This window comes from Dendropsophus ebraccatus, chromosome 9 (assembly GCF_027789765.1).
Source record: "Dendropsophus ebraccatus isolate aDenEbr1 chromosome 9, aDenEbr1.pat, whole genome shotgun sequence".
NCBI lineage: Eukaryota > Metazoa > Chordata > Amphibia > Anura > Hylidae > Dendropsophus > Dendropsophus ebraccatus.
In genome coordinates, this window is record NC_091462.1 from 104,352,950 (window position 1) to 104,408,996 (window position 56,047).

The 56,047-nt window shown below is 44.5% G+C and overlaps 1 protein-coding gene across 2 annotated transcripts; it reads right to left on the reverse strand.

Annotated features, from left to right (window-relative positions):
- Window positions 1-8,795: 8,795 nt before the first annotated feature.
- Window positions 8,796-51,766, reverse strand: COG7 (component of oligomeric golgi complex 7). Of its 2 annotated transcripts, none has more exons than XM_069984148.1 (18): window positions 51,651-51,766; window positions 47,739-47,918; window positions 43,754-43,902; window positions 43,551-43,667; window positions 42,644-42,812; window positions 37,661-37,743; window positions 35,203-35,325; window positions 30,022-30,220; window positions 26,667-26,794; window positions 25,257-25,411; window positions 24,020-24,136; window positions 21,825-21,890; window positions 18,885-19,068; window positions 16,130-16,270; window positions 11,910-11,993; window positions 10,956-11,070; window positions 10,514-10,657; window positions 8,796-9,156 (listed from the first exon to the last, which is right to left on the reverse strand). In XM_069984148.1, the coding sequence occupies exons 2-18, from the start codon at window positions 47,902-47,904 to the stop codon at window positions 8,990-8,992; spliced, it is 2,307 nt and encodes a 768-aa protein (XP_069840249.1). In that variant the 5' UTR covers window positions 47,905-47,918; window positions 51,651-51,766; the 3' UTR covers window positions 8,796-8,989. The 2 variants fall into 2 exon arrangements, with proteins under 2 accessions (XP_069840249.1, XP_069840250.1); XM_069984149.1 differs by having other exon boundaries at window positions 47,739-47,921.
- Window positions 51,767-56,047: the final 4,281 nt, after the last annotated feature.

Consider the following 56,047-nt stretch of genomic DNA (forward strand, 5'->3'; position numbering starts at 1 on the left):
GTAATGGAAGAGTGGAGATTTTTTTTTTTCTATGAAGTATCCCTCTAAGAAAAGCTTGTTTCTCCAAAATGTAAAGTGGTTGATGCTGGGAGAGCAACCGAACCTGTAGAGAAGCCTAGGAGTGAACAGACTGTGTATCTCTGCTCTGAGTATCTCTCTTTTGTTTGGTCTGGAGTGTGCATTTAATTAGGAGGTTATGACCAATGTCTGTGTCAGTTTGGGGTCTGAATTAATTTAGAAGTCTGAATCATCACATGAATCCAGTCTGGGGTCTAATTTATTTGCATTGTTACACAAGATATAAATGCCTACCAAAGCAAGTGGCTTAAAGGGGTAGTCCGTCTAGAACCTTTTTTTTTTTTTTTTCAGAACGCCCTAGGAAGGGGCATGCCACCCGCATTCTGCTGCTTTGGTCTCTGGTGTTTGGCCACTTCCTGGTAATGAGACAGGAATAGAGATGTGCAGCAATAGTGGAACACGGGTGGCAGCACAGGAGCCAGGGAGGTAAGTAGATGTAATTTTTTCACCCACCCACATTCTGAAAAAAGTGGTTGTGACCAGACATGGTGTCTGCACTTGTCAGGAAATATCATGGTGGTCTGGGTGGGATTCAGAAGAGAACAATAAGAAAATGATTGAGACGTTGGTCTTGTAATTGTGAGTATTCCAGGCCTAACAATTCCGGTGTGACAGTCAGTAAGGTGTGTCCCTACACGGAATGATACTGTCAGCAAGGATTGGGTATTGTAGGGGCACAGCCCTGTAACAAGGTGACAATTGTCTTTTAATTGATGCAAGTAAAACAAGGGCTTACTGCATAGTATATAACTATATATTGGGTATGCACAACCATAACAACCTACTGTACAATCACAGGGATGTCTTCATAGAACCAGAATGTATGATAGAAACAGAGCAGCCACGCCAGACATGATTAAGTAATATCTTTATTAATCACCTAGAAACATAGAAACATAGAGATTGTTGGCAGAAAAAGCCCCCCGCTCCATCTAGTCTGCCATTTTGGTATATCCTTTCTAATTATCTTAGGATATATATATATATATATATATATATATATATGTATATACCAGGCAGGTTTACATTCAGTTACTGTAGATTTACCAACCACCTCTGCTGGAAGTTTGTTCCAAGTATCTACTACTCTTTCAGTAAAGTAATATTTTCTCACGTTGCTTCTGATCTTTCCCCCAACTAACCTCTCACTGTGTCCTCCTGTTCTTGAGCTCAGTTTTTTTTACTAAAAACACTTCCCTCCTGAACCTTATTTAGTCCTGTAACATATATAAATGTTTCATCATGTCCTCCTTTTCCCTTCTTTCCTCCAGACTCTACAGATTCAACTCCAGCGGGGGGGGAGGGGGGGCACTTTTTTGCTGGGACCGGGGAGGAGGTGGCCCGAGGGAAAAGACGTCCACTCACCTCCCCGGTTCCAGCGGCGGGTCCCGCATTGCGGTGCTCTGGTCCCCGGCCGCTTCCTGGTGTCTGACGATACGTCTCAGGTCCGCTCAGCCAGTCAGTGACAGAGGCGGGATCTGAGCGGACTTGAAACGGATCCCGCCTCCTTCACTGAGTGGCTGAGCGGACCTGGGACGTCACGTCTCGGGCCCGCGTCAGACACCAGGAAGCGGCCGGGAACCGGAGCTCCGCGATGTGGGACCCATCGCTGGATCCGGGGAAGTGAGTGGACGTCTTTTTCCTCAGCCACCTCCTCCCCCCCCCTCCACGCTGGAGTACCCTTTTAAGTCTTTCCTGATATGGTTTATTCCTCCACCATTTTTGTAGCCCGTCTTTGGACCCGTTCTATTTTATCAATATCCTTTTTTAGGTGAGGTCTCCAGAACTGTACACTACACAGTATTTCAGATGTGGTCTCATGAAAGCTCTATACAGCGGGATCACAATCTCCCTCTTCCTACTGGTTATACCTCTAGCTATACAGCCCAGCTACCATTATATATACAGCCCAGCATGCGATTTGCTTACCTTACTGCCTGGTTCCACTGGTGACTTATTTTAAGGCTTTCAGAAATTAAAGTGTAACAGCCGTTTCATGCACACTTCCTCGGACACTAGTCTGAGGAAGCGCACATGTGCACGTGAAACGGCTTCTGTACTTTCAGTGATTGATTAACGTCCCTGCCGACTGCTACGCGCTCTGCAATTTTTTATGTATTTATAAAGAATAAAAGAAGAATTTTACCGGTGAGTGCCTCCTTTCCACGTCTTCTATTTGAGACTATTGAAAACATAATACCTTAGTGCCCAGGTCCTGCTACCTAACCCAACAGTCGGATAGCATTTCTACATGTAATAAACCTATAACCAGCCCAGTGATACAGCAAAAAAGTGCATATGAGAATGATCCATTAGTAAACGACTAGTGAACGATTAACAACTATTTTAGGGTCAGCTTAAAAGCTGCAATCAATGACACACAAACAATTATTTTTTAAATTCAATTGATATGCCGATTTTCTGCATGATAATCGTCCCATGTAATATGGCCCAGTCATAAATGGTAAAAGCCTTCCTAAATGTAATGTATAGGCCCGCTATAATGAAGACACTATGGTATATGGAGCAGTGCAGGCATACAAACAGGTGTTCTGGGCCTACAATGGATGCCGTGCACTAAAAGAGTCTTCTATATGGAACAAGAGGAGTATCAAGGGCCGATGCACACTATGGGTATTATCTATCCTCTGATAAGTTGCATAAAAACTTGATTGTTAGTATTGTTGCATAGATGTAAAATAATATACCTCCCCCATGTCAAGAAATAACATTCAGTCTATTAGTCATTGCATTTATAAGGAAATAATAGAGCAGATTCTTGTATGGTGTCCTACAAGAGATGAAAGCAGCCAGTCCTTCCCTTCTACCCCAAAACAAAACAACTGCAAAAAAAAAACGCTCAATAACAAAGGCATAACTATACAATTTCCTGGTCTCCACATTATAAGATGCATAAGATAGTACCAGACCCCACCCCGCACCTGCAAAAGAAAGTGGGTGCCACTTCCTGGATTCCGCCACCGACGATGAAGTCTTCTGGGTTGTGTGCTCTCCCTAAGATACCATCCTGGTCTTTGAAGTGAAAGACCTTATTATTAAGGAGGGACCCTTGGCAGAAGAGTGCCTAGGGGCCCAATGTATAGTATGTTCTGTAGATATCTTAACGTTTTCTTGCCAAATTTGGTTGGAAGCCAGGTCCCGAAGAATCCCACCGGGCTGTGACCTTCTGCAGGTTCAGCTGATATTATTCCTGTGGTGCCTAGGCTATGTTCACACTACATAAGTACCCTAGTAATGATAAGTCTAAATTTAGATGTTGACCTGACTCTATGGAGCCAGGTCCTCCCAGGATGGATGGTTTTTAAATATATCTAGAGCTGTAACCTGCAGTATCTCCAACTCGTCACTTATAAATCACAGACACAGATAAGACAACGTATCATGATTATATGCCTGGATAAATGGCTTTTTTATTATGGTAATCACATTTTATAGACAGAATATGGGGCGGTACTACTCATGCGTAGTGTATTCATAAGAAATGTAAACATCCAATAGAGGGGTTCCAAGCCACAAGACACATACATGTCACACTCTGGTAGGCCAATCCATAAATGGTAACAGTTTCCTGTACGGCGCAGTCAAGCTAGCACAACATGTTATTTTCCATAAATTGTTTATAGATTTCTGTCTCTCTTCTCCTTGGGTGACATACACATAGTATACACTCCGGCCGGGATGCATAGCGGCGCCGCAAAATACTGACTGATGCAACCGCATCCGAATTCTGCGGCAGTAAAGATCATCCGGCCAGTACTGTAGTACCGGCCGTTCCGTGATGGGGCTGGGTCACAGAACGGCCGGTGTCTTACGCAGTGAGTATTACTACGCAGTGAGTACTACTAAGTATTTGTCATATGGGAATTGACATTTATAGTTGTTTTACCGACTGATTTATAGATTCTTATGTAATAAAAGTCCATCTGTGCTGTGACTCACAAGGTCATTATAAGTCACACAGAAGACTTGCCTGGAAGATAAGGCTGGCATGTTGCATCATATCGGCCAAACACCTCTTCTCTCCAACCCCCCCATAGTGTGGTTAATAGAAGACATGTTGCATCCCCTGCCCCTGGCTGTGGGCTTCTCCTCCAGGCTCATCTTATTTGCCAACTAATAGTTGGTAGAGATAAGCGCATGCTGCAGTCCGATGGTTTGGCATTTCATTACCGGTGGCTGAAGTAGTTGGATGCAGCCCTAGGAAGTGGTGGAAAACATGGATACAGGCATAGACCATATTCATGGTTTCCCAGACTCCCTGGGGCTGCATCCAACTTTTTCAGCCACCGGTAATGAAATGCCACACAATCAGACTTGAGCTACTCCAGTTACACTCATCTCTTATAGTTGGTCAAAGCTTTGGCCCGTATTACATGGGCGACTAGACGATCAGTCATCTAATCCCTGCTCGCACAATAGTGGAGCCATGTAATCGACTCCTTAAAGGTGCACTGAACAATTTGATCAGCCGTTGCATTGGGCAGCAGTCTGTCTATGTAACTGCACTCTTAAGGTCCTCATATACTTAAAACTTATGTCAGCTGAACTTGACATTTACAGCGAGTTTCGGCCATCAGTATAAGATATATGGGACTCTCGACAGATGATGTCAGTGGAGATAGGGGTCAGGTGTGATGAAAAATCATAGCCCGACCCCTTTGGTATCGGAGGGATAAGCTACCGCCAGAGCTGTCTGGCTGCCGTTCCCCCCTCCCCATAGAGAACACATGAATATTTCTAAGCCACCTTTAGACAAGTCAATCTACAGGTGGGCCGGAGACCACATGATAAGTAGAGATGATCGAACATCAGGACTTGTTAGGTTCGATAGAACTCGAACCTTCGTCATCCGTGGGGAAGGTGGAGCAAGCCCGAGTACCTGGAAAACAGGGATCCAGTCCAGGTAATAGGCTGTATGCCTGTTTTACATGTGGTACTCGGGCTTGCTCCACCTTCCTGACGGAATGGGAAGGCATCAGGAATCAAATGACGAAGGTTCGAGTTCGATCGAACCTAACAATTCCTGATGTTCGATCATCTCTAATGATAAGCCCAAGACATTATTGTACTTTGTCAACTCTGATCAGTCAGCATTTGTGTTTGTGTACTGTACCATGTGCGTGACACGTGCTGGCACACGTGGGCAGACCTCGCAGAAGCTGCTATGATCAGTTTCAGAACTCACAAAGGTGCGAATGAAAACCCTTAATATACAGTAGTAACAACCTCCAGACCCACTTTTATTGTCCATCAGGCAGTAAAATACATGAATCATCAAAAATTACATGGCAGAGTCTGCAAATCTCAGATCACAGCCTGGATTTTACAGGCGCTTTATTCATAGGCTGTGGTCAGAGTGACATGACAAAGTGAGATTTGTTACAGTGACGTACAGTGGCGAAAAAAAATATTTAGTCAGTCACCAATAGTGCAAGTTGCACCACTTAAAAAGATGAGAGGTGTCTGTAATTTACATCATAGGTAGACCTCAACTATGGGAGACAAAATGAGAAAACAAATCCCGAAAAACACATTGTCTGATTTTGTAAGAATTTATTTGCAAAGTATGGGTCTCCTCTTTCCTCCACTCATTACCTGTAGTAATGGCACCTGTTTAAACTTATTATCAGTATAAAAAGACGCCTGTGCACACCCTCAAACAGTCAGACTCCAAACTCCACTATGGTGAAGACCAAAGAGCTGTCAAAGGACACCAGAAACAAAATTGTAGCCCTGCACCAGGCTGGGAAGACTGAATCTGCAATAGGCAACCAGCTGGGAGTGAAGAAATCAACTGTGGGAGCAATAATTACAAAATGGAAGACAATGATAATCTCCCTCGATCTGGGGCTCCACGCAAAATCTCATCCTGTGGGGTCAAAATGATCACAAGAACGGTGAGCAAAAATCCCAGAACCACGCGGGGGGACCTAGTGAATGAACTGCAGAGAGCTGGGACCAATGTAACAAAGCCTACCATCAGTAACACACTACGCCGCCAGATCCTGCAGTGCCAGATGTGTCCCACTGCTTAAGCCAGTACATGTCCGGGCCAGTCTGAAGTTTGCTAGAGAGCATTTGGATGATCCAGAAGAGTATTGGGAGAATGTCCTATGGTCTGATGAGACCAAAGTGGAACTGTTTGGTAGAAACACAACTTGTCGTGTTTGGAGGAAAAATAATACTGAGTTGCATCCATCAAACACCATACCTACATCAAACACCATACCTACTGTAAACCTTTGGAGGGAGTTGAAAGTCTGTGTTGCCAAGCGACAGCCCCAAAACATCACTGCTCTAGAGGAGATCTGCATGGAGGAATTGGCCAACATACCAACAACATTGTGTGCCAACCTTGCGAAAACTTACAGAAAACGTTTGACCTCTGTCATTGCCAACAAAGGAGATATAACAAAGTATTGAGATGAAATTTTGTTACTGACCAAATACTTATTTTCCACCATAATTTGCAAATAAATTCTTACAAAATCAGACAATGCGATTTTCTGGATTTGTTTTCTCATTTTGTCTCTCATAGTTGAGGTCTACCTATGATGTAAATTACAGACGCCTCTCATCTTTTTAAGTGGTGCAACTTGCACTATTGGTGACTGACTAAATACTTTTTTTCCCCACTGTATATCACAAGGATTAATGGGAATGTGTCCCTGTTGTATACCCATGTACCTGGGACTAGGATTTGCCATACATTACTGATCACTGGGGGTCTGACATTGCAACCCCTGATGCCCATAAACAACAGGGCCTAGGCATTTGAGCAGATACAATGCACAGCACAGCAACAGGTATGACTTATGAAGCCTAGCTGTAGTACCTGCGAAAAAAATAGAGAACAACCCCATTTAAAGGGGTCATTCCAAAATTAATTGGTAGACATAGGTGATATCTAACTAATCATTGATGGGACCCCCATCATTCTCGAGTAAATGGAGCGGCCACCCTTAACCCTCATTCAATGGAAGTTCCATTTAGAGTGATTGTGCTTGCATGCTGCCACTCCAGTCACTTCTGGCACAAGGGTCCTGCATTCTAATCATTGGTGGTGATTCCAATGGTCTGATGCCCAGATCTGCTGGTTATCCCCTATTCTGTGATAGAAGATACCTATTAATTCTGCGATAACCCCTTTAAGCATGGAGACTGTGGGGTTTTGCCTCCGCCACGGCTTCTACCTTCATAGACAGGATTTCTAGAAGCTTCCCTCTCTGGTCCGCCCTGCAGTTCTGGCTCTATGTAGGACGGTAGCGGATAGTTTATGCATTAGTCCACCAGTCTGATTTAATGGTTCGGTCTAACAAGCTTGTAAAGGCGGAGAAGAAAGCTTAACTGCGTCTTTAGAAGTAAATCTCAGGCCTCAGTGTTTGCTCAGGTTTACTCAGCCATCACTTGACTTACAAACAGATGGTTAACATTTAACCCTTCTTAGAGGTTGCCTATTTTTACTGAAAAGCCCTGGAAGAGCAGTAACCTCCATTACCTCATTGTACACTTCATAAACCCTTAGGCCAACTTCTTGCTGGAAGTCTTTAATCCTGACTCCATTCGCCGCATTATGTCTCCCGAAATGTCTCTCCCTATGTAACCAGGCAGCACGTAACCCTGTATCACTCCATTGCTGGTGGGACCTAGAGCAAGCAAGTGACACATATTGGGGCACTGCAGACACTAAAAGGAGTCCTAACATGTAACCACAAAGAGATAGATATAGACAGTGGGATCTTGAATGGACATAGGTAGAGATGACTCGAACTAAATAATTTGGTTCAGCAGGTTCGCCAAACTTTGAGGCAAAGTTCGGCTTCGCCAGAGCCGAATCCTAAAACACTAAAACGATTGCACACATTTGGCTGTTTTAGAGCGGTAAGTTCGCTCAACTCTACTTACCTGTCCGCACTCCCCCGATGTCCTTCTCCCCCAGTCTCCGCTGCCATCTCCAGCCTGCTCAGCCAATCACTGACTGAGACAGGACAGAGCAAAAGCCAGTCATTGGCTGTGCAGGCTGTTACTGGTCTATGGAATGACAGCCTGCTCAGCCAATCCCTCAGGCAGTGATTGGCCCAGCGGGCGGGAGGCGGCTCCGGGGGGGGGGGGGCAATGGAGACCCAAAGGAGGACACCAGAAGCGGTGTCCTTTTTTAATGTATATTATATTGTGCTGCTACAAACTTTATGAAGTTCTGTTCCAACTTTATGAAGTTTGTTAGATTTGGTTTGCGCATCTCTAGACATAAGGTCTCAACTACATGTCCTGCAACCCCTCAATGTCTGCTACTTACGATATGATAATCTCTGTGCACACGGCTCCTCAAAAAAAAAAAAAAAAAAAAAAAGATCATGTGCCTCATCCACTTCTATGGAACTGAGCTGCAATGCCACACGTAGAGAGGTGTGGTGCTGTTTCAACAAGAAAGCGGCCATGTTTTATCGGAGAGTGCCGCAATAGTTAAATACAGCAGCATGCAAAGTCACAGGGCCTAGAAGTGTCACTGCCCGTATCTCTAATGTTTTATATAAAGCCATTAAAACACAATGACCATCATCGTACCAGAATCATCCGATCTAGAAAAACAAATGATGCTGCCAATGTTGTGTAATAGAAAGAACCCAGGTGCCTTGTGCAAAACACTTTCCGAACATATTAAACCTTCTATAAAACAGAATATAACCCCAGACCGCTTCTAATAAATATCGTCATTTGTCTTTATATTTGGCAGTAAAGTTTACAGGGTATCACATAATACAAGGACGGGGTTACACCACCGCGGTCGATGACCCGGCCCTGAACGCTGACTCTTCCTTCATTAGGTTCCATTCAGATGCATAGGAGCAGATTGTGATCAGAGACCACAGAGTACAGAGCGTCAGGCTGATCAGTACTCAATGTTTCTCATTGCTGCAATGGAAGAGGAAATTTTCCTGGGTACGGGTTTTGCCGCTTGTCTGAAGTCTTCGGGTTTTGTCTTGATGAGAGAGACGATTGTCTGTAAAGTGCGGGTGGGCTGCAGGCCTAATGCATCCATGACGTTGGTCAAATAGTCTAGGAAGACAACATATAAGTAGGTTAGATGAAGCTATAATATATAGTCACAGGTTCTGGGGGTCATCCACCACCTATTCACATAGAGAACACGGAGGCTGAGATGAGGATCCCCCCCCCCCCCCCCCCCCGCCTCCCAAGTATTAGCCAGGCAGCTCTACTGTATTGCTGCCATCTATGTATTGCACTAACACCCATTACATTGCTACTGTAGTGTGTACTAAGCAAATACTTCCCTCCCAGCAAAACCAGCAGAAGGGAAGTACATCCCAACAATAAGACATCTTGTGATCAGCAAGGGGCCTGTAATGTGATCATGTGATCATAACACCATTCAGTGTGGAGAACTATCATTTACCATGTGTCACCATATTATTAATACAGTATAATATTTTTTTCTTTGTAAAAGGAACTAGGGCCTAGAATTCTAATAGAATTCCAGAGGATCTTGTCTTGTCTCTAAAACACATTTGGTCAACTGCATCCCAAGATGCATCCTAATGTGAACCCTGTATACTGTCTATTTCAGGGGGTAGGATCTGAGATGGGCTGCTTGTCAGTAGTATAAGCACAGGCACTTCCTGCCTTACTTCTATGGCCAACCACAGAACAGCACTTACTCCTCTCTGTACACATTGTGCTGGATAATTTACAATGTACAGTGCTATACGTGGCATGTGGAGTGTGAAAGGGTGACTGATACACTGGGTCTGCAAGGTGCTATGTGAGGGGGGGAAAAAACAGCAGCACAGCAAGGAAGGGGTTACACTAAGCACTGATGCTAAGAAGGAAGCCTTGATCTAACTTTCATAGACAGTGATAGTGACTATTTTTTTTTATTATTTTTTTTTTCAAATCAACTGTTGTCAGAAAGTTATACAGTTTGAAGACTGCTTCTATTAAAAATAATCTTAAGTCTTTAAGTACTTATCAGCTGCTGTATGTCGTGCTGGAAGTGGTGTATTCTTTCCAGTGTGACACAGTGCTCTCTGCTGCCACCTCTGGGAGGTTTTCTATGAGGATTTGCTCCTGCTCTGGAAATATATTACAAGTCTATATAACTTTCTAGCACCAGTTGATTTGAAAAAGCAACCCGAGTTTAAAGGGGTATACATATGACATATTCCCTTTGAAAGTTCTTTTTCCACCAACATATATCATCTATCCTTTGGTTGGATGAGTAAGTACTGGGATCTGACCTGATCACAGGAAGGGGGGGGGGGGGGGTTCTATCCACATGTGTCACAGTCCTTACCTTTTCTATGGAGAAATGCTAAATGTTCCACATGGAACGCACACAGAACCTGTAGAACGAGACCATGTTATGCGGTTATCACATATAATATTTGTGTCTCACCTATATCGGTGGCCAGCTGCTTGCTGGAGTGCGCTGTAAGGACTGGGATCTGTAGAATGACATCACAGTATGTCTGCATGGTGGCCCTGGCTAGTGATCCCAGCCAATAGTCAGCCATGTTGTCCAGTTCTGGGCTCTCTTCTCCTGCAATACACACACAAGTAGCCAGTCAGCGCCTCTATGGCTTATCGTCTAACACAATTGATCTAATCATCTAGAGATTGATAACCGAGGCCATTCATGCACGTCTGAGAAGTGTTAATATTTGGCGATGATTTGCAAGTTTTCTGGGTGTATAGTACATGGAAGTCTTTATAAACTTGGCAGAATAACCTTGGGAGTGAAAAGTTATATACCGGTGAATAGGCGCAGGTGGAGTTGACCTATAAATCATCTGAATGATCAATGCTTCCAGTGCTGATACAGATTAGCGTGCACTCACCTTGTTCAGGAGGATAGGGCAATTTCCCAGCATGCAATGCAAGTTCCAGGGCTGAGTCTTCCGGGGTTACAAAGGGCTCGAGATGCAGAGGGAGAGACATGAGGTACTGACCGATCTAAGGTACAAAGGTGATGTAACAGTTGTCAGATGGGCTGCCGTATAGCTCTGATAGTCGTCATGCATCAATATTGGAGTGGGGAACATACATAACTATTCAATGGGTACTGTCACTTGACGTGTCATAGACATGGCAAAGGTTTTGGTCAGTTTCTCTCTCTGTGCCATGTGACAGGATGGAGATTAACTGTATGACCACTGCCTCAGTCACACATTTCTTTTCCCAATTATTCTAATGATCAATCAGACCTCGACTGGTCAAAACTTTGGACATGTCTTTACAAACAAGTCAAAATTTTTTAAAGGGAATCTGTCACTAGGTTTATGCTGCCTTAAATGAGGACAGCATAAACTAGTGACAGAAATGCTGAACAGATCGGCGTATTACTCACATAATTCTGTTCATCCGTTCTCCTAATATGCAGGAGAATAGGATTCCTGACACACCCCTCCCCCCGCCCTCCTGCTGCAGATTGGCAGTTATCTATCCACGCTGTGTATAGGCAGTCAGCTGTCAATCTGCAGCTGTTGGGCGGAGATTCCTGCTTCTCATAAATATCCAGGACTACTGGGCTAATGCACATAAGGGAGAGGACTACTTATTGTCCATGTTATTCAGGAGGATATCTCTGGATCAGCTGCACAGAACCATGCATGTGATACATCATTCTGTTCAGCTTCTTTGTCTCTAGTTTATACTACCCTGAGATAGGACAGCAGAAACCTACTGACAGAGTCTCTGTAAAGTAACAGGTGCATTTCAGGAGTCAGGGAAAGCTGGATGACAACCTCTGTGTAAGAAGCAACATTGTTCCTGTCCTCTGGTCACACACTTACATTACTTATGTATTCTAGTGGAGTGAGGCTGAATGTCGGTAAGTCTTCTGTCAATGTTTCGCCAGTATCTTCATACCCCCAGCTCTGGTGATAAATACAGACAGAAGATCAGATACGTGTGTTATGTAAAGCATTCCCAACCTAGACAATCACCACCAGAAAGATGGCTGCCAGCGCCCGGTTCTAGAGAGAGGAATAAACGGTAATAAGCAAAGCAGTGAAAGGTGCTACATGTGGGGTCTTATAGATTTACCGCATAACATTTTTAGAATAAGCCCACACGCGCCCATTCATTATATAAGCCCCCAAAGAGAGAGCTAAAGCTTTGTCTGGCCAGGCATGATGGGAATTGTAGTTTTGTAACAGCTGGAGGGCCTGAGTATGACACTGGTTTTAGGTTATGTTCACACTGAGTAAATTAGGCGGAATTCCGCGGCGGAAATCCTGCCTGTCTCAGTGTGCACTCCTCTGCTGCCGTGGCTCTCCGCTCAAAGAGGTGACATGTCACTGCCTAATTTACTCAGTGTGAACATACCCTTATAGAGTAAACTTATTATACTAAAGCACCATGATAACAAGTATACTGTATACTGCCCCCTGTACACAACTCGAGTAGGTTCTCCGCTCAACCATAATAATGCCAAGAATTTATTACAGTCCATACATGTGTCCTCTAGGATCCAGGGAGGTGCAGACAAACCCAGGAGCTTGCTGGGTCTAAAGTGCATAAAATCCATTAGAACAAATTCTTGCAGCACTCCGTCCCGTTTAATCACGATCCTTTATTGTATCTAATAAAGGATCATCGTGATTATATGGGACGGAGTGCTGCGAATATTTGTTCTGTTGGATTTTATATACTGCCCCCTGTGGTGACATTAAAAACTGCAATGACGTCACTACAGTGGCTGAAAGGTGATCCATCTGGTCACAGAAACACAGCCCCAGTGTTAAGAAACTACAGTGACATAGTATTATGAAAGCTGCGATACTAAAATGTAGTATTCTGTACATTGCCACATATATACATATATACACAGCTATAATAGGTCAATGGGGAAAGTATACTGTGACGTGTCAAGAGCTTATCAATTGCATGTATACAATAAAACTACATTCTACTACCTGTCAAGCAGGTATTTTCAGACATATTCTTCTGAAGTAAAAAAAAAAAAAAAAGGAGAAGAAGAAAGAAGAAACCCAAACCCTATAGAGAAAAAGAAGGGGATTATATTATATTATAAAGACCAATACCATTATTCCAAATACACAAATCCAGCAAGAGAGGGAGAGGCTGTGTATGTGACGTCACCAACCTCATTTAGCCTCCGGATATAGGGAGTTAGCCTGGGAAACCTACTATGGAGGCCTACAGGAATATTCTTGAGATTTGCTCATCTAAGACCAGACGATTCCCTATTATGTTCATATATAATGCTCAGATATTGTGCTATAAAAAGCTCTTGGGACTATAGAAACAATTGTTCAGGGAGACGCTTTCTATCATGTTATGTCAGTCTCACAGCAAGGAGGTAAGGGCACTACTAGGGCAGGGATGGGGAACCTTCCGCCCCCCAGCTGTTGCAAAACTACAATTCCCATCATGCCTGGACAGCCAATGCTAAAGCTTTGGCTGTCCAGGCATGATGGGAATGGTAGTTTTGCAACAGCAGGAGGGCAGAAGGTTCCCCATCCCTTCCCCAGAAGCACTCAGGGGACTACTGTTCTCTTGATCTGTGGGGCTCCTGGCATACCTAGATATACAGCTAATCACAAGAAGGCAGAACTGGTCCTTACCAAATACCTCCAGGACTTAAAGAAATACAGAAAGAGCCGAGTACGGTGCTCTTTGGCGTACTACGCTCTTTCTGTCACTCCACAGAAATGAATAGAGCCGCAGGTCACGTGCCGTACCCACAGCTCTATTCATAATAAAAAAAAGAGGGGGCCCGATAGAGAGATCGACGGAGGGTACAGAGGTCGGACACCCATGATCTCCTACTATCCTATGGAAAGGGGAAAAGTTGATTTTCCTGGAATACCACTATAAGCTCTTTTCACACTGAGCAATCCCGCTGTGCTCAGTGTCCTGCTTTGAGAGAATGAGAGGGTGTGCGCTCCTCCGCTGCCGCCGCTCTCCGCTCGGAGAAGTGACATGTCATTCCTTTGAGCGCAGAGCGGCGGCAGCGGAGGAGCGTCTGCCCTCTCATTCACTCAAAGCAGGACCCTGAGCACAGCGGGATTCCGCCATTCTTGCTCAGTCTGAGCGGATCCGCAGCAGATTTCTTGCTGCGAATTCGCAGCGAGATGCGCTGCGGATTCCTACCCAGTACACTCTATATGAGCAGATAAACTCGCAGTGGGATGGATATCCCGCTGTGAGTATGTCTGCAGCCCACCCCCTTAACCCCCCGGCCTCCCGAGTGTATACTTCACCTGCTCCCCGCTTCGGCTTGCTTCGAGGCTCCCAGCGTCTTCACTCCCCACTCAGCCAATCAGTGCGCTGCGGCGGGGCAGCCCACTGATTAGCCGAGCAGGATGTGCCAGGGGCCTGAAACAAGCCGGAGCGGGGAGCAGGTGAAGAATACGCTCCGGCGGCGGGGGGATAACAGGGCAGGCTGCTGACATACTCACAGCGGGATATCCATCCTGCTGCGAGTTTCTCTGCTCATATAGAGTGTACTGGGCAGGAATCCGCTGCGGATCCTGCTGCGAATTCGCAGAGAGAAATCCGCTGCGGATCCGTTATGTGTGAAGGCACCCTAAAAGTATAGATAACCTGTGAGACAGACGCAAAAAAAAAATACAAAAGCACACATTAATTCTGGCAAGTGACAAGACTGAGACTAGCAACTCACCAATAGACAACAGGAATAGAATCATAATACATCTCTTTCCTTCGGAAATGGCACTTTCACTAACAGCTCTTGGCTTTCCCTTACTTCCCTCAGCCCTGCTCCTTGGGCTTCTGAGAGAGAGGTCTCTAGCTGCACCAATTTCTCCCATCCCTTCCCTCTCCTTCTTTCTTTAATCGTTCTCTCACCACACTTGAACCTTTATGTACAGGCTCATACCTTCTCCAGCATTCCCTCTCTAGTCTCTGTGCCATGTTGGGCTTCCCTCTAGACATGCCTCGCCCTTCATACCTGCCTGGATAGGAGACAGACTTGAGACGCTCTTCTCCTTGACCCACACTGCTTCCATATCCAGCAGATACCAAGAAGCGAGCTTTAAAATACTGTTGTGTTGGTATTGTGTCTTCCCAGGATCTTCCCAGAAGTTCCTTCCACGTGTTGGAGGGGATGTGGTGAAGAGGTACCATTCTCCATACCTTCTAAAGTTGTTCGAAACTTTCTAACTTTTGAAAAGAGGTTGGGAGAATTTCGTCATCATTTGCCGATCACCCTCTCCTGTATACTCCAGCCTTACAGTATCGGGATACTGACGACTGTAAAGTCCTAATGTCTTCATAACTGCAGACGAAGCCTCTCTGCAGGTGTGGGGTTTTCCAGCTCAGTTCCATTGAAGTGAATGGAGCTGAATTGTAATACCCCACACAACCTGAGGACAGGGGTGGAGCTGCTTTTGCAAAAAGGTTGAGGTGCTTTTTCTACTTCTGGATAAACCCCTTTATATGAACAATTCTTTAGGAAATTTCAAAGGCCTACACGATAAGTTTTACAGGCAAATTCAAGACTCCCGCTAAATCGGAAGGATCTGGATGAGGTCCCTGACATCACACATTGAGCCTCTCCCTGGTTTTCTCTATAGGGAATGATAATGGTGTATTTGTTATCTGGTAATCCTCTTCATCTTCTGTCTGGGGTTTGGGTTTCTCCTTTTCAGATTAATCTTCTTTTTCACTTTGTCACTTCAAAGACATATCTGGAAATACCTGTTTAATATAATTGTATTGTAGCACACACTGACAGGTCACGGTGCAGATGTTCAGTTTATCATATGTGGTGGTATACAGCACCAGGTGACACACTGTGATGTATACTGTACTATAGTATATGGCCTTCTGTATGATGTACTGCAATGCCATATCTCAGGCACCATAGGAGCAGCTTTCTAATAACGAATGTTTCTATTACATCGTTCCGCACCCCAGGGCCCCTATTCTGGTTCTTTTCTTCATATACAAATCCCAGAGGCTAGGCAGCCAATACTCCTCGCCAATGGCACCCTCTCACAGAACGACAGAAACAAGCACTCACCTCCATCTTAGGAACCAATAGAAGTTGCTGTTTTATCCTCAGGAAGACAGAATCGAAGGCCAGCTGATGAGCTACCTGGTTCTGGCGCGTGAGATCAGATCGAGCGGCAGCCAGAAGGTTGGCACTGACTGCTCCTTTCTCCTGGACACAGAAAGCATAGGATTATCAAGTGAGATGTGACCTCCTACCCAGTCACCAAATGTATATAACATACGCCAATGTGATAGGTGTCATGCAGGAACTGTGATAAGATGATAGATAGATAGATAGATAGATAGATAGATAGATAGATAGATAGATAGATAGGAGATAGATAGATAGATAGATAGGAGAGAGATAGATAGGAGATAGATAGATAGATAGATAGATAGGAGAGAGATAGATAGATAGGAGATAGATAGATAGATAGATAGATAGATAGATAGATAGATAGATAGATAGATAGAGAGACAGACCTATAGTATGTCTAATTCTGCCAGATTGTATGGTATTTGGCTGTAAGGATAGTCAGTAGACAAGAGTGCTGTTTCTAGACAACCCCTTAAACTACGCTCTTGACTGCAATTTCGCCCTCCAAAAAAGTTCCATCATAACTAGGCATGGCTGGGTCTCCAGCGCTGTTACATGGCTGGGTCTCCTGCGCTATTACAGCTGGGTTTGTACTAATACTTTTTCTTCGTAACCCTTATAGTATACATAAAAAGCTGCAGTGAAGACATTGCCGAGCGATGGGGATGACACCCTGGGAACATTGCCCCATTAAATGTCAAGTGCATGCGGCAAAAGCATGGCAAGAGCTTAAAGTGCTGGAGCTGTGCCAGGCAGAGCGGAGGCTGCGCTACTACGGACAAAGGCCACAAGTGTAACAGCCCTGAACAGAACAAGCAGTTCTGAAAGCAGAGGCTGGCAAATGCCCCGGGAATGACTGTATTTGTTTATATACCATGCGGAGCTCACCCAGTACTGCCAACTGTGGTCACGGCACACATGAGTGGTACTAACAGAGTGCCAACTTCTGTGGTGTACTGGTAATAGTCATGCAAATCCTGAGGCAATGGATCAACACTTAGGCAAATAGAGGTTGGGTGGGAACTGTTGCATTATATGGCGGCATGTACTGGCCAGGTGCCCAGAGCATGGCTATCTGACTAATAGAGAGGGATGCCAAGCTGGAACCCTGATCTATGATGTCTATCTGCCCTAATACAGCCACATGGGTAGGAGTGGTCGCCATAAAATAGTGATTGTTGCTTTGTGCGATTCATCCTTTGACAGCTGTGTTAAAGATCAGAAAAATTCTGCATAAAAAGTTTAAATACTTTGCTTTACTTATCCTGTACTGATCCTGAGTTGTATATATTTCGATCTAAAGTTATACAGTGTTTCTCTCAATATAACACAGGGTCTTATACTATTTCTCAGAAAAAAGGGCTAGGGCTTATTTTTGGGGTGGGTCCCCATACTGTATACTTAACTCCCCTTCTGGAGGTAGTCTCCATACTGTATACCTCCCCCTCTATAGTTGGCCCACATACTACTGCCTCACCCCTGCCTCCCCCTGCAGCTTGTGTTGAGCAGATGGGGGGGCGGAGAATATCAAGTCTGGCTCTGATTGGCTGATGCTCAGAACCCAGTGTCAGGGATCTGCAGCTACAGCTGTTTCATGCCATAACGGCACTTCTTCACGGCTGCGTGAAGAAGTGTCGTAATGGCATGTAACAGCTGTAGCTGCGTCGCTGATGGCGTCCTCTCACATGTCTGTCTGCCTTGTTTGTCTTTTGTACGAAATAAAGAAATAAGAAGAAGACCTTAAAGGGGGTGAGTGCCATGTCTTTTTTCTTTTGTGGGCTGTGATATATATCCTCTATCTTCTATTGCACATAGAGCACCACCCCGAAGTGTATATTCAGTTTATTAACTATACCACTCAGTTATTTTGTGTTCCCACTGTGTCACATTGGATCTGCAAGTAGTGGCAGACTCATGCCCCTATTCCACGAGTCGTTTGGAGGAGCAAACGAGCGCTATTAGGGCTCGTTTGCTCCTCGTTCCCCGCTCGCTGCCGCCGCTATTCAACGCGGCTGCAGTGAGCGGGTGAGTGCGGGAGGGGGCGGCGGGGAGCTGCGGGGGGGCTGCCCGGGGGATCGCTGATCGTCCGGGCAGCCCATAGGATATAGCAGCGTCTGCTGCCGATGCTCCTATTCAACGGAGCGACGGCAGCAGATCGCTGCTATATCAGTCGCTTGTTTTTCAACATGTTGAAAAACAAGCGACTGCAACGATCAGCCGACATGAACGATGTCGGCTGATCGTTGCACTCTATTCCACGGGACGAATATCGTTCGTAGCGGCCGATATCGGCCGAATACGAACGATATTGCTCCTCTAAACGACCCGTGGAATAGGGCCTTCAGCTGTTTCTCATTTTGCATACTCCGAATACATTCTTATGCCACGGAAAAAAAAAGGACAAAGCCGCATCAAAAGGACAAGTGGTAAAGAAAGGAAACAAATGTAATTGACAACAGGAACAAAAAAAAAAAAAGATCTCCAGAGAGATAGACTATAACCAGTGATTGCTGAAAGAAGATACACACCAGAACAGCAAACACTAATAAGCAGCTAAGCACAGGAGAAGACTATCATTGCATAAGAAAGATCGCTGATTGCTGGTAAGAAGACAATGTCCTCAGTATTAGCTTTCCTTCTAGTGGTGCAGAAAGATAGAAGTTGTGTTCTCAGGGAGGGGTCTCACCTTCAGCATGTACAATGTCTCCATCAGACTGGCGTACTGGGCTGGGTCCCCCTTCTGGAGGTAGTTGTACTCCTGCCAAGGGTTTTTGCAGCTCTTGCGCTCTGTGGCGGTGGCTTCCTGCATACCGGTGAGGCTGCGGGGGCTGTAGGACTCAGACAGGTGCTTACCAGCAATGGATAGGATCCTAAAAGAGATGTCAAGTGTAGGAATGAGGATTGCCAATGTCTCAAGAAGTTGGTGCAAAAAATCGGTATATCGCTTAAATTTAAACGATAGTTTTGTGTGAATGCAGGTAACAATCGAAAAAATCGTCCATGTGTCGTTGATCGCATCTTTGGAGCTGAACCTAAAACCATCGTTAATCATTCGCTGTAATTGCACATTTGTTTGCTAATCATTCAGTGTAATTCCACATTGAGATTTGTAATTTACTTCTATTAAAAAGTCTCAAGTCTTCCAGTACTTACCAGCTGCTGTATGTCCTGCAGGAAGTGGTGTATTCTCTCCAGTCTGACATATTGCTCTCTGCTGCCACCTCTGTCCATGTCAGGAACTGTCTATAGCAGCAGAAAATCCCCATAGAAAACCTCTCCTGCTCTCCTGATTGAAAAGAATACACCACTTTCTAAAGGACATACAGCAGGTGATATGTACTGGAAGACTGGAGAATTAACAAAACTCGGGCACCAGTGGATAAGATTTTTTTTTTCTTAACTACCCCTTTAAAGTATGTTCACAAAGCACATTTGTTGGAGAAATGAAGGCAACTGTTCCATTCATCTAAGGACCCTATTACACGGGCAGATGAGCACTGTAAAGAGAAACCTTGTTTAAAGAGCCTATTACAAGGCCCGACAACCATATGGGCAGGCCACATGAATCATTGCTGGCTTAAGTACGGGCCCTTAACCTCCATTAGTTTTCAGACACACATCCCCAATTATATGGAGGGATGTGCAGCTGATGAACAAGGATTTTTTTTGGCTCACCAAAAGTATGCAAGGAACGCTTGTTTGTTAGCTGATCGCTAGCCCTATTACAAAAGGCGATGTTCAGCCAATAATCGATCTGTATCTGTAAGGGTATGTTCACACGGAGCAAAAACAGCTGAATTCTGCAGAAGATCTCTCCACCACAGAATCCTGTCTGCATCAGTGTCACACTGTGTCTCTATGGGAGGGCTCGTGCACCTCAACTTCTGTCGCCCTCTGCTCAAAGAATGAATATGTCAATTCTTTGTGCGGAGAGCAGCGGTAGCGTCTTATAGAGACACTGCGTGACTGAGGCAGGTGGGATTCTGCGGCCGATAAATTCCACTGCTTTTGCTCCATGTGAACATACCCTAAGGGGTGAATATAACCATAACCTGCATCTAAGTTAAATCACTGGGATCAACTTGGTCCAATTAATAGGGTAGGGCTGGAATCTTACAGAGAAATCTGTATGTATATATAAAGTAAAAAAAGGCAGCGACCGCCATTGATCTATAGATAGAGCCAATAGAAGGGCACAGCTGAGTGCTTCACCCGTGGCACCTTGCCATCTCCATTTTGCTGCATGAGACGAGCTCTATAGACTTACAATAGCACTTCTCTCCCCGAATCTCCATCTCACTGCAGGAGACAAGTGCTCAGCCTTGTGCTTGTAGAGATCGTAGGGGGTCTACACCCTCAGACCCCAACCCCTCTCTGCAACGTGTGATATGTTTTTGTTTTTTTTAATGACAGGGACACTTTAAGACTTGGAAGGCTTAAAAATAGCAAACGGCAGAACACCTTCCCAAAGTGGTGGATTACGCCTGACAATGGTGTCTGATTTATGACAAACAGGAAAATAAGACAGAAGCAAACAGAAAGGGAACACACAACAGCGGCACAATACCGCAGGGACGCCACGTTCATTCCCAAACAGCAGAGGAAATATTGACACATGACATTGATATAACTGGAAACATTGACAGGATGAAAGAAACCGAGTGTCTCCTTATTTAACCCTTAGACGAGTTTCTTGACTAATGACAGTAAGAGAGAGTAAACTGGTCAGGATGACCCTGTAATAGGTCACAGATAGAGGTGAGAAAGTGATACCCAGTGTAGAACACTCTATGAACGATCAAGCTCCTTTAACCCTTGTAATGGCCCTTTGCTAATGCTTAAAGGGGAACTATGAGCAGGTTAGATGAATCTAACCTGCTGATAGCCTCCTATTGCACAGGAGACGCCGAGGTTGAAGGTATATGTCTTACCTTCCATCTTGGCACAGTTCCCCTGCTGTTAGCAGTGTAATCCTCGGCATGGAGCACCGTTAGGGGCCCTGCTCCACCCCCATCGCGTGAGCAGGCCTGCCCACTGCATTGATTATCATTAGAAGGAGCGGGCCACCTTGCACTCTGGGGACAGGGTAGTGCTCCTGGCCGAGGATTACACTGCTAACAGCACAGGAACAGCGCCAAGGGGGCACAATAGGGGGCTATAAGATTCATCTAACCTGCTGATAGTTCCCCTTTAAAACACCCCCCACACATAGAAGAAATGTTGCAGTTCTTCATTGGGGATATTGCTCTTGGCAATGCAAAGAGAGAACTCTGGGGTAAATTCACACGTATCACACGAATATACTATGCAGTGGATTTATGTGAAAATAGTCCACAGTAGAAAAACTGCATCTGATCAAACCCTTGCTGCAAAACTACAACTCACAACTGTCTAGGTATGCTGGGAGTTGTAGTTTCAAAACAGCTAGGGAGCCAATCAATCTCTGGGACCCCTTTTGATCCTGGAATGAAGGGGATGCAGCACTGGTTTAGTACTTAGTGTTGCTTTGTTGCAGTTGGGTGTATGGTGGCCCCGCTGTGTATGTGTTACACCAGTGCATCCCCTTCATTCTCAGGATCAGTGAAGGTCTGAGAGGTCAGAAAAGAAAATGTAGACGTCTTCTTACCGGCTTGCCAGCTGCTGCTCGAAGTCGCCACACTGCCGTAACAACTCTCCACAAGTGGCGATGATTCTAGGGATAAGAGACAGGGCGATGAGAATGGCCGCCACACTAACAGGCTTTATAAAACTTCTGATAATGGCCGTACGGGCTGGAACCACCAACTGCAGTAACTATTCATCCTGCTTGCTGTCGCACAGGATGGACTACACGGCCTTTCTATAGCTCTGTCCTATGTGGGGAAGGAAGCGCTTAGTCTCTCTCCAACATTTATGCGACACGGACCTATGCTCACATAACGTGTTCTAAAAGCTGTGTTTCGTCCGTGTCATTTTAAAGCATAAATAAGGGTGTACTATATGCTAATGACATCCGTAATTTGCCTAATACTGCCATATTTGTGCCTCTAATTGTCGTCCAAAAAGAAATATGTAAGTAATACGGCAAAAAAAAAAAGACTACATTGACACAGTGTATTTTTTAAGACAAGAACGGCCATTGTTGACGATTAAAACAAAGGCCGCTCTTGCCTTAAAATAATTAACTGTATTGAACTATATGGTAACAGCAGTCGTTGTTCACCCACTGTATTGAACAACGGATGTTGTTCCCTACTGCAGCACTAATATGTGACTTGACAATCATTTGCGGTTGTTAATGCATGACCAACGTTCGTACACACAATATATGGTCATTCATTGCAGAGAGTTCTATGGTTCATTGGATTGCAGGCATGCCCAAATGCGCCCGCAAATAAATTGATGTTCCTGAGGGCGATATGCCAGTATCGGTCACAGGAACATCTGAAACAGCGGCCGTTGTTTTAACATAGTGTGAACATATCCTAAAGATGGAAATTAACAAATCATTTGTACCTAGCATTATATTCTTGGACTTATGTAAAGGAACACCAATACTTTCACTAACAGGGCTCTGCTGAGCATGCATACTAGTTCTATTGAAGTCAATGAGGCACCAACTATATTAGCATGGACATCAACCAATTTATATCATGAAGAAGCCCCAACAGGTCAGGCTACTCTGGCTTTAAGCTCCAAGATCTGCACATTTCCTAAAATCTTCAAATAATTTGGACAATTGTCGCATGGAATTTAACTGGATTGTAGTGAGCATGCTTAACATCCATTTCTTAAAACAAGTCCTGCCAAATCCTACACTTTTATCATCCTATTAGTCATTGCTAGTTCTTACAGTCCAAAACACTGACTGTGCGAGTTCTCTGGAAGAGTACACATACATTCTGTTCCATCAGCTTTGTGGACACAAGAAGGTGGCGTACGACATAGTTCTGATCCAGGTCCCTGTTAGCACACGATTGTCTTACATGACACTGCAGATGATGGGAAAACTAAGGGCCCTATTACACAGGATGATTATCATGTGAAAAATCGTTATATCCTTCGAATTTGAACGATAATTGTTCTGTGTAATTGCAGGCAACGATCGAAAAATTGCTCGTGTGTCGTTGATCGCTGATTTAGATCTGGACCTAAAATTATTGTTAATTGTTCGCTGCAATTCCACATTCGTTCGCTCAATCGTTCAGTGTAATTGCACATTATTCCTTCTGATCCCAGCAAAACAATGAACAAACAATCATAGTAACGATCGCAATAACAACTATCATTCTGTGTAATATGGTGAACGATTTCAGGTTAACGATAAACAATCTAGTTTGCGATCGTTTTTCGTTAGTGGTTAAAAATCGCTTAGTGTAATGGTCCATTTACACAGAAAGATTATCTGACAGATTATATGCCAAAGATTTGAAGCCAAAGCCAGGAATTGATTTGAAAAGAGGAGAAATCTCAGGCTTTCCTTTGTGACCTGATCTCTGTTTATAGTCTGTTTCTGGCTTTGGCTTTAAATCTTTGGCAGATAATCTTTCTGTGTAAATGGACCCTTATAGGACCCTGACAGAGCCTTTGGATGGCATGACTAGGCAGGAAAAATCCAAAATCTATACAAAGTCTTCCAAAGTGTTGTTTATATTCCCAATGTATGAACCTCTCACAATAATGTCACCCTTCCCATGTGAGTCACTACTGGTGTTACTGGACGATTGGTCTGGATTACTTTTCTGATCCATAGGAATCCATTGGAACTGGACCTATCTATAGACACATAGGAAATCCTTAGCTGCGTTCACATACAGAGACGCCAATCCTGAGGACCTCTACCTGACTGAGTGCTGGAAGGCCGTCCAATCCTCCAAGAATAAAGAATCAGCAGGGACATTGTCCAGCTTGTATTTCCTCCTTATTGACTGCAGAGTGTTTGTGAAATCCGACACGTATCTGGGAAATAAAGCACAACAAGTAAATGGCGTTGGAGCGGAGCTGTGACGTGACGGCTTCTTCACACCTGGATGTCAGGACACCCTGACGCTGCCAGCTAGTGAGCGGGAAGTAAGCAAAACTGGGCTTTGCCTTTGTTTGACAACAGCCATGCCAGTAAATGCTGATGCTCAAACTTTCCCCCGATAAATCAGTCGTGGCTGAAAGATCCTGGCACTATGCCCGTTTTGTAATGTTGCCAATTACTACAATGTCTGGGACATGGTGCTGATGCAACACGGTGACATTAAATGACTTGATGCTATAACGGACACAAGTCCTATGGGCGTACGGAGTCCTTGAGAAATAAAAATCCTCAGCAATAGCCAACTGCTTTCCTTTTACTATGCTTAAAGTGCAAAAATCAATAGTACAGGCGATTTCAAGAAACTTTGTAATTGGGTTTATTAGCCGAAAAATGCATTTTTATAATGAAAAAGCAGTTTGAAGCTCTCCCCCCTGTCTTCATGGTTCTCTATGGAGAGGGGAGGGTGGAGGGAGATGAGGCACCAAAACAGGACAACAAAGAGTTTATTTACAGCTACATCACCGGGCTATCTCCTCTGAAGTCAGCACTGACCTCTCTGACCTCTGAATAGCAGCTTTCACACAGCTCCCACTGTGTAATTCTTTGTTCTCTGCTGTCCCTCCTCCCCCCTCCCCTCTCCATAGGTTACACAGAGCACATCTGATGTAAAAGAGCCGAGATTTCCTGATAATGGGCAGTGAATGAGAGAGAGGAGAGAAGGGAGGGGGGGGGGACCTGGGGAAAGTCTTCTTGAATGCAGATAATGGCATATTTGCCTAATAAATACAATTACAAAGTTTCTTAAAATCGCCTGGACTAATGATTTCTGCAAAAAAAATCGAAACGATAATGACACTGTAAAGGGGGTGTCTTATAAAAGAGTGTTCCCCAACCTGTGGCTTTCCAGCTGCAGCATGCCCAGACCCTTTAGAAATCGGGGTATAATGAGAGTTGAAGAGTCTCCAGTTGGGAACATTAGGCCACCACTTTTCCATATCCATACATGGGGCTGGTCCCTCTTTTCTGTATATATTCCCTGATGACCATACTCACTTTTTAAACAGAGACTGCAGGGCCTGCAGCAGGCCGCACACCCCCAGCCCATCTGTCAGCTTGATGCATCGCTCTACTGCACCCGACGCCAGGCTGAAGAGCCGAGACACAGAGTGTGAGAGCTCCTGGACGCAGTCTAGAGCCTCGCCGTGTTCCTGTAGGACATGAGCTATATGTTAGATAGAACTTAAGTGATGACGCAAGCAATGGTGCTATTCCTACACACAGATGCCAGAGAACCTGTACATGCACAGAAGGATAACATCCTATGTATAGCTACAGAAACATACTCTGCTAGTACATTGCTGTCCCTCTGACTTATTATACACCAGGGGCAATACTCTGAATAAATCCTTTACTTAGAGAGGTGTCAGACAATCCAGCTTTGGTAACTGTGGGCCCATTGGGTAACAATGGCTACATAGGCTCAATAGAATGAGTGGCTATTTTCATCAGCCAGATCCATATTTATCGATTGGAAAGTATTAAAGGGGTAATTTATGCAAAAAACAACAACATTTCTTTCAGATCAACTGCTGTCAGAAAGTTATACAGATTGGTAATTTACTTCTATTTACAAATCTCCAGTCTTCCAGTACTTATCAGCTGCTGTATGTCCTGCAGGAAGTGGTGTATTCTTTCCAGTCTGACACAGTGCTCTCTGCTGCCACCTCTGTCCATGTCAGGAACTGTCCAGAGCAGGAGAGGTTTTCTATGGGGATTTGCTGCTGCTCTGGACAGTTCCTGACATGGACAGAGGTGGCGGCAGAGAGCACTGTGTCAGACTGGAGAGAATACACCATTTCCTGCAGGACATACAGCAGCTGGTAAGTACTGGAAGACTGGAGATTTTTTTTAATAGAAGTAAATTACAACTTGATATAACTTTCTGAAACCAGTTGATTTGATTTTTTTTCTGCTGGAGTACCCCTTTAACAGAATACAGCAATACCAGACACAGGTCATGGACACACACAGTATTGTGTGGCTATTCTCTAAACTTGGACAACAACTTTAAAGCATTTGGAGTAGATTTATCAAACATGGTGTAAAGTGAAACTGGCTCAGTTTCCCCTAGCAACCAATCAGATTCCACCTTTCATTCCTCACAGACTCTTTAGAAAATGAAAGGAGGAATCTGATTGGTTGCTAAGGGCAACTGAGCCAGTTTCACTTTACACAATGTTTGATAAATCTCTCCCTATATGTGAATTCCATTGTATTATGACATGTCAGGTGACAATAGCTATAAGGTGGCAATAGCTGGCAGTAGCTGTAAAGGCTACGAGGAATAGGGCTGTATACGCACTTCATCTGATACAAGGCAATAATAGGCTGATTATAGGTGTGCCAAAACACTGTACATCCCCAAGTACATGGGATGAGAAGAAAGATGTTACTATGTCTCACCAGGGGAATGGCACTCAGTTGGATAAGAAGATGTGATTCCTCCAGGCTCCCGTACTGCAGCTGGAAAGGCTTATAGGCTCCATACACGGCCTCCACCAGCTCCGTCACCTTCACAATGTTGTGCTCCCCTGACAGACAAGACAATAAATATAAGATTACATGGGGTTAAAATACAGTCTGTATTGGTATTTGTTGCCATCTGCTTATTATCATTGACATTTCTGGTCACCACAATGGCCTTTGGGCACGATGCCACCGATATCGGGCCATAGTAGAGAAGGAATGCAATAAGATGGGTAAGGAGGCGTCAGGGTCATTGCCACACTTAGGATGCAATGAGCGACCGCTCTACATTCCTTCCTCTACAAAGCTTCATGGCTTCTTGTCAGATTTCTTCTAGCACCTCAAGTGTCCTCATCCTAAGCACAGATCTCTGGTCTGTATCCAACTCCGCCAGCTGCTCCTTGGCCAAGAAAAATATCACTCTCGTATTAGGAGGACGGAGGAATCAGCTGTATATATACATATATATATATATATATATATATATATATATATATATATACATACATATCCCACTTATAGAAGCCACAGATACAACATAAGAGGCTTCTATTAACTCAGAATGTAGATTCTGGGGAGCGCTGGGGGTATCCTCCAAAGCACATGGAGAGTTTCCTCCATCTAATTTACTTCAATGGTTACCTGCTGTATGGCCTTGTCTCCAATTGTTTACTCTGTTACTGGCACGGTTATCTTTTTAGGTTAAGGGGTCACGTATTCCCATATGATACACTTCGTTGGGTACAGGGCATGTGATCAAACATCGCTTTCTTGTAAAGTTCATGTAACTCTCTTGCAGAACTTGTTTGACTCTATTAGGACTCTCTAATCTAATACTGCTGGAAAGGAGGTCATCGCGTACCGATCTTGTAGAGATATTACTGACTGAAGTCAATGGGGCTGAGCTGCCGCTACAGGTAGGATGTGAAAGCGCAACAGTATTCGCATAAGCACCGTGGCCGTCGCAGTCAGATCGACAGGGGCGCCGGAAGTCAACCCCCCGAATGATTGGATATTGATGGCTTACTTTAAAGAGTGTATATATATATATATATATATATATATATATATATATATATTTTATACAAAAGCCCTTTAACGCTATGCCCATACAGAGGCATTCAGCTCCATCCGCTATAAGAGTATGCTCACATATACTATATATTCTGTGGTTTTCTGCTGGTAAGTCAATGATCTGCCCCATATATAGTACGCGTGAATATACCCTTACATTATATCTAGACACAGATTGGATTTCTTGGCATTTAAAAACTTTCCAATCCCCTATAAAGTAGACCCATAAATCTACCAAAAAGGCCGCATGCAGCATTTACAATGATTATGTCTACATAGGGGGACAGAATCCAGAGCTCAGCAAAGCCCGGCAGCTGAAGAGTTAACTCCGGTCACAGGAAGGAGCGGAGCCGGGTGCCGTTGTGTTCTTACAACTTTCACTGTGGCTATGGGCCAATGTTATTGACTATGCCTATGTCTGTGAGCCAAGAACAAGGCGCTTTAAGGAGAAACAGAGCATGACAGCACCTGAACAAGGCCTGACAGCACTCCTGGAGCACAGGAACGTTCCTCCCCACATCTTACAACACAACCTTGCTTCTAGTCCACAGAATATTAGGTAATTTATACATTGTTAATGGGAACAAGAAGTTCATAGTTTCCCCATAGATTCGTAGCTAGGAATACTCAGTAAGTTTTTCTAGCCCAGTGTCTAAACAACACGGTCAGGGCAGGGTGGCATGGTGTGGTATGGTGTGGCTTGATGGCCCATCAATTGGAAGAACTTGGGTCCACTGAGCAAGTGGTTAAATGAGTTTTATAGAATTTCAATACTGATGGTTTATCCCCAGGATAGGTGGGGGTCCGACTTTTAAAAGCGCCCACTGACTGAAGGGGCTGTGTTGATCCAGCAATGTCTTCGCATATTCTATGTTCACCCAGCATAGTGCCATACATTTTGTAGTTGTCATGCTTTCCAAATTCAAATGCCATTGAGCTGCAGTACCAGGCACAAACACCACAAAATGTATGGCACTGTGCCTGGGAAACAAGGTAGAGGCCACAAGGCATCCTCAGTTAAGGCCCTATTCCATGGAACTCGCTCCAACGACCGCTCGTTAACGATCACTAAACGATATTTTTTAGTGAACGATAACACATAACGTGAACGATATATGTAGTGTAACGATTATTTTGCGGTCGTTACATGGTCGTTTAAAACGTTCATTGGGGTGATCATGACCATACGACACACCTACTTTTTTTTAAACCTTTTTACGAACGACTGAAAAATTTCTAGTTTTACAAACCGATTAGCGAATTACCTCTCAAAGACCAACCACTTTTTTTCGACATGCTGAAAAACTATTTTGAACGACAGTATAACGATTTCGCCTTTGTCGTTCGCTCGTTTACACCAATTCCACGAAGCGATTATCGTTAACGAGCGGTCGTTGGAGCGAGTTTATGAACGATAATCGTTCCGTGGAATAAGGCCTTTAGATGAGTGAGGGTGTTGGGACACCCTCTAATCTGATCCTAAGGATAGGTTAGCTAGATGAAAGGGGTTGGCCCACCATGAAAACTTATCCCTTAGCTACAATTACTGCTGGAGGAAAGGGGGGTCTGACTGTTGCCTCCATCCCCAGCAATCGGGATAACAGGATCCAAAAGCTCTGATCAGAATGGGATCATTTTATGGCCTCAAAGAGAAGGCCCCATCACAGCTCATGTGGACGGAGTCTGAGATACTGCTGAGAAGTGTAGGGCTGATGCTGGACTTCTATGGATTATTTACTTTGTCATATCACTTTTTTTTTTAATGTATAAGAATATACAGTACATGGGGGGGATGGGATCCAGCTCTGTAGACCACTGTGCAGCATCCCTTGAGCAAAGCAGGGAACTGTAGCACTTAAATCGGGAATTGTAGGGCTTAGATAGCCCTGCAGTTCCCAGCACAACATTAAGGGGGCCGTGTCGCCCCTTACTGCTGCCAGTCAATGGAAATATATATGTATATAAAAAAATCATACTTTTTGAAATAAAGTTATACTACAAAGTAAATATAACTTTATTATAGTAATGTATTAGCCAAATTAAAAAAATAGTTTTGTTAAGTCTCCAGAGTACCCCTTTAATAGTGGGACAACCCCTGAAAACACCTTTAATAGAGTAGTGGGGGACTCTCTTCTATGTACCTTAATAGGGGATGTGCTGATGTGACAACCTCAGCCATAATATTCATCAGTTACATATAAAGTCCATGCCAGCTTACCAATATGGGGCATGATGGCAGCTTCCAGAGCCTTAGCAAAGTGCCCGGTGGCCTGGAAAAGCTCCAGCAATGTAGTGAGCTTATGTTCTTGACTGGTCCTCTCCATGGCTGTGCTGAGACACACGGGGATAGACGGCACCATGGCGGCTAGCGTCTGTATCAGCAGAACGGTCACCACTTCATGGGGCTTCTTAAATATCTGTAAGAAGAATACAAAGCCTGTGATGTGTGTATAAAGGACAAGTAACCCCCTTCATCCAGAAGCCCTAGAATAAGGTAATCCTGAGGGCTGACCACCCAATAGACCAGGGGTAGGGAACCTTGGCCCTCCAGCTATTGCAAAACTACAACTCCCATCATGTCTGGACAGACAAAGCTTTAGCATTGGCTGTCCAGACATGATGGGAGTTGTAGTTTTGCAACAGCTGGAGAGCCAAGGTTCCCCATTCCTGCTATAGACTATATATTATTATATAATAGTATTATGTCTAAAATATGTAAATATATATTTATTAATACCAGAAACCAACAGGCTGCTGTTGACGGATCTTAGTAGGATACACAGGTTATTGCATGATTGGGTATGATGGCTTATAACATTAGGATCTACCCTGTAAAACACAACCTATAGGACAGGACATGCATGTCGACACAGAGCAGGGGGCTAATGAAAAACTGCTGACACTGTAGAAATCCTAGAATTTTAAAGGAGGGGAAAAAAGCGAGAGTCAGGATAAAGAACGGCATTTATTGTGCCGGCCTTCATGCACATTTTTAATAAATCTGAATGAGACCCTCGGGTGATCACTGCGCCGTCTGTGCCTTCTGGATATCGGTCACCGTCCTGGATGCAGTGGGTTAACCCATTCAGCTGCCACGAGGCAGGCAATGCAATGTACTAGTAATATAATACACAGAACATCTAATACAGTCAAGAGGAAAACATTACAATTTAACCGATACAGTTGCCACAACCACTCCCACAGCCATAGTCACCTATCTGACATGTGAGGGGTTTCTAGTTTATAATACCCATTTGAAATGGGGTCCTCTCTACAAGGCAAAAAGTGGTTACAAAGAGCATCTCCCTCTCTCTGAAGGACCTGTCCTGTATTACACAAACAATGCACTGACATGTATAGACAAAGTGCAATGCTTCATTTCACCAGCTGTGGTGCTGCAGGGAACATGAAAACTTACTGCCAGGTTTCCATACAGAAAACAGTCATTCAGGTCCCGGCAGAACGTCACTTTATAATCAATTTATTGTCAAGTGACTAGAGATGAGCGAACCTGGAGCATGCTCGAGTCCATCCAAACCCGAACGTTCGGCATTTGATTAGCGGTGGCTGCTGAAGTTGAATAAAAGCCCTAAGGCTATGTGGAAAACATGGATATAGTCATTGGCTGTATCTATGTTTTCCAGACAACCTTAGAGCTTTATCCAAGTTCAGCAGCCACCGCTAATCAAATGCCGAACGTTCGGGTTCGGATGGACTTGAATCCGAACCCGGTTCGCTCATCTCTTCAAGTGACCCTTCGTATTGGGAATAGTTCAAAGGACCCCTTTAAGGCAAACTGGAGTCTCCTCAGTTCTCTCACATAGATGAATGGAGGGGTAACCCCCTTTATACATGGCACTATCTATTAAAGCTCACGGGAAAGGGTGGGTCAGGGACCAAGCACAATGGCATATAAATGAATAGCAGCAGATCACATTATATAAGGATAACAGGTGTCATTTTACTTACAAAAGCAAAAACACTATGCTTGGCCGAGTGTTAATGAATACTGAATTGGTTCGCTAATATGGTCAACACATGCTTAACTGTATGGGGGCCTTAACTTAAAGGATACCTGTCACTAAAAATACATTTTTAAAGTTATTGATTACAGTGGTTATCACTGCTGAGACCCGCTCTGATCAGGAGATACAGCCAGGGAGAGATCATGGCAGCAGTGCGATCCTCTCCCTGGGCGGCCATTCATTCCATCAATATTTATCAATGTAAGTCTATGAGAAAAAACTGACAGAATGAGAGGTCGGCCAGGAAGAGGATCACGCTGCTGCCATAATCTCTTCCCGGCCGTATCTCCTGATCAGAGCGGGTCTCAGCAGTGACACCCACTCTGATCAATAACTTTTAACATCTTACAGATGAAACTGCTCCTAGAAATACGATATCACTGCAGTAAAGCAATTTCCTCGCCATTTCTTTTCTACTACATCCAGGCATTTCTTGGAAGTTTTATTAGCTACTTTTTTTCCTCTATAGAGTATAAAGAAAACTGCTTGTAAACCTGTTGTAAATTGCATAGTACAAAAGGTCCAGGTGCCTTAAAGTGGCTGAACGACTATTAGTGTCAAGGGCAAAAGAGATGCCTATCTACCTTACATTCCCGCAGGCCCGATAGCCATCTAGGAGGTCTCCACACATTAAAAAGATTATAAAATACCATGAAAGAAAACCGTCATAAAATGTAAAGCCTATGACTGTATTATGGGAGGGGAGGATTATTTCTCGTTTTACAGCAGGTCTAGACGGCAGGGTAGGGGGATACGATGGCCTATATCCTATAAGGGGCTGGGGAACATAATGGGAGTAATGCAGCTGTGGGAACGTGCAGTCACATCAGATAAGTGAAGGAAGGATCCATTAGAACATCAGGTTCAGACTGCAGGTGCCCAGCGGACAGGTCATAAAACTTATCAAGTGCTTATATCTAGACGGAGCTGAGATTTGCTGAGCAGTCAAGCAAGGATCATGACGGGGCTCCAGCCAATTTGCATTACAATCGATGCTTTCCGCTTCCCAGGGACTCACCTTAAACTCCTGGACGGCTGACATTTTCAATTACGCCTTATTCGCTGCGATGACATTATGTGACCGCTTTCTTTGCATGTGTTTTGCCCAATGTCAACTACAATTCACCTCTATGTAAAGTGAATGTGAAAATGTGGCCAATGTTCAATCTCTGATATAAATTATATCAACCATTAAAGGGGTTATCCAGGCTTAGAAAACATGGCCTTCTACAAACAGCACCACTCTTGTCCTCCGTTTGGATGTGGGGTTTTGTAAGTTCAGTTCTATTAAAGTTAATGGAGCTGAATTGTAATACCGCACACAAGCTGGGAAAGGGGGGGGTGCTGTTTTTGCAAGAAAGAAGCTACGTTTTTTTTATCCTGGCTAACTTCTTTTAAAAAGCCTGATTTTGCTTGGTCACAGAGTTGGTTCTCTAAAAACCATCCATGGGTTTGGAGTTCTGTATATGAAAAATGGCGCTCTAACCTCTATTATGGGGCTGCGACCATACATGCTCACTACCAATCTATTCGTACTCTATTGGTCTGCCAAAGAGAGTGGAGTGCAGCGACCTTCAGCAATCATCAAACATGGACACTGTTGTTGTGATTGGTGTGGGTGTGCGACGCTTCATTCTGCTTGTACCACAGAAGAGGATACAAGGTATAGGTGGTTAAAAGTATATAAATATTACACATCAGCCAGACAACCACTTCCTTTGGTTGTGTCAGGATTGCCGCCTGCATGGATAGAGAGATGTACTAACTCTTTGTATCAACAAAGTACGGCACGTCGATTCCCTGTAAAAACATGGCCGCCTCCTTTATTACATGCTCTCTACAAATACATACAAAATCATCCTCTTGCATGTTTCTGGCTTGGCTAGTCTACCACTAAGATCTAAGAGGATCGTTTTGTATATATTGTTAGAGAGCATGTAATAAAGGAGGCGGCCATGTTCTCCATGGAATCAGCACACCTGACTTTATTATTTCATACTCGGCATTTGGTTTACCGCTGTCCCTCCCAGTGTATATTTCCGTGCATGCTAGACTCCTCTTCATGCTGACATAGCCATGTGGCTACTACATGGGATTCTTTGCCCTCTGGGGAGAATTTATCAATTGATCTGTGCCAGTATTTAGGTGAAGAAATGGCCCAAATAGTGGCAGGAAATGGTGCGAATTATAGGGAGATGTCTAATGATGTCCTAATGGCATACAACTGGACCTGGGACTGCCTGCAACACTGGATGCAGAAGCCTGAGAACGCTTCATGTCCTTGTAGGAATTGGGTTCATTGGCTAGTGCTGGTTTCAATTACTTAAAGGATCTGTCCAATCTCCCCACATACTCTTCGGTCTACCATGTCCCAATCTCAATGGCGGGGGCTGAGCTGAATGTGCTTGGCTCTGCTGTGTCTCCCTTACATCACACACGATTCCGGGGACAATCCAAGCCCTGGAGACATGTGGGACATGAGGGAGACATAAGATAAGTAAAAGTATACTTACCAGCTCCCGACCATCAGTCCCGTCAATGCCCAGCCACTGCTATCATGGCTGATAGTGGTGGTCGGGATCCTAGGCAACCGCTGTCAACTTGATAGCGAGAGAACTATAAACTATAATGCACTTGCAATATTGCTTTCTTTCGCATTTCTTTGGCTATGTTCACACAACGTATATTTTCGTAAAACCACAGCCGTTGTACAACAGCCGTAATTATTACGAAAATATACGCGTCTTTGCTGCCTATGTGATCCCAGCCGGAGCGTATATACATAGTATACGCTCCGTCCGGGATCCCTAGCGGCGCCGCAAACAACTGACATGTCAGTTTTCTGCAGCCGCTATTCAGTGAAAACCTTGTCAGTGCACACTATAGAGTGAGCGGCTCCACGGATGCAGCTTGAAAGGTCATCCGGCTGGTACTGCAGTACCGACCGGGTCACAGAATGGACGGTCTCTTACGCAGTGTGCACATAGCCTTAGGGTGCGTTCCTGCCGACAGGATCCGCAGCAGATTTGATGGTGCAAATTTGATCCCAGTTCAGTTATTTAGATCAAATCTGCTGAGGATCCGCACCATCAATCCGCTGCAATATGGTACGTGTGAAGCTACTCTTAAGGTATATCAGGTACGGGTACATACAGTGGTCATCAAACATCTATAAAGATTTTACTAAAAGTCACGGAACAACATGTTCTGAACGAACAATGAACATTATCAGTTATCATAACACGAAATACACTGTAATCCAGCTCCAGCTCTACATTCTTGATTTCCAGCGACCATCGGTTTCCAGACTGGAAGATCAGCACCAGCATGATCAATCTGTCCTCAGGACTATGAGTAGGTGAGATGCCACTTACCTGGGAGACCCACTGAAGCTGAGTGTGCCATGCACTTAGCAAGGTGTCATAGAACTCTGTCAGCTGCCGATCCAGGGACATCTCGCTCTGACAAAGTTCCTGCCATATTGTTACCAGCTGAACCTAGTGGGGAAGACAGAAATAGCAATACATAAGAGTGAAGATGGCTACGCTGGAGGACATAATATAACAACAGCCTATGCATTTATATCTTTTGCTTATATAGAACCAACATGTTCAGCAGCGCTGTGCAGAGATAAACACTCACAGCACTCCCTGCTCCTGGAGAATTCATACAATGACAAATAACCTATGAGTATGGTGAAGTTTGTGGAGGTAACCTGTGCTAGCATGATGAGAAGACACAGACTCCCTGCACATGTTGCTCTTGTTTATAGGATCCCAGCGCTGTGGGGCAATATGCCAACCACTGGCAATATGCCACCCTGTTGGCCTTCGCCCACAACCAAAGGGTCAGAAAAGCCACTCACTGACATCAAGAGACCCTAAAGCGTCATGTCTGAGTCCTGTGCAAGCTGGATCCCACTTATTGTTATCCCAGGAGAGGCTTCTCTCTATGTATACATAGTGCAGAGTCTATCCTGTTGGGGGTCACCTAACCATGGTGGCATGGTACACACTATTAGATCACGTGGTGTGCTTAGAGCCTTAACTTTTCTAAGCAGTATGAAAAATATCTACATTATGCCTATATGTTAGCATTTGCAGTGTGCCCACCAATAGTAAGAACAAGGCGGCTGATGCGTATAGCCGAGCGCTTCTTTCCCAGCTCACTACAGGAGACAGAGTCTACAAAAAAAATCGCACGTCATAAGGAGAGGAGCAAGCCAGAGAGAGAAGAGCTCAGCCATGCGATTCTACTGGCTGTCTCTAGTAATTGGTGAGGGACTACAATTGCTTTACAGTTTAATATGACTCTTAAAGAGTCACTGTCGTTTAAATTTTTTTTTAGAAATCAATAGTCCAGGCAATTTTAAGAAACTTTGTAATTGGGTTTATTAGCCGAAAAAATGCATTTTTATCATGAAAAGGCAGTTTGAAGCTCTCCCCCCTGTCTTCACTGTTCTCTATGGAGAGGGGAGGGGTGGAGGGGGATGAGGCACCAAAACAGGACAACAAAGAGTTAATTTACAGCTACATCACCAGCTATCTCCTCTTAAGTCAGTACTGACCTCTGAAAACCGGCTTTCACTCAGGTCCTGCTGTGTAATCCTTTGTTCTCTGCTGGTGACTAATCTCCCTCCTCCCCCCTTCCCTCTTCATAGGTTACACAGGGCTCGACTGATGTAAAAGAGTCAAGATTTCCTGATAATAAGCAGTGAATGAGAGAGAGGAGGGGGGACCCGGGAAAAGGCTTTTTGAATGCAGATGATGGCATATGATGGCATATGATGGCAAAACGACAGTGACACTTTTAGTTACAAAAGTTTGGGGAACGCTGATCTAATGCTAAGTGAACACCCAAGTAGGAGGCTTCGTCTCCAATCTATTACTAGCAAATACTAATACTGTCAGGCTGCTGTGAAGGTGTTCTGCCTCTGTTAGGGCATGCAAGTAGTGGTGTCACAAAAGCTGACGACCACTGATCTTATAGAACCCTTCAGGGGTTGTCTTGTTCAGAAAGCCCCAACCCTGCTGATTAGAGCAGTGCTTCTCAAACAGTAAGGCGCCCCCTAGTTGTTGGTGAGGCCCAGCTGGGGAGCCAGTTATTTACCAAAGTAACTATGATCTGCACAGTCCTCCAAAATCTCCATTTTAGCAACATTGTTAACTTATTTTGTGCTTTATTAGTATATAGAGCTTGGGAGACAGGTGAAAGGTAGCCCTAGCATTATTTCCAGCTTTTAAATGGACTTCCATCACAGATGGTGAGGCCCAGGCATCCTCTTGGTCAGTCTGGTGAGGCCCAGGCATTACCTTGGTCTGTTGGGTGAGGTTCCAATAGAAAAAGTTTGAGAAGCGCTGGATTAGAGGAACCTGCCCACCACGGTCTCCTACAAGCCCAATGTTATCAATGAGCCGTCCATGTAATGAACAGGCTTTCTGGTCCTCAGTATACCTATGCTATGGCTGATAGATGGTGATTCTGAGCAGGCTGCAAGACAATGTTGCACAGTACTGGACTGAAGTCAAGAGGGTACGGTCAAGTTCTTACCACACGGCGGAAGAAAAGGACCCCTTGTTTTATAGGGAATATTGGATTATTGGATTATTCCCTTCAGTATTACCGGCAGTGACCCACTTTAAATTATCTCCACCTGCGTTAGCGATGAAGGGGTCGCGGCAAATTTCTACACCTGTAAAGCTTGCACAGGGCAAGGACAGTACAGTATGTACTGTACCAATGTGGTAGCTGGCACAGCACACCTCCTACAGTCTGCACGCTATTGAGTATAACTGTGTCATTCACTTTATTACACTGCAGAAAAATACATACCTTGTAGCACTTGTAGTAGTACGCCAGCAATTGTGGCATCCTGTCAATCTCGCTGAACACCTTCACAAACATTTTTGCCTGGTCTGAATATAATAGAAAAAACACAAGGGGTGGGTCAGAATCGGCATGAGAGCTAAAAAAAATACAATAAATACATATATCATAGAATTAAGTCTATATAGATTAATGCTAGCCCGCTCCTACATTGTATGGACAAATAAATCACAGAGAGACGTCATTACAATCAGTATAGTGGCCGATACAGATGGAACAACTTCCAACGGGTTTCACACAGAACAGTGTGCTTCCTCAGGGAGCTGACATATATCATATCCTATTTCTTTATGTAACCCATAGAAACTGTGATTTACATCTGATCTTCTTTCAGTCCCTAAATTGTACCTGGGGTTTAAATTTTTTTTTGACATGCCAAAAGTTTTGATCAGTCTGGGTCTTAGTGTTCAGACCTATACCGATCGGGAGAACGAGCAGGGAGAGGATTACGCTGCAGCACAGTTCGCTCCCTGCTCGGTGTCAGTGAAAGAGTCAGGCTCCATAGACTTACATTGTGAGCACAACTCATCACAGAGCCGGGAGAGGATTGCGCCCTTTATATTATAATATATAGCACAATATTCGTACGCCTATGTATCTTGTATATCTGAATTACAGGCAATCCATAAGGCCCTCTGTCTCTTTTATGATCACCATACAAGTTGCATTAAGAGGACCAGATAGCACAGGTGACTCCCGTAGCGTGATGTGTAATCTGGCCTGTTACACTTATTGCCACCCATGCTCTCAGCTATTTTTGTGCTCAGTCAGGTGTACAATAACATCTCATCAGTGCTGCAGGTGGTGCTCAGCTTAACACATAGGTCCATATAAGTATGGTATTTACAAGATTATATACCGCGGCACTTCACCTTAAAAGCTTCATCTTTATTGTATCCAAAAACACATAACAGGACGTAGAGGAACGCACACTCCCTACCAACTGTTTCGCGCTATCAAGTGCTTTTTCCTTCCTGCCTTAAAAAAGCACTTGATAGCGCGAAACAGTCGACAGGGAGTGTGTGTTTCTCTACCTCCTGTTATGTGTTTTTGGACACAATAAAGATGAAGCTTTTAAGGTAAAGTGCCGCGGTATGTAATCTTCTTATATAAACGTATTAGTCCTAAAAGAATAGGCTATTTAATAGTATCTACAGTAATAAAACACCTACAATCATATAAGGGGTATTTAATTTTTTTTTTACTGTTTGTCTATGAGATGTTGTTAATAAAGTTAAACGCTTTCCAATATACTTGTATGAAAAATATCTCAGATCCAGGTGTACACAGTAGGCTCTGGAATTAGGCCAGGTCCATACATAGCAGTATAGATGCCCATCTAGTGGTTAGATGCAGAGTGTACCTCTCCTATGGCATTCATCTGACCCTGATGATGTGTTGTCAAAGCCTATCTGGCTGCCATGATTGTCCTCCCATTATACCCTGCTGTGTCTGGAAAGCTATAAAGAGACTACATTGCTTGTAGAGTCCTGCGGCCCCTTTAATCAGCTGATTAGTGGAAATGCTTGGAATGAGACCCACACCAATCTGATATTGATGGTTAATACTAAGGGATCAATACTAAAGCCCTTTCACTGTAAATAAACTTATCAGCTGCCGTATGTCCTGCACGAAGTGGTGTATTATTTCCAGTCTGACACAGTGCTCTCTGCTGCCAACTCTGTCCATGTCAGGAACTGTTCAGAGCAGGAGTGGTTTTCTATAAAATTTGCTTCTGCTCTGGACAGTTCCTGACATGGACAGAGGTGGCAGCAGAGAGCGCTGTGTTAGACTGGAAAGAATTCACCACTTCCTGCACAACATACAGCAGCTGATAAGTACTGGAAGACTGGATTTTTCATAAGAAGCAATTTAAAAACATTTTCACTGGCATACCCCTTTAAGGACTGATCCCGTCCATACACAGACTACTGCAGTGATAGAAGAAAGATATGTCAGCAGACTGTTGAATACATGTGTATAGTAAAACACATGCGAGCTACCTATAGCGCCATTCACTTGGGAAGAAACCTGAAATGTGCCCCAGCCTGTTCCATTAAATTTCTAGAATTGCTCTTTTATTGTAGGGGCTATTAAATTACCTGTTATTTTTGAGTTTTCTGAAGACAAGAGTGGGGCAAAGGGGCCAGATTACTAAAGACGCCAAGTTCAGTCTTCAGAAGAGCCCAAACAATAGGTAACGTAATAGCCCCTACGGTATAGGAACAACTGTATATATTATAAAATATATATATATATATATATATATATATATTTATGGGAAAAATGTAAACTGGCTCCGATTACATCACACATGTTTGGTGCTATACACACAAGGCAGATGGTGGAGTAAATGTCCCCATTATTATAGTGGAGATCACAGATGGTAATAATATTATATAGGGCAATATAACCTTGTCAGTGGAAAGGGATTCTGTGTTCTGCCTTGGACAGGGCACAAGCATTGAGCTCTATATATTGTGTACCTATACAGTTGTCTGCATACAAGCAGCTTTACTCATAAAAGATGATTTAAATAGAAAGTTAGAGGGGTTTTCCAAGATCATTTAAATATGAAAAAAAAAGGAAGTAAAGGTGATAAAATAGCAAAACAACCATTATTCACCTGATATATCCTCCTCCGCTTCAGGAATTCCCTGCTGTTATTTGTTTATTTGTCAGCAGCAATATTGAGCTGTATACCCATAGGAGTGATGCAGCTAAACACTGGCTGAGTGGAATATGGTACAAGACCACAGAGGCCAGTGATTGGCTGCATCGGTTTTGTATGACTAGCGGACAAGTCATCCCGCGCAGCAGCATAAGAGCAGATAGGGATCTATCAGGTGAAGAATGTCTTTTCATATTTGATCACATTTCCGTTTCATTATTTTTTTTTGTGTGATCCCAGAGAACCCCTTTAAGTCTAAGACTGGGGTTACATCATAAGCTTGTAGCTTTAAGAACAGTTGTGAGTGTAACTTATTGGCCAGACTACACTTGGAGCCACCAATGTCCATTCCCAGCCATCAGTCATTTCTTTTCTTCTGGCAATGGCAACTACTCTGCTTTTACATTAAAAAGGAGGCTGTTTGAGCTCCAGCTACTGTGTTTCCCCGAAAATAAGACAGTGTCTTATATTAATTTTTGCTCCCTAGGTCTTATTTTCAGGGGATGTCTTATTTTTTCCATGCAGAAGAATCAACACTCAACAGAATTGTAAACATTTATTATATACTGTATAGTAGTTGTCATCTCAAACCAGTATAACCAGATAAAACCAATATAATCCCCCCCCCCTTGCAGTGTGGCAGTGGGGGTCTTACTTTTGGGAGATGCCTTATTTTAAGCTATCCTGTAAATCCTGCACTATGCTTTATTTTCAGGGAAATAGGGTATGTTCCAAGCATTACGGTTTGTGAGGAGGGAAATAAGTGTCTGCCAGACCTATTGAGCCCTCTTTATCTATAGAAATCTTATAGATGTAATCTGCCCAACTTCTGTCCCTCTAATGTAGAGGAAGCTTTCCCAATTACTTATTCGTTGGAGGAAGCTGTCCCAATTACTTATACGTTAATTTAAATAAACCCAAACCCTGGCTCTGTATTGTGAACTTATCAGTTTATCGGAGCTGAAAGAAGAAATTATTTAGTGCAACAGTGCCACCTGCTGTCCAAACAAGTTATTGCCACTAGAACATAAGGACATCCTATACAGCAGGGCTACTGAGCTGGTGGACCTAGACTTTTTTTTTGTCTGGTCTGGGGCCTAAATGAATTTTGGTTTGATTTCAGATTGATTTCAGGGGGCTGGTCTGGGGTCTGTTTAATTTTAAAGGTCTATTCTGGTAAACAAATTCCTTTTAACAACCAGGTCTGCAGTCTGATTTCTTTCATGGGTCTAGTCTTGGGTAACATTCATTAGGAGGTCTGACTGATTTTAAAGGGATTTTGTTACAAGACAATGCTACTAATCTATATACCTTATGTTATAGAGCAGGAAGAACTGATCAGATTGATCAGAGATTCCTTTTAATAATGTAAAAGTTATACTAAAGCTTTTCCCATAAAGATATATATCACTCTGCTCGGCTCCTTCTGCTCTATAACATGATGTTGATAGCTTAGGTAGCATTTTCATAGTGACAGGTTGCCTTTAAGGGTCTGGTCTGGGATCTGAATTTCTTTTAGTCATGTGCTTACATTTTTCAAGGATGCATCAAGGCTTCACTTCCTGGATAACATAGTGATGTCCCTTCCTGGATAACATGGTGATGTCACGACTCGACTCTGGGAGTCAGATCGTGACATCACCATTTTATGTCCGAAACTGCAGTGCTATCCAAACCCCTACTCTGACCAAGTGCTGCCACAAACACAGCATCACCTGACCCAGAACCAGATAACTGGGTCTTTACTAAAACTATCTAGTATAGAGGATCCTCAGAGTCAGATCTGTGATCCTAATCTGTGTAATGCAAGCCGCTCTCCTCTGTAAAAAGACCGCTAGCGCCAGAGTTCTGTCTCAGACTAGACTTCCCCTTTATACAATGGAAGACCCACATATGTGACATGTGGTATGTAATAAAGAATATTGCACAGCATAAAGCACACTGTGTTCCCATCCTTAGGAACATGCCTTCAAGGCTCCGAGTGAGGTCAAGGGATAAAAAGTGCAAACAGTGGTTAAACAATGAACAGCTAGATTACCCCCATTACAATGCATCTGTCAGCATAGGACATGCACATTATTCCCTACGCAGCATGGAATGATGAATGGTCGGCAGGAAACAAAAGACTTGTACCAGAAAAATCACCCCCTCTGCTGACAGATTGTTGGCATCTCTTGCCATTTTTAATCCACGTTCTCTGGATGGTTCCAGCAGACTGCTATATGCCCTATGTTACAGAGAACCCACTCTTTACCTACCTGTAGACTGGTTATTAAATGCTGCCACTATCTGGGGGCTGCACATGGCTTCCAGGCGGTTCTTCAGGGCCTCCAGGTATACACACTTCTCGGAGTAATCTGGGGTATCCACCAGCATAGCGAGGCTCACCTGCATACTGGTCAGCTTCTCAGAAATCACACTTATATTCTGGAAAGTAGAAGGACATTAGGCTCGTCTTATTGCACTCACATAGGGATAATACAATAAGTTTTCTGAGACAGACTTATAGGTAGTAATGTCATGTCCGCTGAGATGTCACATCATATGACCATAACATGATTGTCTGTAATAGTCATGTGACCTGACCACTCAGTAGAGGACATATCACTACCTGAAGGTCTGTCTGCCAACCACACAGTAGCAAAGGAGTCTATCTCCTTTACAGAATCCATTTAATGTGTACCTGTTGCTTTAAAAAATTACAGACACATACTAGGGATCGCTAGAATGAGCTCACATGCTTCTGTGCCCACAGCCGAGACGTACATTGTAAATCCATCTTCATTACATGACACGGAGCCAGGAAAGATGCGTTCCTCTCCTGGCTCATTCTACTGACCGGTTGGGATATTTTCTTAAAGTGACAGGACCCACTTAAAGGGGTTATCCAGCGCTACAAAACATGGCCCCTTCTGCCCCACTCTTGTCTCCAATTCAGGTGTGGTTTGCAATTAAGCTCCATTTACTTCAATGGAACGGGCTTCAAACTCCACCCAATCTGGAGACAAGAGAGGGGGAAAAGTGGCCATGTTTTTGTAGCGCTTAGAAAAAAAACACAGCTGCTTTCTTCCAATGCCCTGTGCTGAGATGTAATAATGTACATCAACCTCCTTAACGCTGAGATTCAACTACAACATATAAAAGGAAACAAACACATCAAGTTACCGTGGTCTTGAAGGTCTCCTCAATGTCTGCACTGAGTGTACTCCACTTGTCGGCTTCCTGCAGGGATTCCGCAGCCAACTGCATGCGCGTCTTGACTTTATCCATCTCCACTAGAACCTAGAGAGAGAAACAGCAGACCAGCAGACAGGTCAAGAGAGGTGACATGGAGGGAAATATTCTCGAGATATATGTCCTCTTCTCACCTGCATAGACTGCGCCGTGTCCTGCTCAAACTTCTTGATATCTTCCTTCACAAGAATCATCTGCTCCTTCAAAAAAGCCGCTTCTTGCCGGAGAGCCTCCACGTCACGCAACACTCGTGGCATGTTCTGCAGGGCCTGGTGGCTGGTCTCTATGGAGAACATGAACATCACTGCATGAGAGGTGAAGAGAGGTCGCCAGAATCTCAACTACATAGGCCCAAACCGGAGGGCTTATTGGGGTGTTCCCATCTGAGCCTGTTATCCCCCTATCATAAGGACAAGCCTTCCCATCTGAGCCTGGTATCCCCCTATCCTATGGACAAGCCTTCCCATCTGAGCCTGTTATCCCCCTATCCTATGGACAAGCCTTCCTATCTGAGCCTGGTATCCCCCTATCCTATGGACAAGCCTTCCCATCTGAGCCTGTTATCCCCCTATCCTATGGACAAGCCTTCCCACCTGAGCCTGTTATCCCCCTATCCTATGGACAAGCCTTCCCATCTGAGCCTGTTATCCCCCTATCCTATGGACAAGCCTTCCCATCTGAGCATGTTATCCCCTATCCTATGGACAAGCCTTCCCATCTGAGCTTGTTATCCCCCTATCCTATGGACAAGCCTTCCCATCTGAGCCTGTTATCCCCCTATCCTATGGACAAGCCTTCCCATCTGAGCCTGTTATCCCCCTATCCTATGGACAAGCCTTCCCATCTGAGCCTGTTATCCCCCTATCCTATGGACAAGCCTTCCCATCTGAGCATGTTATCCCCTATCCTATGGACAAGCCTTCCCATCTGAGCCTGTTATCCCCCTATCCTATGGACAAGCCTTCCCATCTGAGCCTGTTATCCCCCTATCCTATGGACAAGCCTTCCCATCTGAGCCTGTTATCCCCTATCCTATGAACAAGCCTTCCCATCTGAGCCTGTTATCCCCCTATCCTATGGACAAGCCTTCCCATCTGAGCATGTTATCCCCTATCCTATGGACAAGCCTTCCTATCTGAGCCTGTTATCCCCCTATCCTATGGACAAGCCTTCCCATCTGAGCTTGTTATCTCCCCATCCTATGGACAAGCCTTCCCATCTGAGCCTATTATCCCCCTATCCTATGGACAAGCCTTCCCATCTGAGCCTGTTATACCCTATCCTATGGACAAGCCTTCCCATCTGGGCATGTTATCTCCCTTTCCTATAGACAAGCCTTCCAATCTGAGCTTGTTATCACCTATCCTATGGACAAGCCTTCCCATCTGAGCCTGTTATCCCCCTATCCTATGGACAAGCCTTCCCATCTGAGCCTGTTATCCCCCTATCCTATGGACAAGCCTTCCCATCTGAGCATGTTATCCCCTATCCTATGGACAAGCCTTCCCATCTGAGCTTGTTATCCCCCTATCCTATGGACAAGCCTTCCCATCTGAGCCTGTTATCCCCCTATCCTATGGACAAGCCTTCCCATCTGAGCCTGTTATCCCCCTATCCTATGGACAAGCCTTCCCATCTGAGCCTGTTATCCCCCTATCCTATGGACAAGCCTTCCCATCTGAGCATGTTATCCCCTATCCTATGGACAAGCCTTCCCATCTGAGCTTGTTATCCCCCTATCCTATGGACAAGCCTTCCCATCTGAGCCTGTTATCCCCCTATCCTATGGACAAGCCTTCCCATCTGAGCCTGTTATCCCCCTATCCTATGGACAAGCCTTCCCATCTGAGCCTGTTATCCCCTATCCTATGAACAAGCCTTCCCATCTGAGCCTGTTATCCCCCTATCCTATGGACAAGCCTTCCCATCTGAGCATGTTATCCCCTATCCTATGGACAAGCCTTCCTATCTGAGCCTGTTATCCCCCTATCCTATGGACAAGCCTTCCCATCTGAGCTTGTTATCTCCCCATCCTATGGACAAGCCTTCCCATCTGAGCCTATTATCCCCCTATCCTATGGACAAGCCTTCCCATCTGAGCCTGTTATACCCTATCCTATGGACAAGCCTTCCCATCTGGGCATGTTATCTCCCTTTCCTATAGACAAGCCTTCCAATCTGAGCTTGTTATCACCTATCCTATGGACAAGCCTTCCCATCTGAGCCTGTTATCCCCTAACCTATGGACAAGCCTTCCCATCTGAGCCTGTTATCCCCTATCCTTTGGACAAGCCTTCCCATCTGAGCCTGTTATCCCCCTATCCTATGGACAAGCCTTCCCATCTGAGCCTGTTATCTCCCTATCCTATTCTATGGACAAGCCTTCCCATCTGAGCCTGTTATCCCCCTATCATATGCTATGGACAAGCCTTCCCATCTGAGCCTGTTATCCCCCTATCCTATGCTATCAGCCAATCAATGCACGGCAGCACTGATTGGCTGAAGAGGAGCCGTTTGAAATTCCCGGCTCTTCAGCCAATCAATGCGCTGAAGAGGGGAGCCGGGGATTTCGAAGACCTGCTACGCGGAGCAGGTAACGTATGCTTGTGGCCGGGGCGGCGTGGGCGATCGGAGCGACGGCGGAGGTGGGGGGTGGTGGTGCGATCGGAGCGGTGGGTGGTGGGCGTGATCAGAGCGGCGGCGGGGGGGGGGGGGTTCGATCGGAGTGGCGGCGGCGGAGGTGGCGATCGGAGCGGCGGCGGTGGGGGTGGCGATCAGAGTTATTCACCTAAAAATAGGCGCAAAACCCTTGTGTGTTCTCTAAACTGGACAACTGCTTAATGGTGCGTTCACACCTACAGGATCTGCAAGAGATTTCATTTAAATAACTGAACACAGCATCAAATCTGCTGCAGATCCTGTAGGTGTGAACGCACCCTAAAGGGGTATTCCCATCTGAACTTGTTATCCCTATACATAGTGAAGGGAATAACAAGCTGATTGCTGGGGGGGTCCGACCACTTATCTAGAAAATAGCGACATAATCAAACCACAATGAATGATGCACTTGGTGCCGCTGCGCTGCCACCATTTTATTCATCCTCTATGAGGCAGCTGAACGCTTCTGAGTTCAGCCCTCAGATGCATTGGGCGGCCCCATAAAGAATTATTGGTGTGCCAACAATGGCAGTCAAGCAGGCATGCTGAGCCCTCATTATCGCCATCGGTCGGAACCCCAGTAATCAACCTGTTACTCCCTACACTATGGATAGAGGATAACAAGCTCAGATGGGAATACCCCTTTAAAGCGACTCTGTACCCACAATCTGACCCCCCAAACCACTTGTACCTTCGGACAGCTGCTTTTACTCCAAGATCTGTCCTGGGGTCTGTTCGGTAGGTGATGCAGTTATTGTCCTAAAAAACAACTTTTAAACTTGCAGCCCCGTGCCCAACGGCCGTGGCTTAGAGTACCTGTGCTCTAACTTTACACCACCCCTCTGTCCCTCCTCCCCGCCTTCTTTCCTATTCCTCTGCAGTGAACATTGCACATGTGCCTAACGATCCAGCCCATGTGCCGTGCTGACACTGGTGATGAATAGGAGACTATCTGCCTGGAGCATTCCTAATGATGGGAAGGAGGGACAGAGAGGTTGTGCCAGCCTAATGCATATACACACTCTAGGCCACGACTGTTGGGCACAGAGCTTCAAGTTTAAAAGTTGTTTTTTAAGACAATAACTGCATCACCTGCCGAACGGCCCCCAGGACAGATCTGGGATTAATAACAGCTATCCGAAGGTGGTTTGGGGGGTCAGATTGTGGATACAGAGTCGCTTTAAGGAGTGTTCAGCAGCAGGAAAGCAATCCATCCAAGCTGCAAAATGTTAGGAATCTGCTGAAGCAATATAAAGCAGGGCTGATGATATAAGGCGTGAGACAGCTACATTGTATACAGCAAATTTAGCAGCTTGAGTAAGACAAGCTGGCTGGGAGTTGTAGTTTGGCCACAGAATGGACTCCCCTGCAATAGACTAAAGCATGCTGGGAGTTGCAGTATCACAACAGTTGGATGGAGCCCACTATCTGGCTGACATGATAAGCTCAGGTCTTCTGTACCTTCCACTGAGTTGTTGACCTCCTGGATAAAGAGCTGCAGTTTCATCACCAGGGTTGCGGCGTGTGCGTCCACCTTGCCCGGAGCGTCTTTCTGAACGGACTTAAAAGCTGCATTCACCCAATCCTTCACCTCAAAGTCATCGGCCAGGAACCTTGAGAAGTCCATCCTGGAGGAACGGCCTGCTAAGACAAAACAGCAACATCATCTATACAGCAGTGTCATCTATACACGGCGGGATCATCTATACACCAGTGTCATCAATACAGCGAGCCATCTATATAGAGCAGTGACAACTATACAGCAATGTCATCTATACACAGCAGTGTCATCTATACACGGCAGTGTCATCTATACACGGCAGTGTCATCTATACACGGCAGTGTCATATATATGTCTTCTACACACAGTGGGGTTATCCATACACGGTGGAATCTTCTAGATACAGCAGTGACATCTATACACGGCTAAGTCGTCTATATACTAATGTCAACTATATACGGCTGGGTCCTCTATATACAGCAGTGTCATCTATATATAGCAGTGACATCTACACAGTGAGATTCTTTTGAAATTTGATAATCCGGCACTGGTTTACACAGATCAGCTACAGTCATTTCTCCAAGCTCCAATATAAAGTGTTTGTGGTTGGCAGGAAGTTTGTGGACTCTCTCTAGCGAAAATCTATTTCTTTCAAATCAGCTGGTTTCAGAAAGTTATATAGACTAGTAATTTACTCTTATTTAACCCTTAGACGACCCAGGGCGTATAGTTACGCTATGGAAGTCTGTCCCCAGACGACCTAGGGCGTAACTGTACGCCCTGGGTGTTTCTCCCGCTATGAAGCGTGCTCCGGAGCGGAGCGCGCTTCATAGCAGGTGGGGGCCGGCTGCAATCGGCGGCGGCGTTTAAGTGTAAGTGACAGGGGGAGTCCCCTGTCACTTACCGATCGGGACCCCCGCAGTGTGACTGTGGGGGTCCCGATCGGTAAAACAGACCGCCGGAGGTCTCTCACCTGCCTCCGTGCGGTCCGATCGGCGATCTGCTGCACTGAGCCTGCACAGGCAAGCTCAATGAGCAGATCGCCGATAACACTGATCAATGCTATGCCTATGGCATAGCAATGGTCAGTGTGTGTAATCACACAAGTGTATGTACAAGTCCCCCAAAGGACCCCAAAACCCCTCCCTTAATAAAAGTTGAAATCACCCCCCTTTCCCATTATATAAATAAAACATATAAAAATAAATAAATAGATAAACATATAATATACCCTAGCGTGCGTAATTGTCCGATCTATTAAAATATAACAAGCGTCATTGAGAACGGTAAACGGCGTACACGGAAAGAGGGGAAAAAGTGCGCAGATTACCGATTTTATGTTACATTATATATAAAAAAAAAATTAATAAAAAGTGATCAAAACGTCCGATCTTCACAAATATGGTATTAATAAAAACTAGAGATCATGGCGGGAAAAATGACACCCCATACAGCCCCGTAGGTGAAAAAATAAAACTGTTATAAGCGTCACAATAGGCCCATTTTATTTATAATTAATTGCCAAAAAAAAGGATTTCATTAAAAAAATATATAACATTAGAGAATCTGTGTAACCTGCATATGGTTGTGTTCGGACCTATAGAATAATAGTGTCATGTCGCTGTTACCATATAGTGCATTACGTAGACACAGGAACCCCCCAAACGTTACCATATTGCTTTTTTCTTACGATTTCACCAATTTATATCTTCATAAATAATATATTTGGAATTCCATCATACATGTTATGGTAAAATGAAAGACGCCATTACAAAGTACAACTATTCCTGTAAAAAACAAGCACTTACATGGCTTGGAGATAGAAAACTGAGAGTGCTAGAGCTCTTAGATGGGGAGGAGGGAAAAACGAAAACACTAAGATCAAAATTTGTGCGGTCCACTGGGTCATTTTGGGCCTGCTCCTCAAAGGGTTAAAAAATCTCCAGTCTTCCAGTACTTATCAGCTGCTGTATGTCCTGCAGGAAGTGTTTTTTTGTTTTTTTTTCCCCCTCCCCAGTCTGACACAGTGCTCTCTGCTGCCATCTCTGTCCATGTCAAGAACTGTCCAGAGTAGTAACAAATACCCATAGAAATAGATTTTGGCCGGAGTAGCCCTTTAAAGGGGTAGTCCAGCGTGGGGGCTATGTGGGGGCTATTTTTGGATCTGGTCAGGGAAGAGGTGGCTGAGAGAAAAGACGTCCACTCACCTCCCCGGTTCCAGCGGCGGGTCCCGTATCGCGGCGCTCCGGTCCCTGGCCGCTTCCTGTGTCTGATGCGGGCTCGAGACGTGACGTCTCAATTCCGCTCAGGCACTCAGTGAAGGAGGCGGGATCCGTTTCAAGTCCGCTCAGATCCCGCCTCTGTCACTGACTGGCTGAGCGGAATTGAGATGTCACGTCAGACACCAGGAAGCGGCTGGGAACCGGAGCGCCGCAATACGGTACCCGCCGCTGGAACCTGGGAGGTGAGTGGACGTCTTTTCTCTCGGCCAGAATCAAAAATAGCCCCCACGCTGGAGTACCCCTTTAAGGCATCCACTAGGCTGGGTCACTGATGCTCTGTTCAATCCCAGTCACCTAATCTGATGCATTGATACTAGTAGTTATTTTTCACTTCATATGCAACCAAGGGGGATTATGGCAAAGTGTCTGCACTGTTGCATGGCAACTGCAGGGTTATAAGAGGAAAACAGGAAGTGCTTAGATCCATGGGGGAGAACAGCAGTACAGGGATGTAAGTTATGTTACTATAAACAGTATTACATGTACATGGGCCACATCTGATTTTACCTTCTCTATTTCCTGACTAGTGACTAGTGTTCAGTAACATCCGCCAATCCTTTGATTTCCTGCGGCTGCAGAAGTTGGATGCAGCTAGGAAAACATGCACACAGTCTATGGCTTATGGCTGCCTCCATGTTTTCCAGGACCCCCTAGGGCGGCATCCAACGATGAGTTATCAGGGTCAGATAACATTGCCGGATCCAAACATCTTGACAGGTTCCCTCATCACCAATCATGTCCCTTTAAATGGGTTGTCTAGCGAAAAACTTTTTCTTTCAAATCTGCTGGTGTCAGAAAGTTGTACAGTTTTGTAATTTACTTCTATTAAAAATTCTCAAGTCTTCCCATACTTATCAGCTGCTGTATGTCCTACAGGAAGTGTTGTTTTATTTTCAGTCTGACACAGTGCTCTCTGCTGACATCTCTGGCCGAGACAGGAACTGTCCAGAGCAGGAGAGGTTTTCTATGGGGATTCATAGAAAACCGAGACAGAGTTCCTGTCTCGGCCAGAGATGTCAGCTGTGTCAGAGTGAAAATTAAACATTTCCTGCAGGACATACAGCAGCTAATAAGTATAGGAAGACTTGAGAATTTTTAATAGAAGTAAATTACAAATCTATATAACTTTCTGATGCCAGTTGATTTGAAAGTAAACAATTTTCGCCCGACAACCCCTTTAAGAGCTTTAAACTTCTACTGATTTAAAGGGTGTCCTGTGTAATGCCTATAACACACCAATGAGCCCCATGTAGGGATCCTGTTATAATTCATGACACTACTCACCATACGTTGTACAACTGCGTCCGCCACTAAAGCGCCCAGTGTGTCAGATCCGGCGCAGTGCTATGGTGCAGATATAATGATAGAGAGGAGAGAGGGGGGACAACAATGCAGGGAGCACACTCACTATTTTATCACTCTAAGAATGCACCACCATGATCATAGTCTCACTTTAACAGTTACACCTGAGACTTGTAGTCCTACAGGAGCAGCCACGAACTAGCAGGCAGCAAACAGATACAACACAATATCCTGTATGCAAAAACGACCAAAATAAACAGCTCAACGGCGCCGCCTGTGGATACTTACGGGCACAGCACAGTGCCTGAGCTACACGGACACTTTACTCAATCTCCCTGTTTCCGTACTCCTTGCCAGCGCTACACTTCCGGGTAGGCTACGGGAGCCATGGTGACACGACGCGTGATGTCACTTCCGTGTCCGTGCAGTTTACCCGTCCCTCGGAAACATAAATGTCGACTTTCGTTCCGGTGTTCTTTTCTGTGTAGGAGAACAGTGTGTGCAAGAACAATCTGTTCTGGATGACTAAAGTCTGTGTATAGTGGATGGTAGAGTATAGAAGCCTATCTGTTAGTTCTTTAATACTGTATCTGCATACTGATGTTCTTCCTGACGTTTTATTGGGCAATTTTAAAGGAGTTGTTCACCAAAAATAAATTTCTTTTAAATCAACTGGTACCTAAATTTGTGCTTTGTTAAAGGAGTAGTTAACAAAAAAAATTCAAATCAACTTGTGAAAGATTTCTAATTTACTTCTATAAAAAAAATCTCCAGTCTTCAAGTACTCATCAGCTGCTGTATGTCCTGCAGGAAGTGGTGTATTCTTTCCAGTGTGGAGAGCAGAATAGGTTTGCTATGGGGATTTGCTGCTGCTCTGGACAGTTCCTGACATGGACAAAGGTGGCAGCAGAGAGCACTGTGTCAGACTGGAGAGAATACACCACTTCCTGCAGGACATACAGCAGCTGATAAGTACTGAAAGACTGGAGATTTGTTATTAGAAGTAAATTACAAATCTTTAACACAAGTTGATTTGAATTTTTTTTTGTTTAATTTAACACCATTTTACAATTAATATGTATAATAATCTAAACCACAATTTAGTTACTTTGTAAATTTTGATCCTGAGTTACATCCTATATTATACTCCAGAGCTGCACTCACTATTCTGCTGGTAAGGTCACTGTGTACATACATTACATTGCTGATCCTGTACTGATCCTGAGTTACATCCTATATTATACTCCAGAGCTGCACTCACTATTCTGCTGGTAAGGTCACTGTGTACATACATTACATTGCTGATCCTGTACTGATCCTGAGTTACATCCTGTATTATACTCCAGAGCTGCACTCACTATTCTGCTGGTGGGGTCACTGTGTACATACATTACATTACTGATCCTGAGTTACATCCTGTATTATACTCCCAGAGTTGCACTCACTATTCTGCTGGTGGGGTCACTGTGTACATACATTACATTACTGATCCTGTACTGATCCTGAGTTACATCCTGTATTATACTCCAGAGCTGCACTCACTATTCTGCTGGTGGGGTCACTGTGTACATACATTACATTACTGATCCTGAGTTACATCCTGTATTATACTCCCAGAGCTGCACTCACTATTCTGCTGGTGGGGTCACTGTGTACATACATTACATTACTGATCCTGTACTGATCCTGAGTTACATCCTGTATTATACTCCAGAGCTGCACTCACTATTCTGCTGGTGGGTGGAGTCACTGTGTACATACATTACATTACTGATCCTGTACTGATCCTGAGTTACATCCTGTATTATACTCCAGAGCTGCACTTACTATTCTGCTGGTGAGGTCACTGTGTACATACATTACATTACTGATCCCGAGTTACATCCTGTATTATACTCCAGTGCTGCACTCACTATTCTGCTGGTGGGGCCACTGTGTACATACATTATATTACTTATCCTGTACTGATCCTGAGTTACTTTCTGTATTATACTCCAGAGCTGCACTCGCTATTCTGCTGGTGGGGTCACTGTGTAGATACATTACATTACTTATCCTGTACTGATCCTGAGTTACATCCTGTATTATACCCCAGAGCTGCATTCACTATTCTGCTGGTGAGGTCACTGTGTACATACATTACTGATCCTGAGTTACATCCTGTATTTCTTTTATTAAAATTTTAAACATAACAATAAATAAATACAGAAATAACACACCATATCTGACCAGAACAAGACAATAAAATAGAAAAATGAAACCATAACATAAAGCACCGGTCCATCCCCGCACTCATTCTTCCACACATACAACCCATATACCTATATACAATATATACACCCATATACAATATATACACCCATATACCCATATACAATATATACACCCATATACCTATATACAATATATACACAATATAAACTATTTAGCTAAACATATTAATAAACTATATACACTACTATATACAAACCTATATATACACTACTATATACTATACACCTATAAACACACCTATATACACCACTATATATACACCTATATAACTAACTAATTGTGAACCCCCTGGCCCAGTTGCATTGTGCACAACCTAATATACCACCGACATAACTCTACTCAACCCAACACCAACTAAACAAGTCATCACTACACAAATAAACTAAAACTAAACAAGACACAATGCAAAATAATAACCTACAACTAAACAATACATATGATATTTTAAAATTTTTTTTTTTTTTTTTTTTTTTTTTTTTTTTTTTTCTTTTTGGCCCTGAACTGGTCCCGCATCCCATGCCCCCAGTACATGATCACGGACGTCCATGAACCAGCCCAGGATTTTATATATATGTAAAAGTCCCAACAAAGTCCCACAGAAGCGCCCTCCCCCCTTTTACCCACCACCCAACCTATCACTAAACCCGAACCCCAGGTGCAAACAAAACATATATAATATATACAGTATATACAATTTATACAAACATACAAAGATAATCACAAAGACAATCACAATACACAAACTTTTGAAAAAAATATATAACATACTAAACCCAACAATAATGAGACTTCTCAGCCCCACACACAGCCCGAAAGCCCAAGTTCAGCGCCTGCAAGCCCTATACTCCAGTATCTCTACAGCACAAAACAAAAGACTAAGGTGCCAGCATCAGCCCACCACCAGGAGAGGAGACGCAGGCTAAGGAACCTTATAGGCAAAGCCCCTCCAAAGACAAGAGGCCCTACCAGCCCCCAGCCTCTCGTACTCCAGAGAGCGCACCTTCACCAGGTCACCGAGTGTGCCCCTAACCACCTCATCCACAGGGAGGATTTTATGCTGCGTCGACACTAAACACCGTGCACTCCACGTGTGGTACCTGACCACTATGCTGACTAGGAATAAAGTGCTCCGGTCCCAGCCACCAAGGTTTCTGAATGCTCCATAGGCCCATTCCGCATAGGAGAGGCGGACCAACCTGGGCCACCCGATGGAAGCGCCCACCCTGTTGTAAACCTCTGTATTAAAGGGACAATGAAGCAGAAAATGCTCCATGCTTTCCAGCATGCCTCCACACTCCTCCCGGGGACATCCCCGATCCTCAGAGCTCCTGCACTTCAGATTGTCCCTCACATACAGTTTCCCATGGAAGCAGCGCCAAGCCAAGTCCCAAAACTTCAAGGGGATCCTGATGGAATTCAATAGGCCCAACCCAACCTCCAGATCCCGACTTGGGCAATCCTTGAGCGCCAGCGGTTTTTGGAAATGGGACGACAGGACCCTATTGTCAAGGAATTTCCTCGACAGAGTCCTAATCTCCCACATCCCCAAACCCCACCGACGAATGACCTTCAGAACCAGGGTAGCATAAGCCGGAAGATGCCCGTGTGGTGTGCGGAGATCCTTCACTTGCCCTCCTGTCTCCCATTCCTGGAAGAAAGGCTGAAACCATCCCCTACAGGAGAATACCCACGGAGGAGCCCTCTCTTTCCAGAGGTTTGCAATGTTGGTCTTAAGAAAGGTATTCACCAGGAACACCACGGGGTTGACCATACACAACCCCCCTTGTCTCCTCGTACGGTAAGTAACCTCCCTCTTGACTAGGTTCAGTCTATTCCCCCATAACAGTTGGAAGAACACACTGTAGACCCGAGTCCAGAGAGGTTCTGGCAAAATGCAAACACTGCCCAGATATATCAGCAAAGGGAGCAGGAATGTTTTGATCAGGTTAACCCTTTCCCTGAGGGTCAAAGACCAACCCTTCCACTGATCCACCCTCTGAGCGGCGATCTTAAGCCTGCTGTCCCAGTTTTGTTTGGGGTAATCCCCTTGGCCGAATTCGATGCCGAGAACTTTTGCAAACTCCTGGGGCTCTGGAAGGGTGTCCGGGAGATCAAATCCAGGATCTCCACCTCCCAGCCAGAGACTCTCACACTTATCCTGGTTGATCTTGGACCCAGATGCCTCTGAGTAGCGCTCCACCTCTGACATCACACACCGCACCTCCTCTTGCGAGGAGACGAATATGGTGACATCATCGGCGTACGCTACCACCCTCAGAGTGGAATCCGGCACCGCAGGGTCCATTCTCACCCCTGCCAACGGTCCACAATCAATCCTCCTAAGGAAAGGATCAATTGCAAACACGTACAACAGTGGGCTCAAAGGGCAACCCTGACGGACACCAGACCCA

What these genes read in the sequence shown, in the direction of transcription:
- COG7 (XM_069984148.1), bottom strand. Translation starts at nt 47,904, where the DNA reads ATGGACTTCTCAAGGTTCCTGGCCGATGACTTTGAGGTGAAGGATTGG. An exon ending in ACTACTACAAGTGCTACAAG is followed by an intron (nt 35,326 to 37,660) that starts GTATGTATTTTT and finishes CTTCCCCACTAG; the next exon opens with GTTCAGCTGGTAACAATATG. An exon ending in TATTGGTTCCTAAGATGGAG is followed by an intron (nt 11,994 to 16,129) that starts GTGAGTGCTTGT and finishes ATTTATCACCAG; the next exon opens with AGCTGGGGGTATGAAGATAC.